At 42.3% G+C, this 72,089-nt stretch overlaps 1 protein-coding gene across 5 annotated transcripts; it reads left to right on the forward strand.

The window, feature by feature from the left end:
* The first annotated feature begins 19,826 nt into the window (after positions 1-19,826).
* Positions 19,827-60,342, forward strand: SLC35B4 (solute carrier family 35 member B4). Of its 5 annotated transcripts, XR_014301097.1 has the most exons (11): positions 19,827-20,235; positions 26,021-26,134; positions 43,797-43,899; positions 45,498-45,547; positions 48,316-48,397; positions 48,615-48,675; positions 50,128-50,237; positions 51,262-51,337; positions 54,125-54,387; positions 54,963-55,055; positions 55,174-60,342. XR_014301097.1 is itself a non-coding variant. In XM_082692857.1 (10 exons), exons 1-9 carry the CDS (start codon positions 20,159-20,161, stop codon positions 54,370-54,372), a joined length of 921 nt encoding a protein of 306 aa, XP_082548983.1. In that variant the 5' UTR covers positions 19,827-20,158; the 3' UTR covers positions 54,373-54,387; positions 55,174-60,342. The 5 variants fall into 5 exon arrangements, 3 of the variants coding, with proteins under 3 accessions (XP_082548983.1, XP_082548984.1, XP_082548982.1); XR_014301096.1 differs by having other exon boundaries at positions 54,125-55,055; XM_082692857.1 differs by lacking the exon at positions 54,963-55,055.
* Positions 60,343-72,089: the final 11,747 nt, after the last annotated feature.

The following is a 72,089-nucleotide window of genomic DNA, read 5'->3' on the forward strand; positions in this document are numbered from 1 at the left end:
CCAAAAAGAAGGGGGGGGGAAATCTTTGATTTAAAAAAAAAAAAGAAAAAAGAAGAGGAGGAGTCCTTTAAACATTACCCACCTCGTCTGAAAAGTCTGCTGAGGTGCCTCTATTAACACTTTCTTAAAAAAAAAAAAAAAGAGAGAGTACTTCTTAACTGGCACCTGGCTTTTTTGTTCTTACATATCTAATCTGACCTTCGCAAATCACATCTGGGTCTCTAAGGAGCTGGGGTGTGGCGTCTCAAAGAGAAGAATTAAGGGAAGTCAATGGGCTCCAGAATCTTTGTTCTTTTATCACTTCTCTGCCCCTCAGAAGTAGGACCGAGAGGTCTGACCTGACTTGCTGAGCTGTTGAGCAGAGAGAAATCTGCAGAAATGAAGCAAGCCATGAACCCTTTGAATACTCGAGGACATGGGAGAGGAAAAGCCAAGCCCGAGTGTTCTCTCTGTCACACAGCCCCACCGCACATCCCTGGAAGTCTTGTGTCTGCCGCCTGTCCACCCTGGGTTGCTCTCGGCCATGCCATCACCCCCGAAGCCCTTGCTGGGGGAAAGGGGGGTTTCAGCGGCTTCCCACACAGTGGAGAGCGCAGAACGGCCTCGGCCTCGTTCCCCAAGACAACAACGGTGTCACTTGAGATTCAGCTTCTCAAAGCTCCTGTGACACTCTCCAGGAAGGCTCTGCCCAGGATGGGGTCTGTCCCCTTCCCGCCCCCATATTGCTATCTGGCGCGTTGTTGACTCTGTATTAATGACAAAATAGAAAAGGATGCTGACGCATGCCAACCAAGAACCAGAGCGGGGAGACCTCTGAATCCTTGTGATGCCTTGGCAGTTGCAAGTTAAGGACGCTCTGAAAACTTGGGTTGGAAAACACATTACTGGCCCCGTATGCAGCCGTTAAGAATCCGAACCAGAAGGGAGGAAGGAAAAGGACAGCGGCGGAGCACCTCTTCCTCTCTGACTACTTGGAACGGCGAGGTGCATCACCTGCTGAATTATATATAGTGCAAACAATGTGTGCCAGAGACTTCAGGTACCGGTAATTAGCGGCAGAGGGGAGTTGGCCCAGATTTATAGATTTCCCTATAATGAGATCATTACTTTCTGCACTTACCAATTCCATGTGAAGAGTTTCTTTCTAATCTCCTCACGACTTCCTCCAAGTTCATGCAATGCGGGAGGCAGGGAGCTTAGAGACATAGAACTTGGACCCTGGCGGGAGATGGTACTCAAGGGCTCCCAAGAACGGTCTGAAAACTCAGGAGCTCCGGGTTTGAACTGGCCTCCTGCGGTGTGAAGGGGTCTCGGGTTATAATGTTGTGCCTCAGTTTCCCCATCAGTAAACCAGGGAGAAGACCACTCGTGGATCCCACAGGACCATTGACAGGATCAGAATTCTAAGAGATTAAAAACAGGCTGCAGACATAAAGCACACAAGCAATTTGTAAGTTTCCCTTATTCTGAGACAACCAAGACTCATTGAGGAAACTCACTTAGGTAACGTTTACTCAGCCTCTGCTGTGGGGGGCCAGGAAGTGATCTGGCTGCAGCAGGTAAGGCAGGAGTGACTAGAACAGCGAAGTCCTCGTCCATAAAAGGCTTACATGCTAGTCTTCTGCCTTTTTTTTTTTTTTTATTTGACAGACAGAGATCACAAGTAGGCAGAGAGGCAGGCAGAGAGAGAGAGGAGGAAGCAGGCTCCCTGCTAAGCAGAGAGCCCGATGTGGGGCTCGATCCCAGGACCCTGGGATCATGACCTGAGCCGAAGGCAGAGGCTCTAACCCACTGAGCCACCCAGGCGCCCCTTTTTTTTTTTTAAATGGGGTTTGAATTGTGTATGCCTCTGAGCATGGCAGCAGGAAGCTTTCTAAGTGGTCCGACTTAACCAAAACAAGACTCGTCCCCACCTCCACTGCCCCTGGGAGGGGGGCCGGCCGCCGAGCCAAGCCAGACCCCCACTCTTTCCCCACCAAGTGCCCATTACCCTCTCACTAAATATTATTTTTGCAAGGGCTTTAGCAAAATTACCAGCCACTTTGCAGTCTGGACGCACCCCCACTGTACTACATCTATTATCCTAAGCTATAAAATGTTTTGAGGTTTCCTGGGATGGAATGGGTATAAAATTACAGTCCATTATTGTTATATATTTCTTTTCATTACTCTTTGTTATATTTCTTAGGTCTCACCAAAATAATTCTTGCCCCCTGACAGTTTACAACCTTCCGATATAAGTAGATGGTCCCCAAGTTCCCCCTCCCAAGAACATCGTTTCTGGAGCTCTTCCTGTTCAGCTCTTTTAATCTTTCTTCATAAATTCAGTTGTCCTCCTCCATCAGTCCGATTGCTTTTCCTCCAGGGTTCACCCCATTTGTCTGTACCTGGCTGGTAATTAGAGGCTCAGAGCTGAGCATGGCTTTCCAGGTGGGGTCTCCACAGGGTCGTCTGTTACTCCAAGCGTTGCTTAGCAGATGTGTCTCCGTCTCCTCTTGGGCCCCACACTTCACCCCAGACAGGCTAATACGAAGGGAGCACAAAGGAGAACAACACAAATATTACCCCGACCCAGAAAATGGGTCCTGGGAGGAAGATTACAAAGCTGGACCCTGTTCTGTTTAGAGCCGAGAAGCAGTCCCAGGAAGGGGGTAGAAACAGCGGGGATTCATTTTCTCCTTTATCTTCAGTAACAAGAGAGCAGGTTTTACTCCACAGCAGAGACATTTTGTCTTAAATGTTATTAAAACCTGCTTGGGGCTGAGCTGTCTGAGGTTTCTCTCCTTCCAGAAGCCACTAGAAGGTTCCCCTTCAGGGAGATGAGACACGGGGAGGAGCTGCCCGTCCCAGGAGCCTGCTGAGGGCACAACTCAGGATGTCCCTCTTCTCTGCTCCATGCTCCTTCCCTTCTCTCCAAGCACTTTCCTCACCCGAGTCACACAGGGGCAGTTTTCCAGCTGCTCGCGGACCGTGACCTGGGACAAATGCATCTTCTCATTCGCAGGTCTAGGTTTAGGGAAGGGGAGAAAACCATGTGGGCAGACAGCTTGCATCGGCTCATATGAGTCGGTCATACCTCTCTGGCCATTTTATCAGCTCAGTTTTCCCTCTTTTTTTTTTTTTTTTTTTTTGAAGATTTTATTTATTTGAAAGACAGAGATCACAAGTAGACAGAGAGGCAGGCAGAGAGAGAGGAGGAAGGAGGCTCCCCGCTGAGCAGAGAGCCCGATGTGGGGCTCGATCCCAGGACCCTGGGATCATGACCTGAGCCGAAGGCAGAGGCTTTAACCCACTGAGCCACCCAGGTGCCCCCGTTTTCCCTCATCTTGTTTGTACACCCCAGCCCTGGAGAACACGGATCTTAGAGTAGAAATCTGACAGGGGCTGGGCAATGACCACAAGCAGTGGATTAGAACGTGGTTTTGTTTTTATTATTTGTTGGTTAGTTTTTTAGAGAGAGAGAGAGCGAGCGAGCAGCATGTTTGTGCAAGTGGGGAGGGGGACACAGAGAGAGAGAAAGAGAGAATCTCATGCAGACCCCTGCAGAGCAGGAAGCCAGACTTGGGGCTCAATCTCATGACTTTGAGGTCATGACCTGACCTGAAATCAAGAGTCTGACACTTAACTAATGAGCCACCCAATGTGTTTTTAAAGTGGATTACGTTGGGCATATGGTCTCATTCTCCTGTCCCCTATGTGCTTTAGGGCAGGCAGCCTAATCAACCCAAGCCTCAGTTTCCTCACCTGTAAGATAGAAGCATCTTACGGGGGTTTTGTGAAATGGACGGGAGTGGGGCGTAGGAAGGCTCTTGATACTTAACAGGCATTTATTCAGTCTTAGTGTTTCTTCCCTGGGAGGGAAACCTATCATGGGGGGCCGGCTCTGGTAGAACTCATGACATCTCAAGCTTACAAAATTTCCGTAATTATCTCTACGTACGAAAAGTTAGTGTTTGGAGGGAAAAAAATTCAAAGAATACAGTTAGTCAAATCCATTAACAAGACAGCTTCGAAGTTCATAACCTAGCTTTGATCTGCAATTTAGAGGAAGGAGTTTCCAAATACTTGAGGGATCATTTTCCCCCCTTGATGTGATGTTGGAATTTAACTCCCATTAACCGTTACAGATATAATGAGTTGGCAGCCAGGGGAAACATACCCTCTAGTGCTTAATGAACACAAAATAAAACATTTCCTTTTATCTTCAACATCCACCAGAGTAATTTGAATGATGATATTCATATTCATGATGCATAAGACCCTTCCATCAGCTCCGTATTGTCACTAAGACTCCTATGGAATGACAATAAGTTTGCTGAGATCTTTTTTGATGATAGCATGGTGTGGTAGCTGCCGCTGAAGATGAATCATGGGGTCCCATTTCAATAGAAAGTAAGAAACATTCCACAGTCGCTGTGTCTTTCTACCCAAACCAATGGATGTTGGTGGCCTTGAAATAATCCCTTCCAAATAGAGCATATATCACCTTTACTGGAGCTCTACCACCTGATGGGATGAAGACAGGGCAGTGGCAATAAAGAAGACCATTCTCCCCAAGCATGAGGTTCTGCAGTTTTCCCAGCAAGGACTAGAAAGGATGGGCTTGGGAATTTGGAAAGGACCAGGGCTAGGGAGGAAGGCTGTCGGGCTGTGCTCCTGTCTCATACTGAATGTGAGAAAATCTCTGCAGCGAAGCCAACACTCTCCTTCACGTATCTGTAGCTCCTTGAGGCACAAGACTACATCTTTCATGTCTTTATTTTCCCCACCTTTCTTAGCACAGGGCCTGGTGTACAGTGGCTAATGTTTTTGAAGCCTTCGCTGTGGACCACGCCCTGTGTTGAGCATCTTTCATCATATCAACTTACCTGTTTCTCATTACAAGTCAAGAAGAGAAGAAGATAGTATTATTATTCCCTTTTTATAGGTTAAGAAACTAAGGTCAGTTCAGAGAATTCTGAGAACTTGTTCAAGGACACCCAGTAGATGTCAGAACTGAGACTTGAATCCAGGTCTGTCTGATGCCATCATCATCTGTGGTCAGAGGTGCCCAGTCTGAGGTGCTCAGAGAAATGTTTGTTCAACAGCACTGAAGTCAGTAATGGAGTCAGCATGAGTGAAGGCTCTGTGCCTTTTATGCATGAGTCTGGACACAAACAGTAATTCCAGTATGGGATAAGTCTAGAAGAGGTACAAAACATTCTGTAAAGGGCCATAGAGTTAATATATTTTAGACTTTATCATAACTACTCAGCTTTGCTGTTGCAGCATGGCCAAGGTCCAATAAAACTTTACTGACAAAAACAGGCAGTGGATGGATCTGCATGGCCTCCCCCATCTGGAATTTGCCAATTCTTGGTCTTGCCAACAAAACCAGTGGCTACATTAAGTTGGGGGATAGGGAGCCCCCAAAGAAGATGGAGCAGAGTTTGATGTTGTCCCCTCAGGATCTCCAAGGGAAATAAGTAGCACAATCAAAGAGTTAACTAAATTGAGTTTTATGGCAGGACTTCCCACAGAACTGTGTACAGAGATAAGAGAACCAATGAAGAATGGTGACGTGCCCAGGGATCTGTAACACTGGGAAGATGTTACCAACCTGGCCCAAAGGGACAAAGGGAAGAACATTATTACTGGAAGATGGCATGAGCTATATTCATGGGAAAGAAGCAATCTGTCAAGGATTGTGGCTCTAGATAGGAAAATGGAGTCCTTGCTTGAACCAGGGCCCAAGAGATGAGGGCCAAGGGGAATAAAAACCCAACCTCTCTCTCTCTTCTTGCCATCTGGTCTCCTGGTCTTCCTTTTGCCAAACTCAACTGGAAACCAGGGAGCAAGGGAGCCTGGGTGATGTGTTCCAGTTGAGCACAGTTCCCAGGGCTCAAATCAGGACAAAAGAGTAGAAAAGGGACCTGAGAAGATAATGGAGAATGACCATCACAGTTTTCTATGATAAAGTTAAGCACTGCTTTTCCACTGAGATGCTGACTAGTTTTCATGAATCAAGCAATATTCGTCTAAACTTCCCTTTCCCCATATCTTTTTGGGCCACAACACTAGAACAATGCATTTCCTGGCAAACTAGTAGTGTCCTACAGAATGTAGCTCTTTTTGGAGAATAACTTTATAGTTCCCTCTCCAGGCTTGTTGGAAAAGGCTTCTTGTATACAATTGCCCTGGGCCCCATCTGCTCAGCGCAAATGTGCAACCACATAAAAGCCGGACAATACATACTGGATCAATGAATACCGAAGAAGAGTTAATAACACTATTAAGAAAGGAGATGCTGGAAGGTTGTGATCTCTGGGTGATTTTTTTTTTCTTGATAATTATCTGTATTTTCCTTTTATTCTATGGTAAACAGGAAAAAAAAAAAACAAAAAAAATAAAGAAAGAAGAAGAAGAAAGAAAAGGAAGCTCTGTCCTAATAACACACTTAATTGTTCAGAAAAATGTCAAGATTTACAATTCCAGGCTCTCCCAAGAATGTGTAACTGATGTTACTATCCAGAGTCACTAACTCATTCACTGAATCATTTCACAAGTGTTTATTGAGCAGCTACTATGAACCAATTAGGAAGCTAAGCACAAGGATGCCAGTGCTGAAAAAGATTAGCACAGCCCTGCTTATATGAAGGCACCAGAAATAGATGAATAAGGCACAGGGTCTTTGACCTTGAGGTCTCCCCAATTTGGGTACATTGAGTACCCAAGAGAGTACACAGGGTAGGTAGAAGAGTATGATCCAGGTAGGTAGAAGAAGCTATAAGTACCTCAAAGCGGCACTTACCCCAGTCAGGTTTAATGGAAAGTTTCCTGGAGTATATAATGCCTAAACTTCTATTGGGAGATACAAAAATTTATGCAGAAGAATAAGGATGGCAAGAGCAGTCCAAGCAGAAGGACAGGCACAGGCAAAATGGTGCAAAAAAGTGGGGGTAGATGGCTTTAGAACAATGCTGTCCAACTGAACTTTCTATAACAATGGAAAAGTCAATAAATCTATTCAAAATGGCAGCCATAGCCACTTCTTTCTGTTGAGTGGCTAATCTGATTAAAGAACTGAGGATTCCATTTTATTTAATTTTAAATATTTTAAATTTGATAGCCACACAGGGCTAGTAGCTTCCAAATTGGTTGCACAATGCAGTTCTAGAACAAAAAAGTTGGGGTAAGGAGTGGTTCACAGCAAGAGGGCCATCAACTGGACCATATTCGATGGGCAATGGGAAACCACTGAAGAATGTTTGGAAATGACCCATGGTCAGTTGCGTTCATGGCAAATCGCAGCATGTAGAGAATGAGACACAGGACTGAGCAGACCCGAAGCCATGAGCAGACATTTGCCAGGAGGCTCTAAAGGCACCGGAGACCTCGACAGACCAGAGCAACAAAGGTTGTCACGCTCGTGCTCAGGGAGTCCCAGGCGGTTCTCATAACCCAGGTTCTGGTGCACATGGTGGTGGACGTGAGATAAGGCTGGGAAGATGGGGGATGGGGAGCCCTGGAAGGAAGTTTGGGGCTTTTCCTGCAAAGAGATGGGGGTCAATGAAGGATCGTAAGCAGAGAAGCAGATCTTAGGTGTGACCTTGAGTTAACTGTCAATCTATCTGAACGTCTATTGCGTGTTTGGGGAACTGTGAAACGCAGATAATGAGCCCTCCAACCCCACATGGGTCTGTGTGAAGGTGAGACAGCTTTCCTGCAACAGAGCAGCTGCCTGGCCACCCTGCCAGCCCCCCCGCCCCACTCCCACTCCCTCCCCGCTGCCACCCCGTTACCACATGACATCTCGGGGTGTGCTGCAGCTTCCCCCTTCTCAGCTGTCACTGCCACAGGCTTGACGCTGAGCCATCTGGAACCTCTTTTCAAATCCACCCCCCCCACGCCCCCCATAACACCCTACGCTGTTCCACGAAATTATAGGTGTTGGCGTGGAGGAGGAAACCAAAGCTGACTCTTGATCAACAACAAAAAGCATCCATATCGTTAGAAGGTTTGTTAATAAAGAAATGCCCCCACTTTTCTTTGTAACAAAAACCCGGACCGCCACGTTGGTGCCTCATGGGAAACAATGTTGGGATCAATTCTGAATTGTTTTAATTCGGCCTGAAAGAACTGTCTTCCCTCACCCCTTGCCCCAAATACAATCTCAAGGGAATGGGGTAGGCTTGTTAAAGGTGGGGTATGATTATTCAACAGCAGGAGATTGGGGATTGACTCTCCACGTTCTGAGGGTGTGATGTAATGCCAGTAATCAGAGACCAGCCGGTAAGGCTGTTTGAAAAAACCACACTTGGAAAAAACAAAACCCAAAACCACCTGTTGCCACATCATTGAAAACTTTGGAAAGCCTTCTGCGTAGGAATGAGCTTTCCTTGTGTTAGAGAGGGGGGCAGGGACACCCCTTCTCTCCCATGGGCTGCTCGGACCACTCTCTTTGTTACTGTTTGCTGAGTTATTGTACTTTCTGAGCCATCTGTCGTGCCTGAAAAAAAGTGGGGGGATCTGAAGCATCCTGGAGGAAATCTCATCCCGGATAAACAGCTCCCTGGGGTGATCTGACCCTTGTGTGATTGTGTGCGGGTGTTAGGCCTATGCTTGAAAAGCCTCTGATCCGTTCTTCTCTGTCCTATTAGAACTTGTTGAAATGTTACCAGAGCAAAACCAAGGAGAAACTGTCTGCTGCATAAGCTTTGCAGATACAGCCTGTAACCTGCAAGGCAACAAAGCCCGGGGACAGTGAACTTCCAGGACAGAATCCATAGCTGGGGGTGGGGCGAGGGGAGCTCATCTAGATCCCGGCTCAGCCAAGGAGCCCAGGAGCACCTGTTCCATTTCTCTGAACTTTGGTTTTCTATTCTGTGTCTGTAAAAGGAGAAGAAAATGATATGCTTCTCTCATCGGGGTGTGACCAAGTAACACATGAGATAGCGTAATGTAAAACTTCTGGCAAGATGCCTTGCACAGAGCTGCTGTTCGATACTTATCAATTATCTTCAAGATAATTGCTGTGTAATAAAGTAATTTATTCATTTGGCAAGTATATATTGAGCGCTGCTATGTGCTGGGCACTGTTCTAGTTGCTGGAGGAACATACAAACATGCTGGTTTTCTGGAGTCTACTGTATAGTGGACGACACAGAAATTAAAAGTAAATCTATAAAAAGATAGCGGATATCAAGTTAGGTAATGATAAAATAAAGAAAATAAAGCAGGATACATCCAGAAAGAATGTCAGAGGATATTGTTTCAGAGACGGTGGTCTGGAACGGTCTCTCTGACCAAGTAATTTAAGCACAGAAGACAACAAAATGAGGGACATTGCCGCAGATAAAGCTAGGGGAAGAGTGTTCCAGGCAGAAAGAACAGCAAGGGCAAAGGCCCTGGGGCAGGACTGTGCTCAGCATACTGCAGGGACAGCAGGAACTCAGTGTGGCTGGGGGACAGGTTCATAGGGAAGAGCAGTAGGTGAGTGGAAATGAAGTACCAAGGCGCGGTCAGAAGCTGGAGTGTTTTGAGAAGTGCTGGTAGTTTCATATGTGTTTATCGTGTCTCTCTGATGAAACTGAAAATCTCTTGGGACAGGAGAGCAGAGCAGTTATGATTCTAGTCTCTAGAATCAGATAGATCTGGATGTTAGCCAAGCTTGAAACTTTATGTCACTTTGAAAAGGTCTCTTAATCTCTCTAAGCCCCAATTTCCTCCTCTGTAAAATGGAGATCGTAATAGTGCCTATCCCACTGGATTTTTATGAAGATTAAATGAGATAATTTTAGTAAAATGCCCGGCATTAAGTGCTCCATATGTTAGCTATTATTACTGAGGGCAGCGGAACATTCTCTGCACTTTTCCTTTATCAATCAACAAATACATATTAAGCTCTTACCTTTGCAAGCTCTGTGATATATAATCCCGTACTTCCCACGTGGGCGTTGAGCGTATAACTCGACTCTTAATTAATTTTTATAGCCTTACAAGACAGCAATAACTTTCTAACCTAGCAGTCAGCTGACTGATAACTCTATGCAGAACCCAAGAACTAGAAGGAAAATAACGTATGTCTTTGAATTCCCAAAACACCTGTCAGAAAGATTATGCACCAAAGCTATAAATTTGAATCACAGGGACCTCTTCATGCCTTACACGCTTTTCAAGCCAGTCACATGCTCAGTCAGTCGGGCTTCTCAGGTTACAGAGGGTTGGAAGGGACAGTGGCCAGAGGCCAGCACGCTGAATGTACGGAGAGCCACAGTACAAAAGACGAAATTAAAACTGAAATGTGGAGAGAATTCGAACTATTCACTCCCTCCTTTTTTATTTATTCAGACATTCACTCACCTAACAAATATTTATGAGTGACTATTGTAAGTGAGGCACTGTTGGGATCCAGGTACTGGAAAGTACCAAGAACATGATGCTTGTTTGTCCTCACAGGGCTTGCAGCGTGGGGAGAAGAGAGGGACAAGGGATCCATCTCAGTGGCGAGTTAAGCACTAGGCTAGGGTGAGTACCAGACAGCAGAGGGCGCTAGAGGAGCATCCAGCAGTCTTGGGCCACCAGAGACCATTTCCTGGAGGAAATGGGGGGCCCTTTCATATCAGGGCTCTCAGGCCATGGTTCATCCAGTGACTCAGTAAGAATCCCCACATTGCACTAATGGCTGCTCAGAACCACGATGCTGTGGGCACAAGATAAGGGTAACCAACATTCACTGTGTGGGATTTGATAAGGTGGAGAATTTCATGAAGACATCCATTCAAAATTATTTCAGTACAATTTTTGGTTCACTTTCAATCCTAAAATTCACATTACCTGGAAATTTTGGTTTAATTACCAGGTTGAAATCTTGCTCTTGTGACATTAACATTTATTTCACCAGTGATAGTAGATCTCTGAGAAATTGTTAGGCTGCAGTTTTCAGACAATGCATGAGGTATACCATATAATATTTTATATTGTTCATAAGTATTAAGTTACATATCTACTTTGGTCTTCTTCTTCTTCTTCTTTTTTTAACTGTGTGGCTGTCGGGAGAAGGCTTAAGAAGAAACATTCTTTACTACAGGAGTCCTATGAAAGCTTGGTACTACCAAGCCTGGTGCTTGGTACAATTTTGAATCAGTTATGATTCATGACTAAGTAATGGCCAGTTGTCCTCCTGTTTGGTTTACTCAGAAATACATGCCGTTGATAGTCAGTGCAATGTTGTTTGTTAGAGTAAAAGATTGAGAACAATCTAAAAACCCAACAACAGAGGACTGGTTAAATCAAAGATGGCAGATCCAGGGGGACCTGGGTGGCTCAGTCAGTTAGGCATCTGCCTTCGGCTCAGATCATGATCCCAGGGTTCTGGGATTGAGCCCCACAACAGGCTCCCTGCTCAGCAACGAGCCTGCTTCTCCCTCTACCTTTGCTGCTCCCCCTGCTTGTGCTCTCTCCCTCTCACACTCTCTCAAATAAATAAATGAAATATTTTTTAAAATCCATAAATGGACTATTATGCAGTCATTAAAAAATAAAGATTGTGCTAATATGGAACAATCTCCAAGATATATTGTTAAGGAAAAAATAGCATTTAAACTTTTAAAAAAACATCTATTTTATAATACATGCGAGGATGCACAAAACATTACTGACAATGGTGGTCTCAAAGCAGGGATACTGGGTGACTGGAGTTTAGGAGAGGAAGGGAAATTATTTTACACTGGTAAATTTTTTTGTATTACAAATTCAAAAACAAATCTGCAAACAAAATTTTAAATGAAGAAAAAGTAAAAAAAAAAAAAAAGAAAGAAAAAGAAAAAAAGTTCCACCAATCCCAAAGGGAGCATGGTGTTGGGGCAAAATGGTGGTACAAACTGAGCAGGAGTCAAGTGAGGGCTCTCTCCTCCGTGTCCTGGCACTGTCCTTTGGGGTATGATCAATGGTCATAAGCCAGCAGTCTGCAGAGAGAATCTTTCTCAAAGATGGTTGTGTTCCATCCTTTAAAAATGTGGGTGCAAAGGACTTGGAGTATGCATTTCTCCAAAGACATGTAAGTGGCTAATAAGCACATGAAAAGATGCCCAACATCACTAATAATTAGGGAAATGCAAATCTAAACCACAATGAGATACTGCCTCACATCTATTACGATGGCTACTGTCAAACAAACAAACAAACAAAACCCCAGAAAATAACAAGAGTTGGGGAGATAAATGGAGAACTCTTGCGCACTGTTGCCGGAAATATAAAATGGTGTGGTTGCTGTGGAAACAGTACACTATTCTTCAAAAAAACTAAATATAGAATTACCATGATCCAGTGGAATGATCTAGCAATTCCACTTCTGGGTACCTACCCAAAAGTATTAAAAACAGTCTCAAAGAGATATTTGCACACCTGGGTTCATAACAGCATGATTGCCAATAGCCAGAAGGTGAGAGTAAACCATATGTCCATTAATAGATGAGTGAATAAAAATGTGGTAGATACGTGCAATGGAATATTATCCAGCTTTAAAAAGGAAGGAAATTCTGACGTATACTACAGCAGGAATGAACCTGGAGGACAGTACGCTAAGTGAAATAAGCCTGTCATAAAAAGACAAGTACTGTATCATTCTACTTTCTATCATTCTACTAGTCAAATTTATGGAGCCAAAAAATTAAGATGGTTGCAAAGGGCTGGGGAGAGAGAAGAATAGGGTTCAAAGGGTCCTGGGTTTCAGTTTTGCAAGATTGAAAGAGCTGTGGGAATGGATGGTGGTGTTGGTTGTACAGCCGTGTAAATGTATTTAATACCACCAAACTGTACACTTAAAAAGGATTAAAATGGTAAATTTTATGTTATGTGTACATTAAACAATTTTAAAAAATTTTTAAGATTTTATTTGACACAGAGAGAGAGAGAGATCACAAGTAGGCAGAGAGGCAGGCAGAGAGAGAGGGGGAAGCAGGTTCCCTGCTGAGCAGAGAGCCTGATGCAGGGCTCGATCCCAGGACCTGGAGATCATGACCTGAGCTAAAGGCGATACTTAACCGACTGAGCCACCCAGGGACCCCTAAAAAATTTTTAATGTGAATTTGAGTGTATCCAGACAGACTTTCCAATTCCTTAATAACATTCTTACGTTCTGCAGCCAGTTTCCCACATTTACCTGAAAAATCGGTTTGGCACATATACCTTACCCACTGGCCCCACATGCATTGAAATTTGTGAGCCTTAGAAAATATATTTAACCTTCTTAACCCTCAAATTTCCTCCCAGGTATAATACTCCCTGTCTACCTTACATAATTGACGGAGGGGTTGATGAGTTACGTGTGGAAGCGTTCCTGGGCTGAAACTGTCAGACCACGTGATGTGCTGGCTTCCCTCCCTCCCTCCCTGCCCCCTGCCTCCCGGAACAGATCAAAGCATGTTTCAGGACGTGGGTTAGTGACAGCGTCACACGCACTTAATACCTCAGTTGGGCAAAAGGGAACAGAACTCGTGTAGGGAAATTGAAATTAAATGATCCCATGGGTCAGTTTCCTTCCCTTAAAATCTTCTCAGTCATTGGGGTTGGGCTGGGAGAGGAGGAGAGCATGGTGCGTGACTCCGAGACATGCCACACTGTGTAGAGAACTTGGTTCTCTGCTATCATGTTTAGTCGAAGTGGTATAACAGTGTCTTTTCCTCATGGTTAGATTATCAGCCTCAATGCAATAATACAATTTAATAAATACCGACTTAAATAGAAATGAAGGAGGAAACTGCAAAGCACATGGGTCATCAGATTCCTGCATCCTGAGCTGGCCCACGGCCCTAGACACTGAGGACTGGCGCTTCATAGTACTTTCAGCCCCTTTCCTGTTTGTGTATGAGTCCCCTAAAGGGGACTTGAGAGGCAAAGTGGGGGGGGACTTGGGGGTAGGGAAGGAAAAAATGAAACAAGATGGGATCGGGAGGGAGACAAACCATAAGAGACTCTAAATCTCCCAAAACAACCTGAGGGTTGCCATGGGGATGGGGTTGGGAGAGGGGTGGGGTTATGGACAGTGGGGAGGGTATGTGCTATGGTGAGTGCTGCGAAGTGTGTAAGCCTGGCGATTCACAGACCTGTACCCCTGGGGCTAATAATACATGATATGTTTATTAAAAAATTTTTAAGAGTCGCTTAAAGGGATGGCTGGGTGGCTCAGTCGGTTAAGTATCTGTCTTCGGCTCAGGTCATGATCCCAGGGTCTTGGGATCGAGTCCCGCATCGGGCTCCCTGCTCAGCGGGGAGCCTGCTTCTCCCTCTGCCTGCCCTGCGCTCTCTCTCTCTCTCTCTCTCTCTCTGACAAATAAATAATCTGTTAAAAAAAAAAAAAGAAAGAAAGACTTCCCTTAAAAGGAGCTAGTTTTACTAAAGACCCTTCCTTCTCCCTTCCATCCACCCTGCCTTTTCTGTCGCTCCATCCTCCATTCCTTTTTTTCTTTCCTCCTATCTTCCTTCCTTCCTTTACTAACTAAACATCTGCTCTAAGCCCGACATATCTAGATGTAGAGGATACTGCAGCTAATAAGACAAAGTCCTCAACCTTTGCCACTAGCATTCCGGTCGGGAAGATTGCCTTCCTAGCCCGATCTCCAAAACTCTATGTGTCTTAATGCAGTGCTCTGAGAAAGAAAATCTGTCCTTGAATAACGTCCTTGAAGAAGCTAGAGTGCCTAAATCTATCAACACGCTGGGGCATTGCTTGAATCTGACCTCTGAAACAAGCAACAGAAATATTTTGACTTTATAAATAATACCTGAAGCATATTTATAGTGTGTCTTTCCAGGACACAGCTCCAAGCATCACAAGATTTATGTGATATAGAGAGAAGAAAATCATCCTCATGTAGTACATATGGAAAATAGGTTTAAAAAAAAAATCAAGTGACAAATCTCTGTAGGATGATCAACTTGAGGACACTTGTCAAGCAGTATCCCACAGGAGTCATCGTACTTAATTTTTTTGTCAACAACTTGGTTAAGTGGATTTTATAAGTGATTCAAAATATGTCTGAGTGGCTGGAACTAGAAGCAAAAATGGTTTTTAAAACAATCTTGACAGCGCTTCCTGCTGACAATCAAGCGGGCGGAGATGATGAACATTCCCAAAGTGATAGGTCCTTCTTCACCAGGGAAGGGGGTTGTACGAAGGTTGGACTCATTGAGCCCGGCTGCTGTCGAAGAAATCCTATTCACTCAAGGATGCTAGAATTTTGAACTCAGGGGGAAAAGAGAAGAAAAATTCTGGGAGATGTAGGCTTGCCTCCACTGCATACCTCTGGTTTTACGATGAAACAATGAAAATATTGAAGATGAAATGACCCCTAAGACCCCCACCTAAAACTAGGATGTCCCAGTTGTTGATTTACAGCCTCTCAGCTCCATATTCCCTCTTCCTGGCTTCGCAGGGGCAGGGCCTGGAGCTTGATCCTGTGGACATCTGTCCTCTGCCAGGTGACCCAATGGGGAGCTTTGTCACAGGGGGTGCTCTGGGAGCAGAGCGGGAGGAGGTGGTCTGTCTTCCTGGTTCTGGTATTGTCCTCTCTCTTCTTGTTCCTGCAGCCCAAGGGATACTCCATGGCCCTCATCTCGGGGAATTTAGCAGCACCCTTACAGATGGTTACTAGAGAGTTCTGCCAGACCCCAGCCAACTTCCTAGAAAGTACAATATCCCCAAGAAGCTTCCTGATGGGTTGGCCAGCGACCCAGCTGGACCCCAGAGGATGAGTCACAGCAAATTTGATCAGCCGCTGACGGAATGTCTCTGCTGGCCAGAGGGCCCTAACCATACTCTTTCCAGTAAGCCCTGAATCTTAATTTGGCTCTCAAGAAGGCCCTCTTCCAGATTTGTTCCTTCCTTGGGTTACCTGCGTTGGTGCTAGGGAGTAGCTACTTCTCATATCTGCTATTTGTATAATCTTGGGAGTTTCTTAACTCCTTATAGTAATGAAGTCTCTGTTACTAGTTTGTAATTCTATCTTAAACTTTCCCCATTCATTACTGTGTGATTTCTGTTTCTTGACTAGACCTTGTTGAATGTGCTCATAGCCTCCAGAAATGTGTGCTGAAGAGTTTACTAGAAGCAATGTATAACAAATTCCAGAGTAGCACTATTCATAACAGCCAAAATGCCCATTACCAGCAGAAGAGAGAAATAATTTGTGGTATATTCATGGAAAGGAATGCTGGAGAGTGACTGGAATAAATGAACTACAAATATATGTGAAAACACAAACAAACAGAAACAGAATGTTGAGTGAAAGAAGCAGAAACAAAAGAAAATATGCTGTATGATTCCATTTATGTGAAGTCCCAAAACAGGCAAAACAAATTCTGGGGCTAGAAAGAAAGAAAAGTGGTTATTCCTAGAGGGGATTAGTGATTAGGAGGAGAAACAAAGAGCTTCTGGGATGCTGGTAATGTTCTGTTTCTTGGCCAGGGTCTTGGTTATACAGATGATCATTTATGCAAATTAATTGAGCAGTGCCTTTTTGATGTTTACATGTTTGATGTTTAAAAATTAGTCATGCTGAAAATATGTAATATTTAATAAAAGTATTTAATGAAACACATATTTATTGGATTGATGAGGTACAAATTATTTGACTCCATTAATAATGGAAAGCACATTCATTCAACAAAAAATATATGTACATAGTGTGTATCATATGATGCTAAGAATCAAGAGATGAATTCGTTAGTATTGGTTCTGTCCACAAAGGGGCGTGGTCTCCAGGGGAGGCAGACATGAAAATGACAACTACAACACAACATGCTTCACGGATTTGTTCAGGTGGTGTGGATGGGGTGCTACAGATAGAAGAGGGAACCAGGAATGGTGTATTGAAAAGCTACACACAGGAAGGGGGCAGATCTGAGAGGAGACCTTCCCTCTGCACAGTGAGGATGTATCTCCTCACTCCACCATCCTCCACTTCCATAAAAGGTTGAGCAGGAGAAAGGGGGGTATTCTGAGCAGGCAGAATGGCATGCACAGAGATGTGAATTTTAAAACTCACTGTAAACTCAGAAAACAGTGTTTAATGTCCTAAGAGTCTGGGTAGCACTGGGAAGAATGGCAGGAGATGGAACCACAGAAGGAAACTGAGGCTTGATTGTGACATGCTTGTACACCTTCTGCAAGTGTGAATTTTGCACAAGGTGCCAAAGAAATTCTGCATAGCTAGGCTTTAGAGATGCCCTCCCACCCAATACCCAACGGATGCCCATGTTAGTTCTCTTTCACGGAGAAATCAATGAAACCCATAGAATTTGGTACAAGTGACACTGTGTGACTTCTGAGGCCACTGCAGCTTCTGCTTTGATTTCTTGAAAAACTTGTTCTTGGGGTGTCAGTTATCATATAAGAAGTCCAGCTTGCCTGAGTCCACAGCATCTATGAGAAAGCACCATGCCTAAGAGAGACTATGTGGAGAGGGTTGTCCCTCTACCCAGTCAAGCGTTCAGGTGACTCTAACCTCACCTGACATCTGAACACAACTGTGTCATAAACCCCAGTGGAGAATGGACTCACTCTGTGTTGAATGTGTATGACATAAAGAACTGTAAGAAAGATTTTCTTTTCCTTTTTTTTTTTTTTTTGATCTACACTATATTTTGAATCACGACTCTTCAGAGTGGTCTCTTACGCAGTACTAGACAAGTAGACCAGATACTTTGGTATAGAAATATGACAGAGAGAGTATGAGTTTGTCTTTAGAAATACAGTCTGGAGGGATGTCTCCATCCTCAGTAGGCTCAGTAGGTTAAATCACTGCCTTCGGCTTAGGTCATGATCCTGGGGTCCAGGATCAAGTCCCACATTGGGTCCTTGCTCAACAGGGAGCTTTCTCTCTCTGCCTCTGCCTACCCCTGTGCCTGCTGGTGTTCATTCTCTCTCTCTCTTTCTCTGACAAATAAATTAATTCTTTAAAAAAATCACAGTCTGGAGACAGCATGGAGGAAGATTTGAAGAAGGCAGATGTTGAAGGTACCAAGACATGTTCAGAGGCTTTCACAGGAGGATATGTGGACGGAGAGGCTAGAATGTAGAGATACTTGTGAGGCATACTTGACAGGGTATCGAGATCAAATAATTATGTGGTGGGAAGGAGAGGAAGACTGGAAATCTTTCAGGTTTCTGCCCAAAGAGAATAGGTGGTAGATAATGTCCTTAATAGAAATTAGAGCCTAGTGGGGTGTCTGGGTGATTCAGTTGGTTAAGTGCCTGTCTTTGGCTCAGGTCATGATCCCAATGTCCTGGGATTGAGCCCCTCATTGGGATTCCTGCTCAGCAAGGAGCTTCTCCCTCTCTCTGCCCCTCTCCCTGCTCATGCTCACTCACTCACTCTCTCTCTCAAATAATTAAAATCTGAAAACAAACAAACCAACCCAAGAGCATATATGGAAGGATAGATGAGTTGTGTAGATGCTTAAACTGAAGGGGTTACAAGGATATAATGCTGAAGGAGTCAGATACGTAGTTGGAAGTTTTATTTAAGGCACACAGGAAATTGGGGCCATACATGACTTTTATACACATATAGGCTCACAGTTACATATTAGGATGGTTGAAGTTACAGCGATGAGATCACCAATAGAAAGGGTTTAGGGCAGCAAGAAGAGGGAAAAATAATGGAACTTTGGTAGACTTGGGGCAGAGGCGGAAAAGCCCACAAACAAAACTGAAAAAAAAATAGGAGAAGTAGAGAGAGAAAACTGGAGACTCGTGTCTCAGAAGCAGATAGAAAAGAGGAGAATGTCAAGAGTATGGAGACTTTCATTATCAAAAGCCACCGCAAGATGGAGTAGGGTGAGAATGTGGTATATGGTTTTGACAACTAAGAGGTCGTTAGGAATCTGAATGAGACTACTTTCCGGAATCTGGCTTGATCAGAGTAAAAAGCAAAGACTATGAATTTAGATTGCTCTTTGAAGATACTGGGTGGCCAGAAGAAAAACTAAGGTAAGTTTGAGCAGGATCGTAGGCTATGAGGAAGGAAGAGACTAAGGACAGGTTAGCTGACACAAAGTGCCTTGGCCAGTCAGAGAGGTGGGATAGAGAGGTCTCTAGAGTCATCTGTTTTACAGGCATCTGCTCTTCCAAGTGTGGTCCACGGGCCAGTAGCATCAGAGACACCTGAGAACATGCCAGAAATGCCTAATCTCCGGACACAGCCCAGTTCTAGTGAATCATAACTTGCATTTATTATTATTATTATTATTATTTATTTATTTGAGAGAGAGAATGAGAGAGAGAGAGAGAGAGAGAGAGGTCAGGGGAGAAGCAGGGAGTGCTGAGCAGGGAGCCTGACGTGGGACTCAATCCCGGGACTCCGGGATCATGACCTGAGCCGAACGCAATTGCTTAACCTACTGAACCCATCCAGGCGCCCCATAACTTGCGTTTTAACAAGACTCACAGAACCTGGTAAGATAGGCATTACTGTTTCCGTCTCTACCTAGGATGAGACTCAGGCTCATAGAAGTTGACTGACATAGCGGAGCTGATTAGGGACTGAGCCAAGATTCTATCCCAGCATCTAATGATCTTTTCAAGAGGTGGACAGGCGAGTTCACAGGGATTTCTACTTTCACTCAATTCAGGGCAGTTGCTTCAGATGCTAACACCGCCGACAATCCATCACGGGTCTGTAGTTCTAGTGCCGTCCGCTACGAGTTTGTTGTTACGGCGATGGACGAGTTCCTTTCTGAGCCTTCGGCGGCCTCCCAGGAAACCACATTGACAGCGTCGGAACTTCACTTCCCAGCAAGCCCAGCGGCCGCTTTCCGCGCGAGGCATGACGGGCAGCTCGGCCCGCGGTCTTCTCAGGCGGAAGAACCTCGAGGAGGGAGGCCACAGAGCCTGACGTGACGGCGCGCGGCATCCTGGGATGTGTAGTCTGGCTCTGTCTGGGACGCCCCCTCGGATGAATGGGGCCCAGGCTGACTGCGAACTACAGATCCTCGGCCGGCTGCGTTGGTGGAGGCCGCGGGGGAAGGGGAGCCGGCGGCGGCGCTGCCGAAGGAGAGCAGCGCTGCGGCACGGAGGGAATGATCGGTGCCGCGGCGGACGCAGCGGCCCGGCTTCTTGGGGAGGCGGTGTAAGCGGGCGCCGCGCCTCCGCGCTCGCCCTCCGTTCCGCGCTCCGGCCATGCGCCCGGCCTTCGCGGTGGGCCTGGTGTTCGCAGGCTGCTGCAGTAATGTGATCTTCCTAGAGCTCCTGGCCCGGTGAGTGACCTCCGCGGGCCGCACCCCTGCTCGCAGCGCGCGGGGCCGCGCCGGGACGGCCTGGGACCCGGCGGAGACGGTTGCTCCGTGGCCCCGCGAGCCGCCCGCTCTCCCGCCCTCCAGGTTGCATCGCTCGGAGGGGAGCGCCGGGGGTCCTGCTGTCCTCACCCGCTTTCCCCACGCGGCGGGATTGCAGCCTGCAGAGTTTTTCTCTCGTGACCGGTCCAAGGTCGGCGGGGAGCTCGTGGCAGAACCCGGGGCTCCTCCAGCGCTTTCCGCGATCCTGTTAATGCCACACGTCGGACCGGGGCAAAGCCCTACGGCTTCTAACGCAGTCTGATTTTGCACTTGCAGCCAAGAAAGTTTCACTAACTAACCTCCCCCCCCCCCCGCCGTCCCCCACCCCAGGCATGTGTTTTCTCGGCCTTCGAGATGGTTCTGAGTGCTTGACCCAAACAGACCTCCCGGTGATGTAGTCCGGTGGAGCCTTACTTACTCAGAAGGCCGGCCCCCTTGACCAGAGGGAGGAATTCCAGCTTTTAAGATATCACAGTCTTTAGATCGAGAAGCGTGCATTTGGAGGCGTAACTTTATAAATTAAGAATGATTATGGCACTTTTTTCCCAAAGGGAAACTAGGTTAGCTTTATTGAGGTGGCTCTCAAATAATGTTGAGCAACGTGCAAAGTTCAGTGGATAGGAGCTGTTGTTACAGAAGACACGACAGGTGGACTAGGAAAGGTTCAGGACCAAAAATCTCAAGTCTTGGTTCGGTCCTCCTTCTCCTTTAGCCGCGTTGGGTTCCCTTTTCTGGCTGAAGAATAAACAATGTGTGGTGTTCTCTAGGGCCATATATCTGAATCTACACATCTCCACTGACCATCAGAACAATCTTGTGAACCAAACAGGTCAGGAGTTACTATCTCTTTTGCTGAAAATGAAACAGGGCTCAAGAAGTCAGACGGTCTTCTACTACTTGTAGGTAGCAGAGCCCAAACTAGAATGCAAGATACCTGTATTCTACTCTAGTACCTTTTGCAATCTCCCTGTTGTTTTTGAACTTAAGCAGCCCACGGAATTTTGGTCAGTGCCTCACCTGGAGGTGAGCTCGAAATGTATTTATTTTGTTTCCATGATACCATTGATTAGTCATTCTAAAGCAATCTATTTAAGGTTTGGGTTAATTTTTGCTGTTGCAGAGCTTGAAATCTTATGCAGAAAGTGTTGATAAAGATCTGTCACTTATTTTGGGCATAGTTGGAGAGAGGTTTAAAAATTAAAAAAAGAAAAAATGTACCCACTTGTCAGTCTGGTATACGTCCAAGGAAGGTCATTTGGGAAATAGATTTAAAAATACTAAAAAAGTGAAAAAAATCAGGCCAGCCATGGAATAATGAGAGAATAATATACTGTATTATAAATATATATAAATATAATAAAAACTTGTGTTGAATGTGCCATTAAATTAAATCCTGCCGAAGGCTATATGGCATCATGATATGCGATCACCTGAGGGCCCTCATTACTAAGTGTGAATTACTTGATCTCCTGAGTCTGTTCTTTGAACTGGGAAAGGCTCTACCAGCTTCACAGGGTTTTGAAGAGTTTAATGAAATGCACATGCAAAGCGCCTGAAGCACACTGACTTCCTTTTTTTTTTTTTTAAAGAGTATTTATTTATTTATTTGATAGAGACAGCGAGAGCGAGGGAGGGGGGGTGAGGGAGAAGATGGTTGCTCTGAGCAGGGAGTCGGACACAGCGCTTGATCGCAGGACCCAGGCGCCCCACACTGACTTCCTCTTGTCTCTGACAACTTTGGTTTCGGTGCGGGTAAACGTTGTATTATAAGCTACTCCTGAAAAGTTGTGGATAAATCTAACTTTATGGAATGTTTTTGTGACTTAGAGGAGCTTCTATTTAGAACGCTTTGAAAATTTATACATAGATCTTCCTCGTTTGTCTTTTTTGTAAATCTGACTTTTTGCATAGAGCAGTAGGTTTTCATAAAGTGGTGAGGGGCACAGTTATTAACTTAGTGAGTGGTATACACCAGACCGAAGAGCAGCCTTTTCCTGGTTTGCTGGGGCAGCTCACAACTTACTCTGTAATAGACCAATAAAATAAAAGCAGGTTGGACCAGATGGTCTTTAAGGTCCTTTGTAGTTTTGGCCTCCTCATAATTTTTGACTTTATCTTGGGACATCACAGTGGAAAGCTCATAAATTTTTATAGAGCAGGAACTTGCTTCTTATATGGCTTCCTTGGGACCGTCATGTGCCCTAATACTGTGCCAAGCAGAACACTAGTAGAAATGGAAATGCCAGAGTGACTTGTAGGGAGAAGGAAACATTTTTCTCCGTTTTCCCCAAATTGGAAAACAAACCTAGGTTTCTTCTTTTTGATTTTTATATCTATAATTGGAACCTGTAATAAAATAAAAAGCAGCACACACTGTACAGAACAGACGTGAAGTCACGAATGGATGCCTTGACTTCCCTCCGGAAAGAGTTTGGAAACAGTTTGCACATACATCAACTAACTCACCAAGGTGGTGAGTGTCCTACCTCAGGAAAACAACCTGAAACTTTTTTTTCCCTATTTTATTTTACAATGAAGTGTATCATGTTGACTCAAGTAAGGAAGTTTCCTAAATCTGGAAGAAGAAAATTAAAAAACTCAAAGTTGCTTGTCTTTGAAGTAAAAATTTGAATGTTTGCTAAAGAGAATTCCAAGTGAGAGATACTGCAGTTGGTGATTATAATTTGTAAGGAGTAAAGTTCAAGAAAACAAGTGATTTAGGGAAGAGGATCCAAGTTTTTACATTGAAGGTTTAAAATCAGTTGTTCAAGTTAAAACAAATAGCTCTATCGGTAGACATACAACAGTGTGTTCCCCCAAAAGCTAAGTTGATTTTGTAAAAAATTTAATTATGCGAGTGCATTAGGGATATTTTAAAATCCTATGGAAATAGAGACAAAATAGGATAGGGTTGTCAAGGGATGGGGGAGGGAGCAACAGAGAGGGACCCTAACATGTATGAAATGTCTTTGGGAAGTACCCTAAAATGGTAATAGCTGCAGAACTCTAAATATAGTAAAAACCACTGAACTGTAAACAGTAATACAAGGGAGTCTGCAAACCTCACTTATTTGCACTGTGCTCTGGGAGACTTCCCTGAGTCAGTACCATGTGGCCCTCAGTGTCTTTAGCAATGAAATAGGCATAAAAATAACCTCTGTAAAATAAAGATAAAATTAAAAATTATTATGCTTTTTAAAAAATCCTGTGAGGAATACACTTGTAAAGTGAATCATTTTTAGAAATAAATGACTTCTTTTTATCTTTCATACAATATTTTAGGTCATATTGACTTACAGTGAGGAAGCCTCACATTTGTTCAGCTGCTAGAGTGAAAGCCAGATACTGTGCTCAGAGAGCGAGGCATTAAGATGAATTGGACACCGCTGGTCGTCTTACCTTCCCCGTGTGGCACTGGATTCTTACTGTTTCATACTCTCATGTCTGCCTCACTCCTTACCTTGTCACCTCCTTAAGGGTTCAGGTCTCCTTCACACTGGGAGCTTGCCAGCACCTAACTTTACCTGTGATAGGTTCTTTAATTGAATTGGCCTAATCCTTTGGTAAAGAAAAAATGGGTGGGAAGCAGGAAGCTTGATAAACCCCATTTGGGCTAAGTCTTGTGTTGGCACTTTACATTTTCTCCTGGGATCATCGCTACAGAATTAAAAATTTATCACTTACACTTTTATAGCTGAGAAAAATCTGTCAAGACGAATGTCTTTAAAAGGGTTACTGTGCTTTAATTGAAGACCTTTCAGTACACAAGGTCCTAATGTTCTAGTCTTTGCCTTTTTCCCCTCTGTGGCACACTTGAAGTGCTTTTCAGGGACGGGCTTATTTACTCTATAATAAACCAGTGAGATAGGCACTAATACTGTTCTGCATTTTCAAGATAAGGAAGCAAGACTTAGATAGGGTAATGAACTTCCACTCTAGAGAACTGGATCCTGCCTGTCATGGTGTAATTTTAACCATCTTGGGTGGTTCTCAGCCCTGTGACAGCATATGGGAATCACTGGCACATCTTACGTAGGTTTGCACACACACTCCCACACACATCTTCTGGCACTTCTCCCAGACCTACACCAGTGGTTCTCAGGTCTGGCTGCACCTAGAAGCAAGCAGAGACCTTTGAAAAGTACAGGGTCTAGGGCCTTATCCCCACAGTAGTCTGAGCAGGTCTGGGTGCTGGGAGGACTCCTCCGACTTGTGGGTTTCTAAAGAGCAGCCTGGCCGGAGTTGAAAAGCACTGTGCCAGGAACTGGCTAGAGCTAACGTACCTTCTCCTGTCACTCATCATTAGGCTAATGGTTTCGATTAGCTCTTTGAATGAGGTCAGTGTTTTATGTGATTGTTTATGGCTTCTTGCAGTGTTTTTCCCTCGAACATAAATACTAAAAGAAATGTCGGCTGCAAAATGGTAGTTTTCAAGAACACCTTTGTAGCCACTAGAGTGTAAGGAGTAGCAACAGTTGCATTGCACGTGGTAAGCCTAGCTTGCACAAGAGTGGCTTATGTTTATAGTTAACCTACTTTTCCCCCGTTGGGTGTATTTCAGAACTTGTATACTTGACATTGCTATTTATTAATAATACCACTAGTAGAGAATGGGGTTGTTTTTTTAATAATTAGCAGTGTATTAAGTATAATAGTACATTTATAATACAATAATCATCCCTCTAATCACTAGCCTCTGGTTAATAAATGTCCTTGAGCAAGATGAGAAAATATGAAGGCTGAGAAGTCTGAAAGTTTCAGGGAAACAACGACAAATGGTACTTCTTCCAGTGACTGAGCAGAACCTGATAGGGGCAGACTCCAAACCACGAACATTTTAAGTAACCAGTTTTCCCAGTGTTTCAAGACGGAGGTCAGAAGGACTCTTTCTGCCTCTTAAATGTGTGCCCAGCAGTCACTGTGGAAGATTGCTCAACCCTTCCGTGGATCACTGAAGAGGTTCGATTAAATTCTACCGTTTGTGGAATACCTAGTGTACCTGTGTTCAGGGCTGGGGTCAGTCGATGATCACAGGGTTCTTCAGCCTTTTCTCCTCATTCTTGCTTCTTATCTCTCCTTACCCCTGCCGAAGACCCTTTATCTGTAGACACTTTTTTCCTAATCACCCCTCCACAGATACATTCTGTCCTGGTTCATGGGCCATGTGTATACCCGTGCTTGATACTTCAAAAAAGAGAATGAAACTCCCCAGCCCAAGAACCAGTCATTGCCCCCAGGGTGACCTTCTCTGAGACGATGTCCTAGTCACCAGCAATGGGTGCATGTCTTCTCTTGCCAGTAGTCTTGGTGGTTCCTGGTCAGGAGGCTGTGTAAACATCCCAGGAGACCAGAGCACATTTCTGTGTTGGGGCTTTGCTGCTGAAGTGACCAGGATTCACTTTAGGTGAAGTGAGTATCCCAAGGACATACGACCAATCACCCACTGCTTACTGGAAAAGTTGTATTGTAGTTCTGAGAATGAGAGTTATCAGAGTTCTTCCTCATGGCCTAGTACAGCTAGGGAAGAGTAAAATACGCTTGACATTTCTTCTCTGTGCGCTCTATTGATAGACGTGTGTGATCCATGGGATGTGAAATCAGAGATAAAGGACAGTGGGTAAGAGAAATTGGTCCTCCCTGTTATTTTGAACTATTAATATAACAAGTCTTAGTGCCCTTTACCTCAGCTTTTTGTTTTACTACGCAGGAAGCACCCAGGATGCGGGAACATTGTGACATTTGCACAATTTTTATTTATTGCTGTGGAAGGCTTCCTCTTTGAAGCGGATTTGGGAAGGAAGCGGCCAGCTATCCCAATAAGGTATGGCACATTGAAGTCTCTTTTAGCCTTTGTTATTTTTGTTTTGTTTTGTTTTGAAGAAGTTCAGGACTTTTCTGGTAACTAGGTAGAAGGAGGAGTATGAGATATCCTCTTGTAAGATCTGTGTCAAAGTTTTTAGGAGAATAATGATAATTCATTTTCTGAATTTAAAATGTTGTGACATTCCAGGGAGCCTGTTTTTCTAATAAAATGCCCACCACAACACAAAATAATTATGATGGAAACAATAATGTGTGTATGTGTATAATATATGATTGGTTAAAGGTTTAGTGTGTTGTGACCACAATGTTTTTTAATAGTTATGTATGCTAGCCTCATGTTGGTAAAGTTAGCCAATACATTAAGAGTGGTATTATTGGTCCTTTTTAAAAATGAATGGGTTTGGGGAATAACCAGAAGTGGTGCTTGTACAGCCTCGTGATACGCTAAGTGCCACCTAACTGTTCACTTTCACATGGTTGATTTTACGTTGTGGGCATTTCCTCCCAATTAAAACGAAGTGAGTGGCAAGCCAAGGCAAAATTGTTGATTCCAGACCTCCACGCATTAGTCCAGATTTGCATAACTGTACTCAGGGGGCCAAAGAGAAAACAAGACAGTTCTAATCAACAGTGTATTGAAAATTCAGTATTCTTGCCCAGATGGACTGGAAATAAAAGTATAATGCATCCCCTTGCAAGAGTGTAGTAAGATCAGGTCTTGTAATCCTGTAGATAGGGATTTTCCGATGTCAGTGTATCCAAGGGCAGGTCAAGGCTCGTGGTGGTTGTTCTTTTGCAACATTCCCGAATAGCCTGCTATAGAAAATGTGGTTGAATTTTGTTATTAATATTGCGCTTTTAAATTTCCCAGTGTGTTGCTAAGTATTCTGAGTAGGTGGTTTTTTTCATTGGCTTTAGTATCTACATAAAACCTTCATTCCCTAGACCAGCATTTACATCATGGTAGACACCCCCACAATTTTTTTTTTAAATCTTTCTATTGTTTTATTTTATCCTATTTTCAAATTTTTATTGAAACTTCAGTTAGTTAACATATGGTGCAATATTGGAGTGGATTTAATGAGTCATCACTTATATGAAACACCCAGCACTCATCACAAGTGCTCTTCTCAATGCCCATGACCCATCTATCCGTCCCCTACCCACCTCCCTCCATCACCCCTCAGTTTGCTCTCTGTTGTTAAGAGTCTCCTGTGGTTTGTTTCCCTCACTCTTTTTTTCCCCCTTCCTATATGTTCATCTGTTTTGTTTCTTAAATTCCATATATAAGTGAGATCGAATGGTATTTATATTTCTTTAGCTGACTTATTTCACTTAGTATAATACACTAGCTCTGTCCACGTGGTTGCACATGCTAAGATTTCATTCTTCCTAATGGCCAAGTCCCTTGTACATATATATATATATATATGCCACATCTTCTTTATTCATCCATAAGTTCATGGACACTTGGGCTCTCTCTGTAATTTGGCTCTTGTCGATAATGGTACTCTAAACATCGGGGTGCATTTACCCCTTCACATCTGTATTTTTTTATCCTTTGGGTAAATACCTTTAGTGCAATTGCTGGATAGTAGGGTATTTCTATGTTTAAGTTTTTGAGGAGCCTTAGTATTGTTCTCCAGAGTAACTACACCAGTTTGCAGTTCCACCAACAGTGCAAGAGGCTTCCCTTTCTCCATATCCAACACCTGTTCTTTCTTGCGTTGTTAATTTTAGCCGTTCTGACAGGTGTGAGGTGGTATCTCATCATGGTTTTGATTGGTATTTCCTCGATAATGATGTTGAGCATCTCCTTATGTGTCTGTTGGCATCTGGATGTATTCTTAAGAAAAGTGTCTATTTTTCTGCCCATTTCTTAACTGGGTTGTTTGGGGTTTTTTTGTACATTGAGTTTGATAAGTTCTTTATAGATTTGGGATACTAAGCCTTTATCAGATATGTCACTTGGAGATATCTTCTAGGCTGCCTTTTAGTTTTGTTGAATGTTTCCTTTGCTGTGCAGAAGTTTTTTTTGTTTTGTTTTGTTTTTTAAGATTTTATTTATTTGACAGAGAAACACAGGGAGAGACAGAATACAAACAGGAGGATAGGAGAGGAAAAGGCAGACTCCCCACTGAGCAGGGAACCTGATATGGGGCTCAATCCCAGGCCCCTGGGATCATGACCTGAGCCGAAGGGAGACACCTAACGATTGAGCCACGCACACGCCCCTTGTGCAGAAGCTTTTTATCCTGATGAAGTCCCAATAGTTCATTTTTGCTTTTGTTTCCCTTGCCTCTGGTGACGTGTCTAGTAAGAAGTTGCTGTGGCCAAGGTCAGAGAGGTTTATTGCCTATGTTCTCCTCTAGATTTTGATGGCTTTCTGTCTCACATTTAGGTCTTTCATCCACTTTGAATTTGTTTTTGTGTATGGTGTAAGGAAATGGTCCAGGTTCATTCTTCTGCACGTCACTGTCCAGTTTCCCCAGCACCATTTGTTGAAGAGACTGTCTTTTTCCCCACTGAATATTTTTTCCTGCTTTGTTGAATATTAGTTGATCATACAGTTGTGGGTCCCTTTCTGGGTTCTCTTTTCTGTCCCATTGATCTTTGTGTCCCTAATAGACCAAGCAATCTGGAAAAAGAGAAACGAAACTGGAGGCATCACAATTCCAGATTTCAAGCTGTATTACAAAACTGTGGTCATCAAGACAGTGTGGTGAGACAAGGATCCTCCACATTTTTAATTCCTCTGACCCTCTCCCCCACCCCCACCCCGCGCCATTATCTCTTTCCATTGAGGCTGCCACTAGCACAGTTCAGGAATGCATTCATTCTCACCATTAACTTTTATAATGGTGCCCTAGCTGGCTGGCCTCTTGCTTCCCACCCCTCCGTACCTGTATTTCGACTTCCTACTATTGTCTTGTGACACGCCCCCTCACAGGCACTCAGGGGTCACTAGTAGGTGAGGGAAACCCAGCTCCCTAACCTGCCCTTTCAGGCTCCCCGGGATCTTGCCCTAACAATCATACCTCCATGTGTGTCCTGTAGAACTGGCTGTTTTAGTTTCTATCTGTGAAGCTGCAGGCAAAACCTTGACATCATGGGGATGTCATTCATTCCCAGAAGCAATTTCTAGGCCATGCTGCGTAGCCAGCAAGGTGGAATAGTTGGAATTCATTATCCTAAAAGGCCTGGATGAACTCTGTCTCCAGATAGCATTGTTTCAAGAGAAGACTAAGAAAATTTGGCAAGAAACCTTGTGAAGTCACCAGTAATATTTTAGAATCTGTGAAATAGCTGTTCTCAGTGTTAAAAAAAAAAATTCAGCTGAGTAAATTTGAAGATCTAGTGGTTTCATTAAATGATTCATGAATCAGTATCCCATCTAGCAAGAAGAGGGGAGCTCTATTGAGCTAAAGAAAGGAAAGACTTTTAAAGGTAGAGGGCATTAAAAAAAGCAGGAAGGAATTTATTAGCCAAATATGCATTGTTTAGGCAAGGTTGCCTTAAAAGGAGAGCAGAAGCCGCGAAGGGGGTGGGGGTGCTTATCAGAAAATTCCCTAGTATTGACCAAGGAGTTTTATGTTGACTGGATAAAGATGACATTCCAGGGAGGGGGGAATTGGTTGAAATTGCACTTGGGTAAGGAATTAAGTCTTGGTTTACTGACTTGGGTCCTTAAACTTAGTGGCACCATTTTGGGCCTGTGGTTTTCTTTTGAGCAGTTACCCCCTTTTGATCAGACTCTCAGCTTAACTGAGATGTGATAAACATTTTAGGTCTTAGCACCACTCTCCCTTACTGCTCGGAAGTTTTCGAAGTTTTTGTCGTTCCTTTGTCTGGTATCCATAGATCATGACCTTTTTGCTTAACCTCTGGTATTTGTAGGTCACAGCCTCAGATTCACACTCCTCTTAAGTGGGTTATTTTCTCTGTTCTGTAAATGTTCCTGTCTTAGGGAGAGCATTTGCTTGATGCATTGTTGCATGTATCTCAAGCTTTCAAAAAGGAGGTTTATTATCATTACGTAAATGGGATAAATCCCAATATTTGGAGTGTACATTAGAGCCATGGTCCCCCAGATTCAAGCTAATCAAAATCAAATAAGCCAAAGAAAGACCCTGTAGAAGGAGTCACCTTCTTAAGCCAAGCGACTTGTTCTGTGACCTTACCTGAGTTTTAGGGGTCACACGGGTAAACTTGGCTTAGTCCAGACACCACCTTCATCAGCCAATAGAGAGTTAAGAGCTCTTCTGTTATCAAGAGACTTTAAGGATATTTGTTGGGCTGCTATTGCTTTAACAGGTTTTGCAGCAATTTTAAGAATTAAGAAGCAGTTCTTTTTTTTTTTTTTTTAAGATTTTTATTATTTTTTTGACAGGGAGATAGAGAGCATAAGTAGGCAGAAGGGCAGGCAGAGGGAGAGGGAGAAGCAGGCTCTCTGCTGAGCAGGGAGCCCGATGCGGGGCTCCATCCCAGCACCCTGGGATCATGACCTGAGCTGAAGGCAGCTGCCCAACCAACTGAGCCACCCAGGCGCCTCAAGAAACAGTTCTTGATCCTAGCCTCATTTACATTTATCTCTAATCAGGGAAATAGGAACATGTGAAAAGGAGTGAATTCAGAATCATGAATGTTTTCCAGTGGGCCCTTAAAAAATTATGTATTTATTTATCTATCTATCTATCTATCTATCTATTTATTTATTTTAGGGTAGTGGGCAGAGGAAGAGGGATAGAATCTCAAGCAGATTCCCCACTGAGTATGGAGCCTCATGTGGGACTCATCGATCTCAGATCCTGAGATCATGACCCGAGCCCAAATCAAGAGTTCAACTTGACTCAATGGCTGAGCCACCCAAGTACCCCTGTTAGGCCCTTTCCAACTCAACAATGTAAATGTAGGGGACTCAACCAATGAGATGTCTTATTTTGTCTGTGAAAAGTTAGGGGCACAGTTAGATTTTTTTTTCTGTCCTGAAATAAAACGTTGTCTACATTTCAGAGGTTGCCATGTTACAAGGACATTAGGATGACACAAGTCTGGCAGGGAGGGACTATTTTTGCAGAAGTAGAATGGACTTTATCCACATGAGCCACAGTCTTACAAATACAGGATAAAGGCTTAGTGTTACTTTTTTTTTGACAGTGCTTCCCATGTAATTTACATATCAAATAAGCCTGTTCATTTACCAAGTCCTTTGGAATATTTTAGGTCAAAAAGACTTAGGGGGGAAAAAAAAGGCTTCACTTAGAATTTGGTTTTAGGAAGTCAGTGAAACATATTTTTTTTTAAAGATTTTGTGTATTTATTTTAGAGAGAGCGTGCACGAGAGCGAGCGTGAGCAGAGGGAATGGCGGAGGGAGAGGGAGAAGCAGGCTCCTGCGGAGCAGGGCCTGAGCCCAAGGCAGCCATGTAACCTACCGAGCCACCCAGATGGCCCAGTCAAAAATATTAAAAAAAAAAGATTTTAAAGCCCTTGCCTACTTTAAATAGGATCACAGATGACTACAAAATCTAATACTTAAAAGGTGAAGAGGTTTTTAGTCTTACCCAAATGACCAAAAGCCCAAGAAAACGTTGTCCTTTTAACAGAGAGAAAAACCAAAATCTAATTTTGCACCTGTTTGCTTTTGATTTTAAAACCCTTTTTTATAGATTTTATTTATTTATTTGTCTGCGAGAGAGTGCGCACACGCCTGCATTGGCAGGCAGAGGCAGAGAGAGAAGCAGGCTCCCTGCCGAGCAAGGGACTCTATCCCAGGACCCTGGGGTCATGACCTGAGCTGAAGACAGTGGCTTAACTGACTGAGCCACCCAGGTGTCCGAAAAACCCTTTTTTAAAAACAAATTTGTTTTTTTAAATTTGTTTAATTTAGGTTGCCCGCACATGAAAGTTCCTGTTTGAGAAGATTTTTTTTCCACAAACCTCCTCCAACTGTCCCCCTATATTCCAATTTTGTCCTTTGTTTCTTCCCTTTAAACAACCAGCCTCATTTTAGGACAAAATTACTTTTTCTCCCCTTCACAAAAAATGTATTGAAAGAGGATTTTGGCTGCCTCTATTTTGACCTCAGACTTTCTAGTTGGCTTCTTTCCAGCTTGTCTCTTGGCTCAGACTGAAGACCCCGTGGATAAAGCATCCCAGGAGGGGAACTAACACTGACCCCTCAAGCAGTAGGGTCGGCCCTGAGCCAGTGAGCTCCTCCCTCCCATGATTCACTTCAAGACAGTGGTTAATTTGACTTTCACTGCTCACCTGTGCATATCCACCCACCTTTGCTCCGCATTTCTTACATGTTATCCTGGAAGTATTTTTGGTGCCTTGGAGACAGTCTCTCAGGTGCTAGCTAGGCCCCTGTCTTCCGGTGTTGGCCTCCGTGAAATAAATTCCTGTTTCTTCCTTCTTTTTTTTTTTTTTTTAAGATTTTATTTATTTATTTGACAGAGGAGAGAGATTCCAAGTAGGCAGAGAGGCAGGCAGAGAGAGGGGGAAGCAGGCTCTCCACCGAGCAGAGAGCCCGATTTGGGGCTCGATCCCAGGACCCTGAGATCATGACCTGAGCTGAAGACAGAGGCTTAACCCACTGAGCCACCCAGGTGCCCCAAATTCCTTGTTTCACCACCACTCCATCTCTGCCTTTGAATTTTGTGAGTGGCCAGTAGCCAAACCTGGTCTGTTTGGGAACCCCGGAGCCAGGTGTCCGTGAGCCCCCAGACCCTGGCTACATTATTTCCATTTCTCACACCTTTTTCTCCTGAAAACACATCCTACTTTCCTGCCATACACAGATATTGTCATTATTTTTAGTAGTTTTAATTACATGTATCAGAGTTCTTACCCCTAAGAAACCTTAATTTCCAGTGAAAACAAAGAAGTAAGCAATTATGAGCCGTGGGTTTTACCAGCATTTTTTTTGAATTTGAATTTTATGAATACATTTCAAAAATTCTAAAAGCATATGCCTTTTTAAATTTGCCAATGAATATTAACATATCCAAGTATCTTTTAGTTGCTCTATAATAAGCCAAAAGTTGATCAACTTAGTTTTAGTAATTAATGTTTTAGTATTTTGTCTTTTTGGGAAATGATCTAGATTTTATTTTTATTTTATTTTTTTAAAAGATTTTATTTAAAGATTTTGTTATTTTTTTATTAAGCGCTTATTTAAAGATTTTTAAAGATTTTATTTATTTGAGAGCAAGTGCACAAGCGGCGGGGGAGCAGCAGGCAGAGGCAGAGGGAGGGGGAGAGGCAGACTCCTTACTGAGTAAAGGAGCCAGATGCTATGCGGGGTTTCAGTCCCAGGACCCTGAGATCACGACCAGAACTGAAGACAGAAGCTTAACGACTGAGCCACTCAGGCGCCCTGATCTAGATTTTTTTTTTTCAAGTTTTTATTTTACTTCCAGTTAGTTAAATAAAGCGTTATACTAGTTTTACATGTACAATATAGTAATTCAGCCCTCAGACATGTCCTGTGCTCATCGTGACAAGGGCACTTACTTAATCCCTGTCACCTACCCCATCTCCCACCCACCTCCCCTCTGGTAACCATCAGTGTGTTCTCTATAGTGAAGAGTCAGTTTCTTGGTTTGTTTCTTTCTTTCTCTCTTTCCTTGGCTCATTTGTTTTGTTTCTTAAGTTCCGCATACGAGTGAAATCATATGGTATTTCTTTCTCTGACTCACTTCACTTAGCATGACGCTCTCTAGCTCCATCCATGTCCTTGCAAACGGCAGGATGTCATTCATTTTTATGGCTGAATAATGTCCTAGTATCTGATCTGTATCTATACACACATCACAGCTTCTTCATCCGTTCCTCAGTCGGTGGGCACCTGGGCTGCTTCCATATCTCGGCTGTTGCAAATAATGCTGCTTTAATCATCCGGCGTGCATCTGTTTCTTTGATCTAGTTTTTGTGTATTCTTTGGGTAAATCCCCAGTAATGTGCTTACTGGATCATTGGGTAATTCTATTTTTAACTTTTTGAGGCACCTCCAGACTATTTTTCACAGTGGCTGCACCAGTTTGCGTTCCCCAGCAGTGTCAGAGGGTTCCTTTTTCCCTACATCCTCGCCAACACCTGTTGTTTCTTGTGTTGTTTGTTTTAGCCGTCCTGACGTGTGAGGTGGTGTCTCATGTAGTTTTGATTCACATTTCCCTATGATCAGTGATGTTGAGCATGTTTTCCTTGTCTCTTGGCCGTTTGTATGTCTTCCTTGGAAAAATGTTCATGTCCTGCCCATTTTTTAATTGAATTATTTGTTTTTTGGGTGTTAAGTTTTTTAAGTTCTTTATGCATTGGCGGACTAACCCTTCATCAGGTATGTCGTTTACTGATATCTTTTCTCATTCTGTAGGCTGCCTTTTAGTTTCGTTGATTGTTTGCTTCTGTGTGCAGAAGCTTTTTATTTTTATATTGTTCCCATAGTTTATTTTTGCTTTTGTTTCCCTTACCTCAGGGAACCTGTCTAAAAAAAAGTTGCTATAAGCAGTGTCAAAGAAGTTAGTTTGTGCTCTTTTAGGATTTTTATGGTTTTATATGTCACATTAGGTACTTAATCCATTTTTAATTTTTGTGCATGGTTTAAGAACGTGATCGAGGCACCTGAGTCGCTCAAGTCTTTAAGCATTTGCCTTTGGCTCAGGTTATGATCTCAGGGTCCTGGGATCAAGCCCCGCATCGGGCTCCCTGCTTGTCGGGAAGCCTGCTTCTCCCCCTTCCACTCCCCCGCTTGTGTTCCCTCTCTCGCTATGTCTCTTTCTGTCAAATAAATAAATAAAATCTTAAAAGAAAAAAGTCAGTTTGATTCTTTCGCATGTTGCTGTCCAGTTTTCCCAACACTATTTGTTGAAGACACTGTCTTTTTCCCATTGGGTGTCTTTCTTCCTTTGTCAAAGATTCATTGATCATATTATTGTGGGTTTATTTCTGGGTTTTCTATTCTGTCCCATTGATCTGTGTGTCTCTTTTTGTGCCACTACCATACTGTTTTAGATTACTACAGCTTTGTAATAAAACTTAAAGTCTGGAATTGTGAGGCTTCCAGCTTTTTTTTTTTTTCTTTCCCTCCCCAGGATTGTCTTGGCTATTTGGGGTCTTCTGAGTTTCCATAAAAATTTCAGGATTGTTCTAGCTTTGTGAAAAATGTTCATGGTATTTTGATAGGGATTGCATTGAATGTATATGTTGCTTTGGGTGGTATAGATGTTTTAACAATATTTATATTGTTTTTCCAAATCCACGAGCATGGGATGTCTTTCTATTTCTTTGTGTTGTCTTCAAGTTTCTTTCATTAGTGTTTTCTAGTTTTCAGAGTACAGGTTTTTCACCTATTTGTTTAGGTTTTTTCCTAAGTGTCTTACTGCTTTTATTACAGTTGTAAATATAATTGTTTTCTTAATTTCTCTTTCTGTTGTTGCTTCATTATTGGTATGTAGAAATGCAGAGATTTCTGTAGACTGATTTTGTATCCTGCAACTTTAGGGAATTCATGTGTTCTAGCAATTTTTGGTAAACTTTAGGGTAGTTTTTGTGGGTCGTCTTTATGGGTAGTCTTTAAGGTGTGGTGGTCTTTAGGGTTTTCTATACGTAGGATCATGTAATCTGCAAATAATGAGAGTTTTACTTCTTCCTTACCAGTTAGGATGCCTTTATTTCCTTTTCTTGTCTGATTCCTATGGCTAGGACTTCTAATACTATGTTGAATAAAAGTGTTGAGAGTAGACATTCTTGTCTTGTTCCTGATCTTAACGGGAAAAGCTCTGATTTTCTCAATTAAGGATCATGTTAGTTGTGGGTTTTTCATATATGATCTTTATTATGTTGAGCTATGTTACCTCTAAACTTTGTTGAAGGTTTTTTTGTCATGAATGGATGTTGTACTTTGTCAAGTGCTTTTTCTGCATCCATTGAAATAATCATATGGTTCTCATACTTTCTTATTGATGTGATGTATCACATTGATTCATTTGCAAATACTGAATTACCCTTGCAACCCATGAATAAATCGTACTTAATCCTAGTAAATGACGTTTTTAATTTATTGTTGCATTCGGTCTGCTAGTAGTTTGTTGAGGATTTTTGCATCTGTGTTCATTAGAGATACTGGCCTGTAGTTTGTTTTTTGTGGAATCTTTACCTGGTTTTGGTATCAGGGTAATGCTGGCCTCATAGAATGCATTTGGAACTTTCCCTTCCTTTTTTGTTTTTTGGAATAGTTTGAGAATAATAGGTATTAACTCTTCTTCAAATGTTTAGCAGAATTCTGTGAAGCCATCTGGTTCTGGATTTTGTTTGTTGGGAGTTTTTTAAAATTACTGATTCAACTTCTTTGCTGGTACTGGTCTGTTCAAGTTTTTCTGTTTCTTCCTGTTTCAGTTTTTGTAATTTATAGGTTTCTAGGAATTTATCCATTTCTTCTAGATTGCCCAGTCTGTTGGTGTGTAGTTTTTCATAATATTCTCTTATATTGTAATTCTGTGGTGTTGGTGGTTGTTTTTCCTCTCTTATTTGTGATTTTATGTATTTGGTTCCTTTCTCTTTTTGGTAAGTCTGGCTAGAGATTTATCAGTTTTATTGTTTCAAAGAACCACCTCCTGGTTTCATCAATTGAACTCCAAAAAGACTATTGTCTTTTTAGATTCTGTATCATTTATTTGTGCTCTAATCCTTATTATTTACCTCCTCCTGCTGGCTTTAGGCTTCATGTGTTCCATTTCCAGCTTCTTTAGGTGTAAAGTAAGGTTGTTTATTTGAGATTTTTCTTGCTTCTTGAGGTAGGCTTGTATTGGTATAAACTTCCCTCTTAGAACTTTTGTTACGTACTGAAGGTTTTAAACCATTGTTTTCACTTTCATTTGTTTTTGTGTACTTTAAAATTTCTAATCTTTTTTAAAAAAGATTTTATTTATTTGAGAGAGAAAGACAGTGCAAGAGAGAGAGCATGAGCAGGGAGAGAGGGAGAAGCAGACTCCCAGCTGAGCAGGGTGCTTGACAAGGGACTCGATCCCAGGACTCTGAGATCATGACTTGAGCTGAAGACAGACGCTTACCAACTGAGCCACCTAGGCACCTTTTAATTTCTTCTCTTATTTCCTGACTGACCCATTCATTGTTCAGTAGCATGGTATTTTAACCCCCATGTATTTGTGATCTGTACGGATTTTATTTTTTTCTCATAGTTGACTTCCAGTATCATAGCACTGTGGTCAGAAAAGATGCATGATATGACTTCAGTCTTTTAAAATTTGTTTAGGCTTGTTTTTTGGCCTAATATGTGATCTGTTCTGGAGAATGTTCCATGTGCACTTGAAAAGAATATGTATTCTGCTGTTTTAGGTTGGAATGTTCTGGATACATATGTTAAATCCATGTGTTCCAGTATGTCATTGAAAGCGATTGTTTACTTATTGATTTACTGTTTAGATGATCTGTCTATTGATGTAAGTGGGGTGTTAAAGTCCCCTACTATTACTGTATTATTATCAATTAGTTCCTTTATATTTGCTATCAACTGTTTTATGTATTTGGGTGATCCCGTGTTGGGTGCATAAATATTTACAGTTTTTAATGTCTTGTTGGATTGGCTCTAATATTATTATTATTTTGTGTTTTGTCTCTTATTACAGCCTAATTTTCTAATTTTTTTTCTAATTTTTAAAAAAAATTTTTCTAATTTTTTTTACTGTCTTTGTTTTAAAGTTTAGTTTGTCCGATATTAAGTACTTTCAATATCCATTTGCATAAATGTTTCTCCATCCATTCATTTCAGTCTGTGGATGTCTTTAGGTCTAAAGTGAGTCTCTTGTTGGCAACATGTAGATGAGTCTATTTTTTTTTAACCCATTTTATCACCTGATATCTTTTGAGTGTTTAGGCCATTTAAATTCAAAGTAATTATTGATATGTATTTATTGCCATTTTATAACTTGTTTTCTGGTTGTTTCTGAAGATTTTCTCTGATCCTTTTTCTTTCTTTCATGGTTTGCTGGTTTTCTTTAGTGATCATGTGAATTTTTTTCTCTTTTTTCTTTGTGTATTCGTGGATTTTGATTTGTGGTTACCATTAAGTTCATATATATAAAACATTTTTTGCATATAATAGTCTATATTAAGTGGATGGTTGTTTAAATTTGAACTTACTCTTTAGTCCTCTCCTCCCCACATTTTAGGTATAGGGTGTCATATATTTACATCCTTTTATTCTGTGAGTTCCTTGACTGCTATTTTACAAAAATATTAGTTTTTTCTGTTTTTGTGTTTCCTACCTTCATATTGTTACTTTTGGTTTTTCCTTTCCACTCAGAGTCCCCATTAATATTTCTTCCAGGGCTGATTGAGTGGTCACAACTCCTTTAGTTTTTGTTCATCTGAGAAACTCTATCTCCTTTTCTATTCTGAGTGATAGCCTTGCTGGATAGAGTATTCTTGACTGCAGATTTATCCCATTCAGCACTTTGAATATATTATTCACTTCTTTCTGGCTCATAATGTCTCTGCTGAAAAATCCCCTGATAACTTTTTGGGGTTTCCCTTTTATGTAATTGTCCTCTGTTGTCTTGCTGCTTTTAAATTTTTTTCTTTATAACTATATGTTTTGCCATTTTAATTATTATATGTGTTGGTGTGGATCTCCTTTTGTTGATGTTGTTGGGATTTTCTGTGCCTCCTGTATCTGGATATCTGTTAACTTCTTCAGATTAGGGAACTTTTCAGTTATTATTTCTGTAACTAATTTTCTGCCCTCTTTTCTTTCTCCATATGGAACTCCTATAATGCAAACAGTAGTACTTTCGATGGAATCACTGAGTTCCCTAAGTCTGTTGTCATTTTGCATAATTCTTTTTTCTCTTTTGTTTAGCTTGATTACTTTCCATTACTCTATCCTCTGGGTCATTAATTCATTCCTCTGCTTCTTTCAGCCTGCATTCATTGCATCAAGCATATTTCTCATTTCATTTATTGAGCCCTTTATCTCTGCTATGTTATTTGTTATCTCTTTGTTAAGGGTTCACTCGTATCTTCCACTTCTTTCTCAAGTCCAGTTAGTATCTTTGTGATCATTACTTTAAATTCTCTATCAAACTTGTTACTTTTATCTGTTTCACTTAGGTCTCTCTCCGTGGCCTTTTCCTGTCCTGTCATTTGGACAGGGTCCTCTGTCTTCTCATTTTGTCTAAGTCTCTATGCCTGTTTCTTTTCTTTTTCTTTTTTTTTTTTTTAAGATTTTATTTATTTATTTGACAGAGGGACAGAGAGATCACAAGTAGGCAGAGAGGCAGGCAGAGAGATAGAGGCGAAAGCATGCTCCCTGCTGAGCAGAGAGCCTGATGCAGGGCTCGATCCCAGGACCCTGAGATCATGTCCCGAGCCAAAGGCAGAGGCTTAACCTACTGAGCCACCCAGGCATCCTCTGTGTTTCTGTGTATTAGGAGAATCAGCTACATCTCCTGTTCTTGAGGGTAATGGCCTTATGAAGAAGAGGTCCAGTAGTACCCTGCAGTGTAGTGTCCCCTGTTACCCAGGCCCTGCCACTTCAGGGAGTATCTCTGATGTGTGCAGCATGTGGTCTATTATTGTGTCCTGGCCACTTGATCCTTCAGGCCAGCCATAGAGGCTTTTCTTTGCCTTGTATGGGCAGTGTTTGGTGTCTGGACTGAATGTGGTGCATTTTAATAGGTTGTGCTCTGGTCTGCTTATGAAATGAGACCTTTCACTACTGCTGCTGGGGCCGAGGCCCTGCAAAACCCCTGACAGGAGATGTGCTGTGGGCAGGGGTTTGAGCTGGTCTTCTGGGGGAGGGGGCCTGTCTTGTTGGGTCTGAGGCAAGCATTACTGGGAGGGTAGTTCCAGCAGTGTAAGCAGTTTAGATTGAAAGTGTCAGTGCTGGGCTAGTTCCTGGAGGTGGTTATGTGTTTATCTAAGGAGTAGAGGAGGGAAATGGCTCTGCCGGTTCCTTTGTTGTTCCCAGAGGGGTCTCTCTGTGAGCTGCCTCTCTGGAACAGGTCTGAGAGGAGCAACTAACCTCTTCACAGCGTGCCCCAAGCCCTCTCCCAATCCCTGTTTCCATGTTCTGTGTCCCGGACTGTCTGCCTTCCCTTTTCTCCAAGAGCAGCCCCAGTGCTTTGGGGCTTTATCTGAACCAAACCCCCCAGACCTTCAGAACCCAGGCTTTAAGCCCTACAAGAACTCACAAAATTTAGCCCCTCTCACTTTCCAAGCCAGTTGCTATGGGCATTTGTTTTCTTCGTGGCTCTCAGGTATGTTAGTCTGTCTCTTGTCCTTCTCTGCAACAGCAGCGCTGGGAGTCCTTTCTCTCCCAAACCATATTTACACTTAACTACCTTCTTCCATGTGGCCCTTCTCTGCCTTTAGTTATGGAGTTTGTTCTGCTAGTCTTCAGATCAATTTCTGGGGTATTTAGGATGATTTGATAGTTCTCTAGTATGAGGTGAGCCTAGGGTCCTCCTACTTCTAGAAATGATTTAGATATTTAATGAATTTAACTTGATTCATCATTTAACCTAATTCAGCAAAACTTTAAGGTTTTTAGGTTCTAAAAAAATTGGGAAATCTGTTTAGATGTAATATTGTTGAAAAGTTCATTTATAAACTTTTATCTTGTTTATATCTAATTTACTTGTTTTTAATAACTATGTTTAGGTGACGTATAAAAATAGTATTAAACATTAGACAAAGTCAGCCATTATCCTAAGCTATTAATTTTTGTTGACAGATCTTGTAACGGACAACACGAACTTATTTGGGGGCTATTAAACTGAAGTAGAATAAAAGTTTTATATTTAGTGTTGGTAACCCCAGAGACCTGTCTTTATAATTAAGCCATCAGCCTTAAAATATCAAATATTTTTTCCAAACCATGTGACCTTGAAAAATATTTGGGTTAGTTTTTTTCAGAGAGTTTTAGAATGCCCAGTCCTTACAGGTGGTTGCCTTAAAACCAGCTAAATAGAGCTCTTGTACAAATTAATTGTAGCAATACCACCCGCGAGTAGAAAATACCACAGAGCGACAACACATAAATATAGACTCACATGAACATACAGAGAGCCCCTATGGCTTTCTATTTTAAATTGCTGCCATGAAGTACATACAGAATTTGCTAGTTGTAAAAGTTAGATCTCAGTTGTTTTTCTGGTAGATATGGAATAAGGTTATCAATCTAGATGGTCAAAGTTCTTTTAGTATTTGTGAAGACACTTGAGATTTGAATTTCTCCTGGCAAATCAAGTTCCAAATAACCTCTCCCCCTTGTGTTTTTCTTGATAAGAATGACCACTCTAAAATTTGTATTTTAAGGAGAGGGACTGGAAAGGATTTCCTAGAGAAGACCAGTAGAATCTTGAACACTTACATTTTAAAGACACAGGGAAAGAATGCAAGCTTCTCCTAGAAGGACTCTTGTTCCCTTAAAATCAGAATTTTTACACTTACAATTTTGAGATAGGGGAGATTGGGGGATTGGTAAGGCTTAATCTGATTAACCTTCCATGCATGCGCCTGTCACCCAATCAGGTTTTTGTCCATACGCTCCTCTACCTATTCGGTAGTTCACATGGGAAGGGGTAGCATATAATCCTTTTGAAGGCAGTTTCCTCTTAGGGCAGGAGTGGGGGTGAGGGGTGGGCCTGTCTTTATTTGTAAAGGAGGGGACAATGTGAATTTTTATTTTCCTTGCTCAGCTGGGCTCAGGAAGTAATGTAGTTACAGACTCTTGAGGATTCTCCCTAGGTTTAGGAAATTATTCACCTACGGACTTTAGTTTGGCCTTGAGCCAAGGAGTGAAGAGTATTGGCTGTAGCCTCAACTGTTCTTCTTCTACAAGTAACTGTGTGCTGGTCTCTTTGGAGTGAAAGGCAGTCCATGGGAGGCTGACTAGGGTGAATACTCAAAGGACAGAGGGGAATAGTAGCCATTATGTCAGTTCTACAGTCTTGTTTTAGGTACCTTTGCTCATTTTCATTAGCTGTGTTTACAGTGAGTCTTTTAGTGAGACTGTTTTGGAATTTTGAACCTTTTGGAGGCTTCTGCTTGCCATTTAAAACAAATATCCCACTCTATCAGTAAATTGCCTAGTACTGACCAGGAAATTCTTTGTTGACTGGTAAAAGGTTGCATTCCTGGGGTGGCAGGGGGAGGGGGGTATTGGTTGTAACTGCAGTTGAGTTAGGAATTAAGTTTTGGTTTGCTGACTTGGGTCTGTAACTTAAGTGGCACCATTTTGGACTTGTGGTTTTCTTCGGAACAGCAGTAATTTTATGTGTGTCTAATACTCTGTCCTGCGTTCATTGTGAAGCTTCTGAAACTTGATAGACTGTTAATTTCACCCCAGCATGGTTGATGTTTAGGGCTTGTAGGTCCATATCTACCAGCAACATCAGGTTGGTTCTTGTCAAGGAAGATGACTGGACTCTTAGTGCTTTCATTCTTCTGATGTGCCAAGATGAAAAAGGTGGGGGTGATCTGTGCTCAAAGACCTTCACCATTTCCTGAAGGATACGGAACTACTTATTTTCCTTTGTCCCGCATTCTCTAGCCATTTATTTCAGATATTTTTTCTCTTTTTGAATGTATTCGATTGAATCATAGGAAATTGCTGCTTTTCAACTCTTTTCAACCTCCAAAAAAGTAGCAGTTTTATAGGGTTTAATCTGATATACACGAATGGCATTTTAATATCTTCTAGATAAAAATGGAGCATACAAATCCAAATTTATTTAATTATTTATTCATAATTGTTCATTTATATTTATCCCTTCCCTTTAGTTATTAGGATTACTGAATTTTGGCTTTTGGTTTTTGCTTTTATTATTAAGGACCTATAAACTGTCAAAAACAGGGGCCCTGATTTTAAATACAACTCCGTAACAGTCAGATAATATCCTCATTAATTTGGAGGCCACCAGTTCGGAATGTGAGGTAATTTCAGCAGTTGCTAGATTGAAAGTCACCCTTAATTTAGCACATCTTTTCTTTAGAAAGGAATTGTGAAAATTAACAGTAGAAACAAGTATATAGAGGAAATGGTTGGGAGAATTAACCATTACCTACAAAGAAATGATAATGATAATATTATCCATTCACTGAAAAACCTATTGATGTCTATCAGACAACATTTTTTGTTTTTGTTTTTTTAAAAAGACTTATTTATTTATTAGAGCACGTGCAAATACACAAGCAGAGGGAGAGGCCGAGGGAACAGGAGAAGCAGGCTTCCACTGAGCAGGGAGCCTAATGCTGGGCTCGATACCTGGATCCCAGGATTTTGACCTGAACTGAAGGCAGATGCTTAACTGACTGAGACACCCATTCACCCCTCAGATAATGTTTTTTGACGCCTAGTTTCAAATTGCTTGAAAAATATTTTGAGTATACTCAAAAGATTAAAATAGTGTTTCTTGAAACATAGCCTATCATTCAGACTTTTTCCTTGTTAGTCTGGTTTTGGATGTATTTTTGTATGTACTTAGTACTGACTTCACATTATCATAGTGATATAATCTTTTAATCTAGACGGACTAAAACAAAATACTTTTCTAACCAAGCATAACTATTTCCTTCTATACTTGATTTTCTTGAAGTAGTAGATTGTGTATGATGTGCTGTGATCTCTGCACTTCAGGTACTATGCTGTGATGGTGACCATGTTCTTCACGGTCAGCGTGGTGAACAACTATGCCTTGAATCTCAACATCGCCATGCCCCTGCATATGATATTTAGATCTGTAAGTGCTGCCCACTGACGGGCATGTGTGCCTCTGGGAAGCCTATGTGGGTCGATCGAACACTTGACAGAAGTAGAAAGGTCTTACAACAAGTAGAGTCCAGCATCTAAGAAAGATCTTCTGGATGTGGGAGCAAAGGCTGGCTTTCATCTGCACAGTAAGGCCGAGAGGGGACAGTTGACTTTCATCCCTCTGAGGTTTTCTGGATGATCAATAAAAGGAGCTAAAATCTCCCTGGATAACAGATTTCATGTTTAATTTCCTTCGTCTGATCGATTTTATATTCAGACTTGCTATGAATGTTATTTAACTTATTTCTCACCACTTTTGGTTTCTTTCATAAAATTATGTTTACTTCTAGTACATAAAATTGATACTTCCCCTTTTTGGTTTTTTAATTTTTTTAAAGCAAGAGACTTTTGAGACCATTAAGTAAAGGGAAATTCTTATATTTTAAAGTATTTACTTACTTTAGAGAGAGTGTGCGCATGCATGGGTGCAGTGAGGGGCAGAGGGGGAGAATCTCAGGGAGACTCCTCGCTGAGTGTGGAGCCTGACAGGGCTTGATCTCATGACCCTGAGATCAAAACCTGGGCCCCAACCAAAAGTGGGATACTTAACAGACTGAGCCATCCAGGTACTCTAAATAAAGGGAAATTCTTAAAGATTTTTATTTATTTATTTGAGAGCGAGAGACAGAGCATGGGGGTGGGAGGGAGCAGCCAGAAGCAGAGGGGGAAGCAGACTCCGCACTGAGCAGGGAGCCCGATGTGGGGCTCGATCCCAGAACCCTGAGATCATGACCTGAGCTGAAGGCAGACGCTTAGCTGACTGAGCCACCAAGGCGCCCCAATAAAGGGAAATTCTTGATGAAGATGGGGTTCCTCCCAGAGCAGCAGAGGTTTTTTTCTTCCTCTCACTCTTGGTGGGAGATCTGCATGTAGTTTGTATGTAAGTAAATAAGAACGGAGTGCTCCCTGCAGAGCAGGAAAGACTTCAAGGGGAATGTAGTTAGGATTGCAAAAGAATGCAGAATTGGTGACCATTGGAATTATAACATTTCTGTGTCCTCTGAGATTTCTGGAAGATTAAAGATACTATCCTCAAAGGGTCTTTTCAGAGCTAATTATAATTACAAAAGTGACTTTCAAAGTAGGGAGCACATAATAGACTTTTAACAAACTCTCGCTGATTGAGTGACCAGAGAAGAGAATGATCCCAGCACGCCTTCTTTCATTAATTAAAACCGGGGGAGAGGAGAAGCTTAGCAAAAGCTCTCATAAATGGATGGAAAAATTTAACAAAATTAAGTCTACAGTATAATTTATTTCTGGTAGTCTTAGTTTCAGCTCTGACCAATATTTAGAGAATTGGTCATTTTTATTCTCATTGTTATCTTCAGAAGGTGTTATTAATTTACATAACAAATTTGTATGCTTTATACTTGTTGCCATTATAAGAACAAGTGGACCTTCCTAATTAATCATCCTAACCACTTCCTTTCTGGCTTTTTTTTGCTTGTCCATGTTCTTACTTATCTCCAGTTATTTTCTTTCCCTGGTGCACTGAAACTCTCTTACTGTTTTCTCTTTTTATAGGGTTCTCTCATTGCCAACATGATCCTAGGAATTATCATTTTGAAGAAAAGGTAAATAATACACTTTCGTATTTTGTGTATAGGAAGGATATCCTGAGCCCCATCCCTAGGCTGGATTCCTTTCCTCATAGTGCTGATAAGTTTGCTCTCCATCACCTGGCTTGTTTCTTGGTTTTCTCTCTGCCGGAGCTGTGTATCCCAAGGCCGTGGACCAGGTTAGGGGCCCCACGTGGCTTTGGAACATTTCCTCTGTATAGAACAGAATAGCACTCGTCATCACTGCATCTTTAGTACCATGACAACCTCCAAAGCCAGCTGATCTAGAACTTTACTGTCCCATGTGGTCTCCACTAACTCCATGGGACTCTTGACATTTAAATTTCAGTTACGTGGGGTGCCTGGGTGGCTCAGTGGGATAAAGCCTCTGCCTTCGGCTCAGGTCATGATCCCAGGGTCCTGGATCAAGCCCCGTATCAGGCTCTCTGCTCGGCAGGGAGCCTGCTTCCTCCTCCTCTCTCTCTGCCTACTTGTGATCTCTGTCTGTTAAATAAATTAAAAAAAAAATGAATTTCAGTTACTTAAAATTAAATATTTTGTTTCTCACATTTCAAGTGCTCAGTAGCCACACGTGGTTACTGGCGACCATGTTGGAGAACCGAGATAGGGAACATTTTCAGCCCCGTGGAAGTTCTTGGACAGCACTCTCATAGAAGGTGTTTATCAGCACAACATGATGAACTAACAACACCCATGTTAGAGAGAAAATTCCTAACAAAGACTGAAATGGCCAAGAAATGGGACAGAAACTTTCAGGACTATTCTATGTGGCTGTCACCAGTACCTCTCTCTGGGATATGACTAGAAAATCTCAGAAATACCTGGGATACTTTCTCAAAATATTTGTCTTTCACCTTCGTTCTGAGCCTTACCCCTTACTCCCAAGAAGGAAGGGCACTGGGGAGAGTCAGCGCATTCAGTCTGGAACATTTTTCAGGGGAAGTTCACCTTCACTGTTAAGATCACAATTGTATAAGCTCAGGCCAGCTTTTCTCTGTTTTTAGTAGCTAGCCCCAGGGTTAGAAGTCTCTACCAGCTTAGAAAGTGCTGCCAGTTAAGTTTGGCAACCTAGAGTATTTAAGTAATAAGAGCTGTGTGGTAAGGACAGTTGTCTTGTCCTGCTAGGCTCCTTATCATGAACCCTTTATCTTTCGAGGCTTAGTTCCCAGATGAGTACGACTGCAGCTGACTTGTTTTCCAAGTGTCCACATAAGTGTTCATATGTAATGGGTTTGTTACATTGAAGTGACCACTACCCTTCTTGGTAGTGTAGACTTGACGTTGGCGCAGACCTGCAGGCCTTCCAACTGTTGATTTTTCTCATAATAGGACTATAAAAGAACATGTTCTCTTTTTTTATGATTTTATTTTTTATTTGACAAATCACAAGTAGGCAGAGAGGTAGGCAGAGAAAGTGGAGGAAGCAGGCCCCGTGCTGTGTAGAGAGCCCGATGCAGGGCTCGATCCCAGGACCCTGGGATCATGACCTGAGCCGAAGGCAGAGGCTTTAACCCACTGAGCCACCCAGGTGCCCCAAAAAAACATATTCTAAAAGGAATGTGTTCTCCTGAGGGTGCTCTGAAATATCAGGGCCCTTTCTTAATCATGTCCGTTGCCCTGGAGAACTTGTATTGGGTCTGTCCTCTTGCATCTGTCAAGTAAGCCCTGTTGACTCTCCTTGCTGTGTATCACCCAGAGAGCAGGAATTTCCCTCAGGTAACCATCTAATATCAGGAATTTGTAAGTTATTATCTCTTACTGTGTATTTTGAGTAGAGCCCCTTAGGTTCACAGTGTGTTCCTCATTCCGGGATTTGAAGACCAAGTCAGTACTTACCTCATCCTGCCCTTTGTTCATTTTTAGGTCTGTATTACAAACCTCTCCCTGTCTTGATCTTTCCAGACTCCAGAGTGCCCTTACTTTTCCATCTGCCTCCTCAGGGCCCCTTCATCTCCCTCTCTCCACCAGCAGCTTGCTCTCGGCCCCCGATCTGCTGCTTAGCCAGGCCTGCTGGCCTGCTGCGAGGCAATGTGACCAGAACTGTACAAAGTATTTAACTAGAAAACCTTGACTGGTTCATCCTGTAAATTTAATTCCTTTTTGTCCTTGCCTGAGTCCTTCCGCTTTATCAGTACGAGCCCAAGAGAGATATTAATGATGTTGTTTTAGTTAATATGAAATGCCACTGTTCTTACTGCCAGTAGTCCTATTAGTGTAATATTTCTTCCTTTATCCAACTGTGCTGACGTTTAAAAACATTTAGGTCAGTCAGAGGTGTTAAAAAAAAGTCCTCTCCTGACAATGGCCAGTTGACTGATTTTTCCCCCCGCCCCCCTGACTGAATCCTGCTACTTGTCCCTTATGATCCGTTCTTCCTCTTGTGTGGTGTGTCTCTGACGCTTGGGTTTGGGTCCCTGAAGACTGGAAGCGCCACAGGTGGCAGTTCAGATGTGTCCGCCTTTCCCTGGGACCCGAGCAGGATGGCAGAGCATGTCTGGCCCATGTCTTTTTTTGTTTTTGTGTTCTGACGAAACAGCCTCTCGGTCCACAAACCAACAAACAATTTTAAGCAACACGAGGAAAGGGAGTTGAGTCCCCAGTCAGCATCCTGCTTCGTTCCTGCCCAGACTTCCGTGTGCGCGAGCCCGTCGTCTGGACTCTGCCGACGGGTCCTCTCACACAGCCTCTGACTGGGAGCGTCGCGTGCAAGGTCGTATCTGTGCTTGTCTTCTCCTGACGTGTTCTCGTTCTTGTTCTCGCAGATACAGCATTTTCAAATATACCTCCATTGCCCTGGTGTCTGTGGGGATATTTATCTGCACTTTCATGTCAGCAAAGCAGGTGGTAAGGATCGCTTCACAGATCATTTCTCTTCCCTGCTTGCCGTGGGGGCCCCGGGGTGTTTTATGGACGCGGTACATGGTCATGCTTATGCCATGGAAGGATTTGGGTCTCTGCGAGAGAAGAGCGGGGGGAAGAGGGCAACAGATCGTTCCTTCGTACCCGGGCACCTTGCATGTAGTTCTGGTCTCTCTACCTGGTATTTTCCTGTCTTTCCTAGACTTCCCAGTCCAGCTCGAGTGAGAATGATGGATTCCAAGCATTTTTAAGGTGGCTGCTAGGCAAGTACAGTGATTACAATAAAGCTAATTGCCTCTGAAGTTCTGTTTGCTGAGTTTTCTCCCAAGAGACGGGTTTCTTGGCAAGAAGCTTTGGCTAAACAGATTATGCCACAGAAGAGAGAGGCACCCGGGGTCACCTATCTCTGAACTTCGGTGTTCAAAACATGAAAAAAGAAAATATCCGCGTTCAGGGTAATGGGTTCTACAACATGGTTCCACGATTTCCGTGGCTGCCAGTGGTATGGAGCGAAAAGCGCACATCCGTTTGCCTGTCACTCTCTGAGCGAGTGCGTAGAGTGTCCTCTGTTTCTTCTTGGTCTGTCTCCTGAGTAGAAGCAGTCAATTTCCAAGGGACTCATTTCTAAATCTTAGATTCATTTTCTTCATAAGTTAGCTCTTCCGTAATGAGTGTTCCCAGACCCGACTAATCATCAGAGTCTCCTAGGGAATTTTTTAAAATATGAGTATCTCTTTGTGGAACTCATTAGATCACTCCTATAGAGCTCTGGCCTCGTGTTGTCGGCTACGGAGGTGAAACTCTTTCCAAGTGCAGTCCGTGACAGCAGTAACAGAGTGAGAGTAAGCCGAAGAGAAATAGCAACAAAAGAACTAGAATCTCCCTGCTGCTTGGCCTTGAAAATTTATCCCTTTAAGGCTGCTCTTCTTTATGGAAAAAAAAAAAAATCATTGTGAACTGTTAGGAAACACTTAATCCAATAAGAAAAATTTCCAGAGGATATAAACATACAATTCATGGGGAAAAATTAATATCTGATTACTGTGTGTTCAGCCTCAGTACTCTTAGAATCAGAGAGATGCAAATTGAAACCAAAATGTAGTACCTTATTATTTTTGGCCTATTAAAGTCGCAAGATAGTAAACAATTATCCTCATTGCTGTAGGCGGTGCAGTAAGACAACCATTTTTGTATAAACTGTTTATGGTAGAAATTGACATGGCCTTTCTGGAAAAATTTATATACTGTTTTAAAAATGTCTGCAACTTCTGACTGTAATTTCATTTAGGGAAGTTTACCCTAAGGAAATCATCGACATTTCGTTTAAAGATTTATGTACAAGGATATACATTGATTTCAATGGTGAAATAATTGGAAGATCTTTACTATGGTCCCTCCACATGATAAAGTCATGGAGCCGTGGGTTCATACTTGAAGGAAAAAAAAAAAAAATCCAAAAAAATGGTTGTGAAGAAAGCAAGGTGTACATTTGTATATTCATTATAATCCCGTGTTAGCATAAAATATATACATAAATACATAGAGCAAACTATCAAGGAGTGGGTAGTGATAATGTGGTTATTTTTACTTCTTTAGAAAATTTTGTACATGTTCTACAGCTGGTTTGTAATAAATGTAGAACAGTCAGTGTTCTTTAGGAAAACATGTGGAAATGAGCAAATCCTGTATCTTATCACCTGGTTTTGTGTTTTCAGGGATTGGGGCACTGACGTTTGCACTTCTGATGTCAGCGCGGATGGGTATTTTCCAGGAGACCTTATACAAACAATTTGGGAAACATTCCAAGGAGGCTTTGTTTTATAATGTAAGCAATTTCTTGAGCCTGAGATAGATTAAAAAGTACTCAGCTGTACTCTGTCATTTCAAACGAAATATGCGTTTTTCTGGTGTAGTTGAAGGACCAAGTATTTTTAATAGGCTACGAGTGTGTATTCTGAGCCACTGTTCTCTGCATGAGCCACTCGTGATCGGTCTGTGGAGCCTAGCATGTCCCGTAACCAGGAACAACATCTGCAGATAAGGACCTTCATCCCCCCCCGCAGTGTTCCTGTAGATGAAATCGAGTAAAACTACTATGGAAACTTGGAACAGCAAAATAAGTTCCAAAAACCCCCATGCGGAGGGGGCCGTGGGCAGGCGGACAAGCATTTGAGGGAAGAGGGGGGACAGCATCCCTCCAGGGAGCCTCTGTACTCGATGGAGAGTTCCGTTAGCTAATTCTCTGTGCTTCTGCTGCTTTTTTGGAAGCTGCTAAGCCAGAGCCGCCCCCTCTAACTGTACTCTTCCTCCAGCCTCTCTCCTATGGAGCGAACATCCACAGCACAGCCCCTCAAGGCCCCGGGCGGTAGAGATGCCGCCGGCCTCAGGGTTCAGAGGTTCGTCACTGCCAGCTCTCGTACTGAAGCTGCAGACAATCAGGCTGAGATATTTAACTGGGACTGGAGAGTGTGGCTGGGAATTAAAAAAATAAGGAACAGACTCTCAGGTTCACGTCTTTTTTTTAGAACAGTACCTGGCACGGGCTGAATGACTGTGAGTTTAAGCTTCCCTTTTGCTGAGGGAAGGATGCTGGCTCCATGTTTTTGTTCAGTGCGTGATGATCTCTGACTCCAGTCCGTAAGGGCCAGAGCTGCGGCTTGGGGTCAGTAGCCTGCTGGACAGTGTCACGAGGTCCGAAGCCCTGGATACGTTTAACCTAACAAGTCTGAATTGCTTTTCCTGATCCTGCTTGTCAGAGAGCTTGTAAAACTGGGAGTCATTGTGAAGCTGCCCTGCATATTCTGCACTACGTGCGTATGTAAATTTACATGAGCTCTTTCTTCCCACAGCATGCCCTTCCGCTTCCTGGCTTCATTTTCCTGGCTTCTGACATTTATGACCATGCAGTTCTGTTCAATAAGTCTGGTGAGTGTGGGGTTAGCTGGTGGAATCACCTGGCAGCTTCTGGGGCCACTTCTCAGTTTCGCCATTGACTTGACCACAGCTTTTTTCACGATCTTATCCAAATCACCGCCCTATGGGGAGCCAGCCCAACCCCACCTCCCGGGGATACTGTGCTGTTTGTCAGCCGTTGTAGTGGCAAAAGCTTTTCCAGATGCTTCTCAGTTATTTGCAAACAATGTAATAGAGTATCTTCACATTTTCTATTTTGCTTTGGAATTTGTGTGTTTGTGTTTGCATGTGAAATGTTTGATGTTTGGAGAATGCCACAAAATAGCAGTACCACCCCGCAGAGGTGGGACCGTGAGAAACTTGGGCAGCCATCAGCTCTGCCTGCTCCTGCCCTTCCTTTGCTGCAAAGGCAAAGGCAAAGGCAGACCCACTCACACACACCCACATACACACACATACACCCACATACACCCACACACACACACACACATAGCTCCCTTGGAGTGAGGGGAAACAAACCAAAAAGGGGCTTTTTTCCAGGGTAAAGGGTAGGAAATAAAGCAGCAGGAATAAGCAAAATTCATTCAGATGTCTACAGGGTAAGTTAGCTGTTACTTGTTAAAGGGACTGTTTAATCAACTAGCTATAAATTGCCTATCTGATGTGATTGACTAAAAGATGTAGTGTTTATACAGACAAAGGAACACACAGGAACAAATAAACATATGTAAAGTTAAGGCTTTCTCCTTGCTCATATCTAAAATGGTAGGTGTATTTTGTGGAGTGGCGGCATGTGCACCGTAAACTTGTTTGCCCTCAGAACCTGCGTTAGGAAGTTGTGAATGCTTTCTGTTGGAGTTTGCAGTGTTGTCTGTCCCATTCACCCACAGAAAGTGTGTAATGAAGGTAGTGTGTCAAAGTTTTTTTTAAAGATTTTATGTATTTATTTGACAGACAGAGATCACAAGTAGGCAGAGAGACAGGCAGAGAAAGAAGGGGCAGCAGGCTACCTGCTGAGCAGAGAGCTCGATGTGGGGCTCAATCCCAGGACCCTGAGATCATGACCTGAGCTGAAGGCAGAGACTTAACCCACTGAGCCACCCAGGAGCCCCTGTCAAAGTTTTTAGGGTTCTGAATTACTCAATCATTTCTGACATTTTTTTTTTTTTTTTTGGAGATGTAATTGACACATAGCCACTTTTGACACAATAATTTTTAAGGTCCCTTGAGAGTTTCCACATAGCGATGGACCATTGACATAAAAATATCATCAGATTCCTTGGGATTGATTTTGATTTAGTTACTAGAATGCTGCTTCTAAAAGTCACAGGAATGGTATTTATGTAAAATCTTTATTTTAGAGTATGCCTTCAACTTCTTCAAAATCATCCCTGAGTTAAGTATGTTTTCTTTTTTCCTCTGGCTTGCCTTAGGTTATCTCAGATGAACCTGTTATCCTTGAATTTGTTATGAGAATTGAATATCCACCTAAATATTTTGAGTCCTACTGATTGACTCTTACATAGCAAATTGATACAGTGGATCTCTGAAGCTATTAAACAGTAATAATGTTACTTGTCTTTTCAGTGTTTCAAAGACAGTTGAATACCACATTATGGGGATTTCCCACTAGTCTAGACAGTTATATTACATACATTACATATATATATATATATATATATATATATATATATATATATATATACACACACACACACACACACACACACATACATACATACACACACACACACACGGATTTTTATGTTTTGCAAAAGAAAAGTAACATTCCTTTACTAAGGAGATCTCACTGTCAGTTAGAATTTCCTAAGTTACACAGAATAATTCTACCCCCCCAAACACCTTAGGATCCCAAATACTTGCTATGCAAGCCTCATAACATAAGAATGCATTTAAAGGAAGAAAAGTTACAGTTCTATAGCCTTCGACGTCAGCTAATTTCATTTTAGCATTTTCTTTCCAGACACTGCTTACATACATTTTTACATAGTCGTCATCCTTGTGTGGATACATTTCATACTTGCTTTTTCACTTGCCTTCTTTTTTGTGTGAGTGTATATAATCTTCATGATTCTTTTTTCATCAAATGTGTCCTGCCTCATTTAGTGGAAGTTCCTCTAAGGCTTACATAGCCATTGAGACTGATTTGGTTTTTCCACATTATAAATAGTACTCCATCAACGGAGAACTTTTTTCTTCTTTTGAATTAATAAGGATTAATACTGGTGTGGTCCCTTAATGTGAGCATTATGAAATGGATTTAAAACACACACACACACACACACACACCAGTTGATACTACTACCAAATGAGTGGCTGCCAATTCCACTACTGCCTTTCCAGATTAGGATTTTATACATTTTTAATTGCTGTTTTAATAAAGTCTAAAATGGCAGAACCCTGTTTAGTTTTGAATTCTTCGATTACTAGTAGGATCGTGTATATTTCCAAACGGCATTTATTTGTGGGTTGTCTTCACTCTTGGGTCGATTGTCAGGTAAGAGCCTGTCATTTGTAACTTCTCTGTGCCTCTCAGTGTTTCTTTGTAAAGTGGGGTCCTCGCCAGGTGGATGGTGAAGAGTTTATTTTACAGTTGCCGTAAGTAATTTAAGAAACCAATGTAATGAGACTTGAGACTGATGTAGCCTGGAATCAAGGGAAGTAAAGTGGCGTTCAGTCCAGTTCTGCTTGCGAGGGAAATAGTGTTGCTGTCTCTGTTACGTTCGGTCTCCCCTCAGCTGTCAGGAATGTGACCGTCTCTCCTCTCCATCTTTGCAGAACTGTATCAAGTTCCAGTCATTGGTGTGACAGTGCCCATCATGTGGTTCTACCTCCTCATGAATGTCATCACTCAGTATCCTTTGTGCTCCTCTGCCATGAGGTCTGCTCTGTGGTCTTTTGACCGAGGAATGTTTATTCTTCTAACGGTATATGACATGAGTTCTGTCTCTGCCTTGAACTATTCTGTACTACCGGAGACAGAGCTGCCCATCCAGTTAGTGCCTTCGTGGGGGGCCAGAGGTTAGCGCTGCAGCAGGTCGGTAAGTCACTGGGCACCATAAAGGGACTGCTCTGGGGGGAGGTGTAGAAATCAATGGATCACCAAGCAATAGTATAGGACGTGAATGCTCTGTGATTTCTGCCGGAGTTGTTCGGTGGCCTAGGATATGTCTCAGGCTGCCACAAAATTCTGCAAGAAATTTCAAACTAACTAAAACCTAATTTTTTAAATGGTTCCTTGAACAGCCTGAATTAGGTTATAAAATTGTGAAGGGTCTGAAACCACGAAGCAGGTCGAGATTTGTCTCATTCCTCTGACGTCACCTAGTAGATTGGCCGGCAGAGTTCCTCTCTGGACAAAGAGGTGGAGCCCGGGTCCTTATATAAAGTAGGTTTGCTGACGTTTATTGAAAGTGTTACCTACCTTCTGCCACTACGTGGGAGGGGACCGCCACCGTACACTGTGTGAGGAACTCAGAGCGAGAACAGTGGGCGGTCTCCAGGCAGCTTCAGGGGAGGATTCGCAGATGAGTGGTAGGACGTTCATTCAGTGAGATGTTCTACTGAGGAAGAGCCTCCGAGCAGCCATAACCCACCCATGTCTTCTGGTTCTTAGAATATGAGCATTTAAACCAAGTGCGATGCCAGAATGTTCTCCCTGGTGTTCTCTCTCTAGTCTACCGAAACCACCTTAACCCCACCCCCCCAGGTACGTGTGCATCCGGGGCGTCTTCATTCTCACCACGGAGTGCGCCTCCCTCACTGTCACCCTTGTCGTGACCCTGCGCAAGTTCGTCAGCCTCATCTTTTCCATCTTGTACTTCCAGAACCCTTTCACTCTGTGGCACTGGCTGGGTACCTTGTTTGTCTTCATTGGCACCCTAATGTACACAGAAGTGTGGAACAACCTAGGGACCACAAAAAGCCAGCTTCAGAAGGACAAGAAGAACTGAGGCCTGCCCGGAGCAGAGACCAGGGTCGTGATGTGCTAGGGTCCGGTGAGGGCTGGCCGCCCTTCCACGTTCGTCAACGCTGAAGTGTTGAACCAACCATGTACCAGAGAATCCTCAGAAGGAGGGACTTCTCAGATTTCTTAAGGCTGTACAGACAGTGTCTGTGGACTCCAAATGGAAATCCCTCAACCATGAAGTAGAAACAAGAACAGTTCTCTGCTCTTGAACAGCCAGCACGTTTGTTACTTGTTTACCAAAATATTTAGTACTGTTACTTGTTTATTGAGTTCTGAGTCCCCACAGCTAGTAGTTTTATATCTGTGTTCGGTGGTGGTCTCTTGTTGCCATTCTGATGATTCTCTGCCACACAGTCATTATCATCCTGTGGCCTCATCCCTTTTTTCTGTCACACCCCCCCCCCCCCCACGGCCCTGTCAGCCAGTCAGATGCATCATCATCAGGAAACAGCTGAGCTGAGACACCGGTGACGGTGACGCTGGGACTGGAAAAGAAGCAGTTGTCCCTGAGCTGAGCCCTGGTCACACTGGAGCAGGGCTGCGGGAATCCTTTTCCACAGCTTGCCTTTTTTTTTTCTTTTTTCCTATGCAAAAGTCTGTTGCTTTCTCTGCTTAGAACAGACCTTCAGCGTCTCTCTGAGGCACAGTTAATAAGAAAGAAAGGTTGTGTATGACGTAGGAGAGACGTTTTCTGGCGTGAAGCCCTGTAGCTCCGAGTGGAGATGGTGCTGCCGGGTCGGCTGGGAGCGGCTGGCCCTCGGCGGCCCCCAGAGGGCCACAGCTCCGGGCTGGTGCCAGTGGGTGCCTTTCCTGCTGGGAAGGCTGCTTAACCAGAGAGATTGAGCTCTGCCTGTCGGGCTGACAGAGTCGTGGTCAGTCAGGCTAAGGAGGAGACTAGTACGGGGGTGGGTGTATGAATCAGGTCCAGTCGCAACGAAAATGAAGGTGTTTTTTTTCCCCTTCTTTCCTATGAGGTATCTTAGTGTTCTTGATGAGTGTTTACAGGTGGTTGGGAGGTAATGTGTTTTGCTTTGTGTGGAAATATGATGCCCCTTTTGGCTAATCATTTCAGAGGTGTGGTCTTTCCTTGGTAATTTTGAGAACAAGGAACAGTATTATCAGTATCGTGTGTGTAGGAGTGTGTGTGTGTGTGTGTGTGTGTGTAGTTTCTGCGATAATATTGGAGGAGAAAAGAACATGAAAGTCTGTTCTTTTATTGCCTCATTTTTCACTCAGTTCCCCCCCACCCCCCATCATTAACCTCACAGGAGTACCTGCCTCTTTTGCGCACAAAGACCTTCCTTTTGCTTTTGGGCACGGACTGTCTTAAATTGCTTGGCTCACGCCGTGGTGTGGCAGGTGTCCGCCGCTGCCTGCCTACAGCTGGTCTCTGATGGGGTCTGAGATAAGTCCCAGAGCCCTTTGGGTCGCTCTGGGGGAGTAACTTAAGCCGCCTCATTGTCATCTGCACGTTAATCACGGGTTTTCAGACTCATTTGTTGCTCTAGACGTGGGCAGCTTTCCAGTGCTGATCACTGGTCTGCCCTAAAAGATGCTGAATCTGGCATGAACCCATTCATGGAATCAAAAGGCATTTTCTTTGAAATATGTAGAGTTCTTCAGACTGATGGTGCTATAAGTAGCATGTGTTAAATATCCTCTTAAAAACAAAAGCTATTTTTTTTTAAATCACTTCATAGAAGAACGTGTCCCTAGGGTCTGTTGGATTGCTGTGTATCTGGAGTCTTAACAGGCTGTCCTAACTCAGTGTCATCCTTTTTATGTTAATGAAAATTTTTAGGAATTGAAATGCTTTGGTGCACACAGACAGCATTTAACTGAGTCTATTAGATTTTAGATTCTGGTTTTAGAAAGTACACATTCCTCAGTCTGAACACCTCTGCTGGTTTTATTAACAAGAGGTTATATATGAACAGATTATGGCACTTAAGCAAAAAATGAACGTGTGTAAGAACAGAATGTCTGAAATGCTCTGAGTTGATTTTCGCTCTAGTGGCCAGATGTAAGAAAATATGTCTAATGGACACTAGAACTTTCATTAACAACTTGTTTTTGGACCATTTATTTCCAGAGGATAACTGCTTTTTCAATCCAGGTTGAAACTAATTTCAGCTTTTATGAAATAGGCAAATAAACCATTTTGTAAAGGACCAGACCCATGCAACAGAAGGAGAAATGTCTATTAAAATGCTTTTCCTCTTTCTCTGGGTCAAAACTATGTAACTGTGTACCTCAGAGATAGAGTTTGTTTACAAAAGAGATTGGTGTTTAATAAGACAGCCAAAACTCTACCCTTCGAGCAAAGATCAGATAGCAGATGGCACTAGCCAGAAAGTATACTGTGTGTGTGTGTGTGTACATGTGTACACATACCTGTGTACCCACTTAACAGCTTAACCAGTGCCATAGATAAATAGGAGAAAGCGGTGGATATTTTAGTTATATTAATGTAATACCTACATAGCCTTTACCACAATTCTGTCCTCTCATTGTAAATGCTTTTTCATTTTTTGACTTTTTTCTTGATCTTTTAATTTTCCTTTCCATCTAAAACAATCATTAATATACTTGGTAACTGTCTATCAAGTTTTAAAGTATTTAGACACAATCTGTTCTTCTGGGAAGATTACATGACATTTTTAAAGCATCCTAATAACTTCAGGTCACTTCTTGAGTACCCGTCCCACCTTCTGCCTTATTTTGTTCCCCTCCCGAGCCCCACCTCCAGTGTCCTCACCGCACTTCCTGTTCACTTGTGTACGTTTCCACTGAAAAATTGTATAGTTTCCCACACCTGTAATCTTGTATCTGTTTATGCCTCGATTCTCTGGGGCCTCTCAGATGTTTTTGTGGGGTTTTACAAGGTATTGATATCTGTGTAGCATGTATTTTGTTAGACATTGTTGTAAGTATTGATACTTGGCATGTTAAGATCTGGCCCATAAGTATGAACATGAGGGTGAATGTAAAAATGTTTATATATTTTATTACCTGAAACTGGGGCTGAAAATCTTGACCACCCTGTCCTGCTCTAGTTGGAAAATAATGTCCTGTTTCCTCCTTTCATCCTATCTTGAGCTCGGTTTACTCAGCACTGCCAGATGCCAAGGGAGAGGGAAGGTGAAAGACCTCAGGAATTCATCCAAGCCAGTGAATTAGCTGTTGGGCTGGAGGACCAATTGGCGGGTCAGAATGAAGGGGAGGAAGAAATTTTCCTGTCCAAGGTTCTTCCAGCTGGATTAGGAGTTAAATTTCCATGAGACAGATTAACAGGAGGAAAAAAAAAAAAAATCAGTTTTATTTTGTGCACCCGGAGTCCCGATAATGAAACTGAAACCTAAACAAAAGACCAAAGCAAGCATTTTTAAAAATATACATTTTAAGGCTGTAAACCTGTCAGGAATTGACAGGATAAAGAAAATGGATGTTTGGGAGCTTTAGTAAGGAATTTGGGCTCTGGTAGTAGATTAGTAAAAATCTAACCAGGTTTATTTCTACAACTTCCTTGGCTTTAAATAAAGGTGGTGTTTTTTTTTTTTCCCCCCTGTTTTCTTAGTGTGGGGAGGGTACCTTTCACAGAGCAGTGTCTGAGTGTCCTAGTACCTGTTGTTTCCCACATGGTTTCAATTCAAAATCCTGAGTATGCCATCGTGGTGCACTCTGGATGGCCTGCCCAGGGCCCCTGCACTTCCCTCCTCTGAAACTTCCCTGGAAGTCTCACACATTAAAAGTTGACAGATTGTTCCATTTCAGGGAACCAGTCTGGGTTCTGATGGGAGGTAGTTAAACTCATTTCAGGAGGCGGTGATGTATTCTCAGTCCAATGGTTCAAATCAGGAATGAATAGGCCCATTTCTGTGGAAACAAAAGCAGTGGTTCATGATTGGATCAAATTAGAAACCTGTTTCAGAGTGTAGCCAGTCAAGTGGATTTCTGGATGACAGGCAGTGGCAATCTGATGTATTTTCTGGGTTTGTAAATTGAGTTTTATGGCGATCTTTTTGAATAGCCCATCGAGCAGCGGGCATGGAGATTGTCTGCATCTGAGCTGTTGTGATTTCTCTGACGTTTAAGTTGTTTATGTGCAGTTTGCAGGGCTTCAGGAGAAAGGGCAGTTTTTGGTTATCAAGTTATTCCAAGGAAAAAGGATGGTTAAAAAAACAAACCCAAAAATGTTAGTTGGAGGAGCTGTAGCCAGGCCCTGGAGAAAACCAGAAGAAATCAGGATCTTTTCTAGTTAATGAACCGAATTTGGAAATAGTATTCACAAAGGTATGTTATTGAAACAGTTTTTCTCTTTATTTTCACACTCATTTTTACCAAATATAGCCCAGTTGAGACTAATTGGTTTACGAAAGAAGCCTAGATTTTTTAAAACTTGGTTTCAGTGCAGCAAGAATTGTGATTGATCTCATAGGCTCTTTTTATAAGGACTCTCCAGACGGAACTTTACAGCCTTTCAAGGTTGGCAGCCAAGTCAAATACTTGCCACAGACTTCAACTGTAACACCTAGAGATTTGGATTCATTCTTTCTCAAGGTCCCAAAAGTATCCCAAGTTTCTTGCATCTGCCAGGAAGTGACCTTCCCTCTTCACTTGGGAACTCTGCTGGGAACTCTGTCAGCAAGATAATAGTCTCTTTTTTTCAGAGGGCTTCCTTGGTTCCGTATAGTCTACCTTAGTTCCTTAAGCTCTCTGGTAATACCTGACTTTATGCAGGTCTCCCTCAACTAGGCATTCTAGTCAAAACCCCAGTAATATAACCAGTGTTTCCAGTTGTGTCCTGTTACTCATATTGAAGTTACACAAGTGAATATATTATGAAAATATAAAAATCCTGGGAGTTTTTGAGTTCTGAAGGGATCAGGTAGAAGATAAATGTTTTATTTACAGAGGTATATTTTATCAAATTGCTGTAAGTTACAATTACCTTAATTTCTTTAAATCTGGAAAAATAATGTTTCAACAAAAGAAAGTCATAAAAATTATAATCATCCTCAACTCATTCAGTCCCATGGTGTTCTTGTTGTGCTTAAACTAATTCTTACCGAGTTCAGTTGCGTGATCTTATTATCAGAAACCTGTACTCTGATTTCTTTCCATGAGTCTCAGTGCAGATGAAACACATTTGAAGGAGAGCTTGTAAAAGCACCTGAGTATAACTGGAAACAATGAAAGCCTTAAAAGTGGCCATGGTTAGAGATCTGATTAGAGTTCGTGACCATGCAGGTGACAAGGAAGTTCAGTTATTTCTGTGACACACACAACTTCAAGGTAACATATTAGGACATGCCTGATTTCTAAGAGTTTCATACAGTTTTTAATAACATTTCTACATATAATCCAAGAGGGTTCAGTATCACTCAGTGGACAGAGCTTCCCATGTAAGATAACAAGCCTAATTAGTGTACTCTTTTTATATAGGAGACAAAATATCCATGAGCCCCTGAAATATTTCAGTTAGATTGTGATGATAAGACTATAGAATTTGATTTTGGCAAGTGTGTCAATAAACATCAAAATGTCTGAACATTTTATTAAATAGGATCCCTGAGCATTTTGGAATATTTAACCAAAGTGACAATAAAAGATTTTAAAGGCAAATACTGAAGGTTACAGAATTGTGAGCAAAACTTGGCTCTTTTGATATTGAAGAGTCAGTTTTCCTGAGTGATCAAAGATCTGATGAAGACATAGAATCTGAGGTTATTGGTTTGCTTTTCATCAATTATAAACAAAACTCTTTAATGTTAGAACTTAAATTTATTCTAATCTTAGCCATTACTGACTATATATAAAGTCTATAAACCTACAACTTTTTTCACATTCAGATTTTGTTCTAAGTTTTCCCTCAACAAAAATGTCTTTGCATTCCTCCTACCTCTTACTGAAAGCATTTTCCTTGTATACAGAGTTGGTTCCTTTATTGGGGGTATTGTATTATTAATTCAAATTAATCCATTTAATTTGAATTCTTAAGTGAAGTTTGAAGTAGAAAAACCTTGATCTCCCCTTCTCTGAAGGCTGACTGGACAGCTTCTGCACAGCAGAGGATGCAGAGACCCCAGAGAGAACAGAGAAAGAGACAGACGTGGTAACAACTGGGAACCCCCCCCCCACCCCAGCACTATAAACTGAGGGACTGAACAGATTTATCTGCCCTGGGGCGCAAGTAATATTCTAGTTGCCTTTTTAGATCATGGCTTCTTAAAGGATTAGCTTCCCACCAAGCAGTAGGGGGCCTGCTGGAACATTCTCAGGTTAGAGACGCTGCAGCGTGTCCCTGTTTACACTCCTACACCTTGATGGTGTGGAGGTGGATAGGCTCCGGGCTGGCCTGCTGCTTCTGTGAGCCTGGGGCCCCAGCACACCCTGGGTAGACCTGGACAGCATTGACTGTGGCTTCAGCTGTAACACAAGGTGACACAGGGGCAAAGCATCTCGGGACACTCTAGATGACTTGCCTGGCCGCCCTTACACATACCGCTGTGGGACTTTCCGCCCAGGCTTCCTGTGGCTGCCGCTGTCTTCCCAGGATGTCCCCTGCAGAAAAAGCCCCGGATCCCCCAGCTGGCCTTCACTTTCAGCTCCAGCTGTCCTGGCAGAGCGCTCTCCGCAGAGCCCTGGGATCCCCAGCCCTCGCACCTGCTACAGCTCTGGCCAGGCCCGCAGTCTACACCAGACATCCTTGCACCAGGCAATTTCTTCAAGTTTAGAAAGGAAATGGCTGATCTACCTACTTGTTGGAAATAAACACAAACACAATGAAGAATGGGCTCTAAGGAAAAGGACGAAACTTTAGGAAAAGAACCAAATGAAATGGAGATCATCAGTCTACCTGATAGACACAAGAGTGGATGAACTCAGAACTTCAACAAAGAAAAAATATAAAAAAGAGCCAATCAGAGTGAAAGACTATGGTAACAAATGAAAAATACAGTAGAAAGAATCATCAGCAAATTAGAGGAGGCTGAGGAGTGGACCAGTGATCTGAAGCCCGGCTGATGGAGAGCACGCAACCTGAAGAGCAAAAGAATTTTTAATGAGATAAGAGATCGCTGGGACAACATCAAGCATCTTGACATTCACATTATAGGACTCCCAGAAAGAAGAGAGAAAGAGAAAAGGGCAGAAAACTTATCTAACCTGGGGAAGGAAACAGACATCCAGGTCCAGGGGGCACAGAGAGCCCCAAACAAGATCAAACCAAGGGAGATCCACAACAAGACACATAATTAAAATGTCAAAGATTAAAGAGAGAGAATCTTAAAAGGAGCCCGTGAGAAGCAACTAGGCATGTACAAGGAAACCCCCCATAAAGCTGTATGATTTTTTTTAGAAATTTTGCAGGCCAGAAAGAAGAGGCATGACACATTCAAAGTGCTGAAAAGAAAAAACCTATAACCAAGAGTTCTTTACCAAGCAAGATGGTCTGGTCATTCAGAATTGGAGGAAGAAGAAATTTCTCAAACCAAAGGTAAAGGAGTTTATCACCCTCTCAACTGGCCTAACAAGAAATGTTAAAGGCAATTTTTTAAGTGGAAACGAAAAGCCCATAATTAGAAGCAAATTAGGAAAAGGAAAAAATTTCACAAGTAAAAGCCAATATACAGTCAAAGTAATGTATCAATCACAAAGTTAATATGAAGATTAAAAGACTTAAAAGTAATAAAATCAATTATATCTAATAGTTAAATTATATCTAAATAAGGACTAAAAAAATAAAAAGATGTAAAATATATACATAAAGTGAAGGGGGTGTAAAACTGAAGTTCTTTTAGAATGTGTTCGAACTTGAGCAACAATCAGCAATACAGACTTATGTACTTAGGATCTTATATATGAGCCTCTTAGTAATCACAAACCAGAAATCTATAATAGATAGACAAAAAGGAAGCCAAGCATAACACTAAAGAAAGTCATCAGTTACAAGGAAAGACAACTATAACCAGAAAATAACGAACAGAATTGCACTAATACATACTTATTAGTAATTGCCTTAAATATAAATGCTCTAATCAAAAGATACAGGGCTCTCTCTCCCTCTCTCTCATAAATGAATAAAATCTTTAGAAAAAAATAAAAATAAAAGAGGGTGCCTCGGTGGCTCAGTTGCTTAAGCAATTGCCCTCAGGTCATGTTCTTGGGGTCCGCACAGAGTCTGTTTGTCCCTCTCCTTCCCTGTCTGCTCCCCTCCCCCCACTTGTACGCTCTCCTTTTCAAATAAATGAATAAAATCTTAAAAACAAAAGACATAGCATAACAAGATAAAACAAACAGACCTACCTATATGCTGCCTACAAGAGATTTATTTCAGACCATTTATGGAGTGAAAGTGAAGAGATGGAAAAAAAGATTTCATGCAAATGAAAGGCAAAAAACTGGGGTAGCAATACTTACACAAAATAGACTTTGAAACAAAGCCATTATATAATGATAATGGGATCAATCTAGTAAGAGGATATAATGATTACAAATATTCACCCACCATTGGAGCACCTAAACACATCAAGGAAATATTAACAGAAGGAGAAATTGACAGTAACAGGAGGGGACTTGAACATCCCACTTGCATCAACAGGATAGATCATCCAGACAGAAAATAAGTAAACAGTGGCTCTGATGGGTTTTACAGATGTCTATAGAACATTTCATCCAAAAGCAACAGAATACACATTCTTTTTAAGTACACATAGAACACTCTCCAGAATGGATCACATGTTAGGCCACCAAACAAGTCTTAATAAATTCAAGAAGATTGAAAGCCTATCAAGCATCTTTTCTGACTACAGTAGTATGAAACTAGAAATTACCAGAATAGGGGGAAAAAAAAAAAATAAGCACATGGAGCCTAAACATGTTACTAACTAACCAGTGGGTCAATGAAGAAATCCAAAATGAAAACATAACAATCCAAAAGCTTTAGGACACAAAACACTTCCAAGAGGGAAGTTTCTAGTATTAGAGGCCTACCTCAGGAAACGAGAAAATTTTCAAACAATCTAACATAACATGTAAAGGAACTAGAAAAAAAAGTCAAGAAAGCCCAAAGTTAGTGGAATGAGGGAAATCATAAAAGTCGGAGTAGAAATAAGTGAACCTGAGAGTAAAAGAAAAAAGACCAGGGAAGCCAAGAGCTGGCTCTTTGAGAAAATAAACATAATTGATAAGTCAAGAAAAAAGACTGAAATTAAAATCAGAAATGAAGAAGTGTAACATCTGATATCACAGAATAACAAAGGATACTAAGAAGCTACAAAAAATATAAGCCAAAAAATTGGACAATCTAGAAGAAATGAATAGATTCCTAGAAATATATAGGCTTCCAAAAGTGAATCAGAAAGAAATAAATAATCTGAACAGATCAATTACTAGTAATGAAATTGAATGGGCAGTCAATAATGATCAGAAGTCTAGTAACTGATGGCTTCACAGATGAATTCTCTCAAATATTTAAAGAAGAGTTAAGAGACGCCTGGGTGGCTCAGTCAATTAACCGTCCAACTCTTGTCTCAGCTTCGGTCATGATCTTGGGGTTATGAGGTCAAGCCCCATGTAAGGCACTCCCCCTCAGTGGAGAGTCTGCTTCTCTCCCTCCCTCTCTCTCTCTCTAAAATAAATAAATGAGGGGCGCCTGGGTGGCTCAGTGGGTTAAAGCCTCTGCTTTCGGCTCAGGTCACGATCTCAGGGTCCTGGGATCGAGTCCCGCATCGGGCTCTCTGCTCAGCAGGGAGCCTGCTTCCTCTCTCTCTCTCTCTGCCTGCCTCTCTGCCTACTCGTGATTTCTGTCTGTCAAATAAATGAATAAAATCTTAAAAAATAAATAAATAAAATAAAATAAAATAAATAAATGAATCCTAATTAAGAAAATAAAGAAGAGTTAATTCTTGTATTCCTCAAACTATTCCAAAAAAGGAAGGGGAAGGAAAGCTTCTGAATTCATTTTAGAAGGCCAACATTATCCTCATACCCAAATCAGACAAAGACGGTATAAGAATACTACAGGCTAATGTCCCCAATAAACACAGATTCAAAAATCCTCAACAGGGGCGCCTGGGTGGCTCAGTGGATTAAGCCGCTGCCTTTGGCTCAGGTCATGATCTCAGGGTCTTGAGATCGAGCCCCCGCATTGGGCTCTCTGCTCGGCAGGGAGCCTGCTTCCTCCGGACTCTGCCTACTTGTGATCTTTCTTTCTCTGTCAAATAAATAAAATCTTTTTAAAAAAATCCTCAACAAAATATTAACAAACTGAATCCAATAATACATTGGATTAAAAGAATCATTCGTTATCCTGTGGGATTTATTCCAGGGATGCAAGTATGGTTCAATATCTGCAAATCGATCACCATGATGCATCACATCAACAAAATGAAGGTTAGGGGCACCTACCTGGGTGGCTCTTTTGGTTGAGTGTCCAACTCTTGATTTTAGCTCAGGTCATGATTGGGGTCCTGGGATTAGTCCCTGTGTTGGGCTCCATGCTCAGCAGGGAGTGTATGTGGGGATTCCCTTTCTCTTCTCTCTCTCTTAAATAAATCTTAAAAAAAAAAAAAAAAAAAGAAGGCTAAAAAACATATGACCATCTCCAGAGATGCCGAAAAAGCATTTGATAAGATTTAACACAAACAGGTTTAGAGGAAACCTTTCTCAGCATAACAAAGGCCATTATGACAAACACACAGCTAAAATTATACTCGGTCAGGAAAACTTTCAGTTAACAGCTTTACCTGTAAGATCTAAAACAAAACAAGGATGTCAGTCTACTCTTTGGGTAGATTGACAACAAGGATGTCCATCAAACTCACTTTTACTGAACATAGTACTGCAAGTCCTGGCCACAGCAGTCAGGTAAGAGAAAGACGTAAGAGGCATCAAAATTGGTAAGGAAAAAATAAAACTTTCACTGTTTGCAGAAAACATAATACTATATATAAAAACCCTGAGGACACCACCAGAGAACTATTAAGAGCTGATGAATGAATTCAGTAATGCCACAGGATATAAAATTTAGTATACATGAATCTTTTATTTCTGTACATTAATAATGAAATAACAGAAAGAGAAATTAAGAAAGCAATCCTATTTATAATTGTACCAAACGGAATAAAATACCTAGGATGAAACTTAACTAAGGAGGTAAAAAACTGGTACTTGAAAACTATAAAATATTGATTAGAAAAAAAAAAGGTGACACAACAAATGAGTCAGTAAAACCAGGAGTACCTCACCAAATTTTTATGACGAGTAGCTAAGCCCAAGGAACTAGTTCCACAATATTTCCTCCTGCTAAGCTAAATTTAGAAAGAGAAATAAAGGTTCTTACCCCTCTCATCCCATTGAACTCTGTAGACAGATTCTGGGAGGCTGATGGGAACGGAAATCTTACCTTCTGCCAGCTCTCTGTCAGATGTCCTAAGATCTCAGAGCTGCAGAATCTTCTTGCCAAGTATCCAGTGGAAGTGTATGCAGCCAACGATGCCAGTTGAAGAGGAGGAAGATATTTTCTTCTTCTGCCCAAGATTCTTCTAGCTGGACTACGAAATTGACACGAGACAGATTAACAGGAGAAAAATCACCATTTTATTTTGTGCACACGGAGACCAAAAAATGAAACCGAAATAAATGAGCAAGGCAGACAGTTTTTATACAGTTTAGACAAAGAGAAATGGACAGGATAAAGAAATAGATATTTGGGAGCTTTTGTAGAAAATTCTTAGTGGAATTTGGGTTGAGGCAGTAGATTAGTAAAAAAGGAGCAAGGTTTGTTTCTACAGCTTTCTTGGCATTAAAGTCCCTATTTCCAGTAGTAAGGATGTCTTCATAGTTCTTAGTACAGAGAGAGTACCTTTCATATGGGAGATTTATTTCCTGCTTTCAGGAGAAGAGGAGGGTCTGAGTGTCCTCGCACATGTTCCCGAAGTAGCGTCAATTCAAAATAATGAGTATGCTGCTGCGGTATATTATGGGGCCTGGCCTTGGCCCCTGCAGGGGAACATGGCAAAGACCAGGGCAGATGCACAAATACACAGTGAGAAGATCCCTATCAAAGGGACCAGAAATCAAGATCCGACACTTGGTGTAGCTTGTTTCTCTTCGGCTTGGAGTAGATAGGATTATGAGTAACTCTGCCCTTAGAGAAACAAAGCATTTTGGTCTCAAGAACTTTATTTGGAAAAATGGGAGTAGATCTTACCTATGACCGTTCATTCTCAGGTTGAAACAACTATCAATGTAGATAAAATCCATTAACATATTATTACTGATTGAAGTGACATTTCAAAATGAGTGTAAACAATGTTTGAAAGTAGAAGCTAGTTATAAGTGTTGGGATACATTCAGTACACACAGAGCTAGGGCGGAGACTTCGAAGTGTGCTTTTTCTTTCCAGCAGCTTCCTGACAGCAGACACTGCAGAGAAGAGAGGGACCAGGGATCACATCTCACTCTGTTCTGCAGCGCCAGCCACAGCCTAATGTCTGACTCGTGTTAAGGAACTAAGTAAACACTTGCCAAGATTTCTTCTTCCATCAAGTTTCAGATAAACCTTTCATCGGCTCCTGATAGCTATTTCTGCTCTTCGTTAGCTGGTTAGCAAGAAAGCAAAGAAGAAGAAACCTTTCTGAGACTCAATTATAAGATTTCTAACGTTTCTAAGAAGGGATAGACAACACACGCAAGGGATTGCTGGCTAGTCTCCTCGGGCACTGGGGTGGGGAAGAGCCTTCTGTATTTAGCACCTTGTGTCATTTGATGCTTGGGCAAAGAGAGACCTCTCAGGGTAGCATTAAAGATTCTCCATTTCTTAAGCAGGCTGCCCGGGGTGGAGCTTACCTCTTCCGAGCTGGTATTGGCTGATGCCTGGAGCTCACTGTCTGTCTGTCTATGCTTAGCAGTCCGGTGTTGAGTCACCTCCCCTGAGCTCTGCCTACTTAAATTGCTAACCATTCTACCGACGATCTTGAATTTGAATCAAGTAAGGCAGGCTGTGAGGGTCCCAGACATCTGGGGGAGGGGAAGCTTGGGCTACATTGAAAAGAAATCAGGTCCATACCTTTTAACCAAAAAAGGTTGTAATAATCTGTTGGCCTATTGAATTATTTATATCTTTCGAGATGTGAAGATGCCCGGGAACCAAGGAGAGCAGCCGGGGTGGTTCGCCGGCACTCTGTGCCTCATTTGCACTCGCAAGTCATTTCTGTGCTAGTTGCTCTCGTCCAGGGAATGGCGTCATCCTCCCCAAGAGGGGATGGTTTTTAAAGTGGGATTTCTGAACCAGTTATGTGGAGGAGGGGTGGGAAGAGACTGCGGGGATTTGATTTACCCAGCTTCCTAGCTTTTCACTGAGGATCGTGCTTTAAGATCAAAGACCCGGGGAGGAGAAGGCTGGGAAGCCGTAGGGTGTGTAGAACAGCTAAGATACATTAGCTCATATTCGGGTTTTGAGCCTGTGACTATCCAACACTGGCTTCCAGCCTTCTGAGTTATCTGAGCAGAGAGTTAAGGAGGAAAGGGAAATTTTGTAGAGTAAACTGTTTTGCCACACTGAATGGGTCTTTTTAGCATGATTCTTATAAAGAGTCATTTTCTACGTTCTGAAACAACTGATGAGACACCTGGTTTTTCTCTTGAATTTGTACATTGTTTCTTAATAAAAGTGATAAATTTCTTGCAGGTGTTTCCCATCACCGTTACCTTTCAAGTGCTTGTGTGCTGTTTCAGTAGCTTTCAATTTTTGCCTCGTGTCATGGTGGTGGTGGTACATTTTACTGCAAACGGTTGTAAGCAGCCTGTCTTCCTAATGCCAGGCAGCTGGATCAATCATAAACCACCTCTCGGGCTATAGGTCTGCTTCTACTCCAGAAATTTAAGGAAGATCAGTCTACTTTTGGAGGTTTTAAAGGCTCCTGGCAGTAAGTTGCCGTAACCACTCTCTCAAATCCTCTTTGCTTTACAGGGACACATTGATTTTTGTAATGCTGCAATGGTCAGTTCTCTTTTATCTCTGATCTGTGGCTTTTAAATAAATCTTAACCTGAAAGCATCTTTCCAAGCAGTTGGCCACACCTAATCTATTTTTAATGTTACTCAGTAAGCCCTCCACCCGGAACACTGAAAGAAAAAACAAAGGGGAGATTTTGCATTAAATAGAGCATGATTAAAATTGGTCTTCTTAAAAATCCCAGCACAGCCTTATCAGAAGGATGGGCCCTGATGTTCCCAACTGGCCCTAAGCCTCAGAGGCAATGCTGGACTGGCTCTGGCTACCTCTGAAGCCCCTGCATGCTGAAGTCATACAGGCATAGAGGCGAGGGGATTCTCAGATGGGACGGACTGCAAGCCTACAAAAAGGAAAGAACCCTCTGGGAGACTAAATCATGGCTTAGTTCAACACCTTCGCAAATTGTGTATCTCACCCATGGAGCGGTCTTCTACAGGCGAGCCTGTGATCCCAGGGCCAGGAGCGAAGTGTAATTGCAGAGAACACAGCAGTGTCTCCGTCTGAGATTTCCCTCATTCACAAGGGCTCAAGCACACAGGTGGATGTCAGAAAAGATCCAATTTCCCCGTCTCTGTCTTCTGTGCAGCATTCAGGCAACCAACAAAAAAGCACAGATCGATGAACTGAGTGTGTATTAATGTCAAAACCTCCTAAAAGAAAAAGAAAGCCCATCTGGCCAGGCAAGTATTTGTTAATAGTCACAGCTTTTCAGTGATGTTTTTTATCTGTAAATTAACTTAATAAAATCATCCCATCATTAAAATTAAGTTAGGTTCATGTCTGATTGTTTCTTAATCAGCACGTCAAGAATTTAGCATCTGGCTTCATTATTGCACACGACTCTGGTACACAGATGTGTTCTGAAGCTAAGGGAGCGTCTGATGATAATGATTGGAGTTTTATTATTTCCTGTAATGGCTTCAAATGAAGTTTACTGCATGAACATATTCCTTTCATGAAGGCTACACATCTGTGTCAGTTTCCCAGCATCTTTAACATGGTTGCAAGCAGGGATTTCGTTCCAGCAATTAAATGGAGTGACATGGTACTAACAGTATACATATATTTATCATGCGGGAGGCACTTTGCTTTGCCTAATCCTCATGACAAATCGGAGAAGTTGGAAAATTATCCCAGTTTCACAGATAAGGAAACTGAGGCACAGAGGAGCTAATGCCTCAGTTAATTTTAAGTGTTGGACGGGGATTTGAACCCACGAAGACTGATTCCAGAATTTATTGATCACAGAACTATGCCAGCTCTTAACTCTTGGTAAGAGTCCGGTTGGTATAGATCTCTATGCTAAAAATCAGCAATTTTTCTTGAGTTGGTTTTCTTGCTGTGATGTTAACATTTGTCTTCAAATTCAGATCTTATTCTCTACCTTCCTTTTGAGAGCTTATGATCTGTAATGCAAGCAAGAAAAGAAAAACCAGAAAGTCAGTAGCAAAACAGCCCTCTGAAATGGTTCTGGTTCTTAAATGTTCACATTACCTTGTATCTGAATCACATTGCTTTCAGGTTAATCAATAATATCAAATATGCAGTATGGAAACTTGGGAAATTAAATCACAAAGCCTTTATCAACAATTTGCTTAGATAGCTGTAATTTACAGACTATTTAATATATGCACTAACCATTCTTCTAGTTTCTCCACGTCCTGTCTCCAAAAGCATTTAAATCCTGATATCTCATCTACCTGGATGCATGCCATCCCTGAATTATACTTTGATAATAAACCTTCAACCATTGTACAAGGATCATTACAAGAGCTTTCATTTTCAACGATTCACTATCTTTGGCACAAATGTAGTTTAATGCACTATCCGTTATCCACTGGATTATCTAATAACCCCCTTTCACACAAGAATCAATGTTACAGTATGGCTCAGATTTAGATTCTAGAAAACAGTGGTCTCTGCAGATATGTTTGCATATGTAATTTTATCAGAAAATGAAAACCCAACCGTCATCCTTTTTCTACAGATATTATCGGGATTAACTGCCTGTCACAGAGACCGAAGCCACAGTAACTTAACCTGATGGCTTATTTTTCACAGGAGGTAGGCACACAGGGGTTACTTCAGTCCCGCAAAGTCCTCAGCGAAAGCAATGGAAGCTTCTAAACAATGCATGCTCGTGGGAGCCACCTGTGTGCCCGCCATTGCCAGGGGGCCTGTTATAGGCCTCTCATTTCTGCCCCCCACATCACACCAGTACATGCCGTTGGAGAATCTGTGCCCCCAACACTGCTGGCAAATATTCTGGGGAATGTAGATTCCAAGACTCCCCTACCCTCCGGTACAGGGGCGGAGATTCAAATTAGAGGGCAACCCCGCAGCGTCAGCCCCGAGGCTGCACTATTGAACAACAATGTTTAACGTCCAGACAAGCAGTGGAGACAGACAGCAGGCTTCTGCCGAGTAGATGCCCACGTCTCATCCGAACGCCCCAGCCAGGGCAGCTGCAATTCCCTCTCAGGTCCTGGAGCCTGAAACCAGAAATGAAGGCAACCATCCCGTGTCTTATGTAAAATGAAGAGGGGGAGGGATCAGTTACTCATCATAAAAGTAATTTGCTAATGTTACTAACATATTCATAACAACGCAAGGAAGAAAAGAGGCAGGCTTGGGACGGTCTTCATTTTCACAGCTGTCCGTGAGGCCAGAGTTGGTGTTCACAACTTCCTTACGTGCCTGCTGTCCTCTGCCTGCTTCTCAACTGCTCAAGGGTCTTTAGCTTGTGGGATGAC

This window comes from Mustela nivalis (genome assembly GCF_964662115.1).
Source record: "Mustela nivalis genome assembly, chromosome: 12".
Classification (NCBI taxonomy): domain Eukaryota; kingdom Metazoa; phylum Chordata; class Mammalia; order Carnivora; family Mustelidae; genus Mustela; species Mustela nivalis.

Coding starts and splice junctions, on each gene's coding strand:
- SLC35B4 (XM_082692856.1), top strand. CDS start 20,159: ATGCGCCCGGCCTTCGCGGTGGGCCTGGTGTTCGCAGGCTGCTGCAGT. Junction 45,548..48,315: donor ATTATCATTTTGAAGAAAAG/GTAAATAATACA, acceptor TTGTTCTCGCAG/ATACAGCATTTTCAAATATA. Junction 51,338..54,124: donor AGTTCTGTTCAATAAGTCTG/GTGAGTGTGGGG, acceptor CCATCTTTGCAG/AACTGTATCAAGTTCCAGTC.